The sequence below is a fragment of the Staurois parvus genome, unplaced genomic scaffold (assembly GCF_062004578.1).
Source record: "Staurois parvus isolate SC_StPar_1 unplaced genomic scaffold, SC_StPar_1.0 ptg000122l, whole genome shotgun sequence".
NCBI classification, from domain to species: domain Eukaryota; kingdom Metazoa; phylum Chordata; class Amphibia; order Anura; family Ranidae; genus Staurois; species Staurois parvus.
In genome coordinates, this window is record NW_028317918.1 from 10,026,516 (window position 1) to 10,098,604 (window position 72,089).

The following is a 72,089-nucleotide window of genomic DNA, read 5'->3' on the forward strand; positions in this document are numbered from 1 at the left end:
GTGGATACTTGTCATTAAAAATGAAGAATTCCTTGTTGCTAGGATTATGATGGTTACTATGAAAAAAGATTGCCCAAGGAAAAGGGAAACCCAATTATAATATGGGCGGACAGTAGGAGGCAAAAGTATTGTTCTAAGGATTAATTGAACTTCACCGGTTGTCCATTAGTCTGTAGATGATAGGCTGCAAAGTGATATCCAAAGACTTAAAGAGGCTTTTCCAAGAGGTGAATTGGACCCCATAGTTACAGACAAGCTGGGTTGCAAAAGCCATACACTCTGAAGATTTTCCTGAATGAAGGTTGGCATCAGGGCTGCTCCCAAGAGCATCAAGGTAGATAATATGAAACGTGCCATCTTTAAAAAGTTATGCAAATACTCATACAACCATTAAAAGGAGGGAGGTCAGTAGTCATAGACTACTAGGTGCCATCAAGGTTCTCTAAGAATGGGTAGTGGGGGAAGAGATACATGGTTTGCTTTGGGGACAAATTGCACATGTTCTTACAAAGTCCTCTACACTCTTTCAAAGATATGGCCACCAGTACAGGTTGGAAAGAAATGCAAAAGTTTGGTGGATACTAGGATGTCTAGAAAGTTTGGCAGAGGGAATAGTGGATTTACAGAGAGAGGTCAGAGACAGAATTTGAGTGGTTGGTACCATGAATTTTGGCTTAACAGGAGCTTGGAAATTTATGAAGCAAAAGAACAAGAGTGTATCAGTTCTAGAGCTTGAAGCCTTGGCCTTTAAAAGTAATAATCAAGTTGAACCAAGAGAAGAACAAAGACCAACAGGCTTTGCTTTGGTTTATGCAAAGGGTAGTTTGTAAGTAAGATGACATATTTATAGTCAATGTAAATGGTGATCCAATTAGGCAATCCTTCTCGGAGATATCTCCATTCCTCCTGATGAAATAATTCTTCTCTACTGAGGATTCATTTTTATAGAAGGCTCAGGGCACCTAGTCCTACTGAGGACTGAGGACTAAGGATGGCACTGATTCACACAGATGATGCATGAACCTTGAGGCAGAAGAGTTTTGTGATGTCCAGTCTCATTAAGCCAGACAGGAAAGGAAGTCTCACATCAAGGTATGGAAGTCTTCAACTGTGTCTAAGGGCCTAAGCTTGGGGCTGGTATCATTTTGGCAGAGGACATTATTAAAGTCAACAAGAAAATAGTAGTTTGTTGATGAACTGCCAGAAGTAGTTAATAAATCCTACAAAGTGTTGAGCAGCTTTGAGATCACTGGCAGGACAAGTTATAGATAGGAGCTACTAGTGATGAGCCAAATGTTCAGGGTTCAAATTTGGGGTAAGTTTGTGAATTTAGCAAAAGTTTGGGTGCAGAATATGAACCCTATTTAAGTAAAAGAATAGCCAGTAAATGACATGTTGTAGTCTAATAGGGCCCTTTTGCTTACTGTCACCTGTCAGCCAGGAATCCCCGATTGATAGCTGAATGGAACTGGTTACAATAAGTCTCTGTTTGTTGGGATTCCAGTTGCTGCTGGTTCCTTAACAACCAGGATCCCTGAACAGGAAGCTGTCATATTTGGCAGTGGTAGTAACACTGCTGTTAAAGATTTCACTTTTGCTGCAACCGAAAGTTTGGCATGACCAAACACCCATTCATTGTAGCTGTTTGGCTAATTTGGCTCAGTAAATACAAAAGCCTTGAGGATGATGTCAGGACTGTTCTTAGTATGATAATAATAATAATGAGTGGCCACGCTGCATAGACTCTTCTCAGGGAGGTGAAGCAGAGAACATGGGCAGTTGGTGCTGGAAACAAGGTAATAAATTAATTAAAAAAGCTTTTCAAGGGTGATACCTCTCTTGGGAGAACTCTTGAAAACAAATGTCTATTGTATAGCCAGGGTGACCAGGCCATTGAGAGTAGTGGTAATTTATTAAAACCATGGCAACTCCTGGACTCCTTGGATAAGCATGGAGGAGGCAGCCAGTAAAGTATGGAAGCCACAGGCATGGCAGATAACTGTGCTGGAAATGGCTGTGATGCAGCTGGAGGTAAGGGAGGCCTGTTATTGATCAAAATGAGTAAAAAAAAAAAGTGTGGAGATGTTGGATCCCCTGGACTTGACTTCCTGGGCACTGAGTCTTTGAGAAAGTGCATGTTAGAATCAGTAGGATACTGGGTTATGCCAGATGGACTTAAAGCGGAGTTCCAGTAATTTTTTTTTTTTTAAGTTCCTTTGTGACAGTTGCAGCTTATGCCATGCAAAAAGGCATATGCTGCAGATGTAATTTTTTGTCTTCCTTTTTTTTTTAAAAGATACTCACTGGCCCCTCATGATCCTGTGTTCTTCCATCTTCACTGTGGGCATCTGAAGCCCAGCAGCACTTTCTTCTGGGATATGGTACAGCTGGCTACCCAGCATGCACCTCCTGATCTTGTGCCTGCGCAGTGAGAAGAAAGTGAGAAGAAAGCATGGTGCACTCATTGCAGAGTGAGGGATTCCCACTGACCTCTGGGATTGATGACACATACATTCCAGGAACCAACAGGCAGGAGGATGTGACGTATTCGCCGCAACAAGGTACATCGGGAGTGGAGTGCTTCAAGTAGCCTAAAGGTATGAAAACTTTAGGAGAAAAGAAAAATGTGCCAAACATTGATGGGACAGCAGGAAGCAATACATGGGGCCAAACTTTAAAAATCAGGTGGAACTCTGCTTTACGGTGTAAGCCAATTGTCATGGACAGTGACCTATATTCACTGAAAAATGAACTATCCAGCTGATGCAGGTATCACAGAGGCTCACAGGAGTGCACTGGAGACAAAGGGCACAAAGGGTATACTTGGAGTCAATGAATGGCACAGGGAACAATCAGGTGAATTCAGAGTCACTAGATAACATGCGGAGGACACTTGGGCCCTGATTCACTAAGATGTGAGTGTAATAGCAGAGACTGACCATTCAGGCAGACTCCGGTCAATCAATCAGTCGTCTGACCAGCGTCTAGCAAGCTCATTGACGAGCGTCTATTGACTACTTTGCTATCACTGGCACATTTTTAGGTGCAATACCGGATATGTTCGCTAGATGGCGCACAAGCGCGGGCTTTATTTACATTGCCGTTTTCATGATGGCAAAAGAATTCTTAGAATGTAATCAATACACCTGTATTAGAATTTTCTATTTTCTTCTATTTATTTTCTTGCTGTGTCTCCAAAATGATCAGGAAACTAATGCATTTACTAATGAATGTCATACATTCTGTACTCAAATGTTAAACATTTACACACTTATATCTCAAATAATTTATATACTTCTAATTTCCCAATATAATTATATATCTTCATTCTCTTTAATCACGTAACTATTCTATGGTAAAGACAAGTGCAGCGCTATAAATGCATGTGATCAATAATGAACGCATGTAAAAACCAAAAAGTGCAAAGAATTGCAACAATGATGTAATATTGTAAATGGTGCTAAAATAAGTTCATAGAATCATTCCTGAATAATGGAATGTCCTTGGTGTGAGAGTACCAACTCAGAGAGTGCCTATGAATGGCACGTGTGGTCTCTCCGTGACGGACAGTAGTGCATGAACTTGTGAAAGGTAAACCACCCTTGGGACTGGTCTACACTCACCAGAACAAAAGTATTAATGTGTATGGGTTATACACTCCACACATCTGGGGGTGCAGCGGTATGCTGGCAGTTATGGGTTAGTCATCCAGCTCCATCCATCCATCCATCCATCCATCAGGGTGGGTGCCCAAATGGTCCTGGGGAGGAATTAGCTCAGCCACAGGAGCCAGAAAGGTGCTCAATAGTGTAGTACACTGTCACAGGGGTGGATGACCTTTCACGAGTTCATGCACTACTGTTCGTGGTTATATTTATCTTGTGTAATACCATTTTAGTAGTCTATATAATTTGACCAGCGCTCACTCTATCATTTTCAAACAATGTAACTATTCTACATTATAACTCAAACTGTGTCTCCCACAGTGGTTTAGTGGTTAGAGCTCAGAACTTACAGCACTTGGGTCATGGGTTCTAATCCCAGTCATGGCTCCATCCTAAAAAATGGAGATCAATTTTCTGGGTTGTGTCAGTGCCAGGAATATTGATCAAACAATTATGATTTTGCCTAATGACTAGAAAGTGGATGAATGTACTCTTCTGCCAATTAGGAAATGTGCAAGTTTCATGCCGTGTATATTTCATTGTAACATTTTTCTCTTTTAAATCTGTCTCCTTATACAACTTGACCCCCTCCCCCACCCCGTCATCACCTGTCCCATATGCAAATCTATGGATCACCGCCCCACTCTTTAACTATCTATTTACTGATCAAGTGAATGTGTCTCATTTTCTATCAGCTACAGCTCAGATCTCACATTATTATACAATTGCTGATTGTATCTCACCACTAGTCTGATTGAATTCACAATTCCTGGTCAGTCCCGTTCCCTGACCTCTAATAAACTTTAGGGCCAGTTCACACTACATGTGTTTCAGTTGCTTTTTCGGCATCACAAATGCACAGAAAGAAGGTTATATGGTTGTCAATGTCATAGTTCACATCAGCACTTGCATTTTCAGTGCATTGCAGGTGCTGTAAACAAAGTTGACCACGCTGCATTGTTTCTGCACAGAACTGTACTGGAACACATTGAAACGTCCTTGAATGTACTAAAACGCACATGTCCCTAACTACATTGAATACAAAGAAAATAGAAAAAAATAAGTGGAAGGGATATAAAAATGCAATGTAAACATGTCCAAAACGCATTCAAAATGTACTGGAACACACTAAACATGCATGCCAAAAGGGCATGAAAAAAACCCATCAGGAACACATCTAGACTGTTTCTATAGTGTGAACCAGCCCTTAGGACTTGTTCACACCATTGGTGGTGCAGAAACGCATGCAAGAACACACATTTTCCAGCACAGCAAAGAAATGCAATGCCCTATGTAGATGTGCGCAGGTACCATGATGAAAACGTTGTTGCACCTACACACGTCTATTAAAAACAGCCCCATTCACAGCCACAAATACGCATGGCACCACACTACTGTGCGGTTAGGTGCGACACACTTGGAAAATAACATAAAAATAAGCCAACATGGCTAAAACATATCTTGAAAATATGGGGACTCTGATATCCGGCGACAGTCCGTTCACGAACGAGAAGCAATTCTGCACCCCTAAAACCAACATAGAGGAAAGGGATGGTCAAATTGCTGTGCTGCTTCCAAACCACCTCTGGCATGCCAGGGTCATTATGCAGGTCCTCGATGCCAGTTCTTGCCTGCGGCCACAAAATATCCACTGGCTACGAGTGAAGGTGAGTGGAGGACGTGAAGGTGGATTTCTACCAGCTTCAACCGCAAGCAGTACCACTCCTGAAAAATGAGAGCAAATAATCATTGACACGTCATCATGACAGTCAATTCTCAGTGCAGGCTATCTAGAGTGTCTTTCCTTTTTAACCATTTCAAGAGTTCAAGGAAACATTCTTGGAGCATCTACTGTGTTTGGAAAGGCCAAAGGTCCCCCCCTCCCCCAGGCACACTAATGCTTATGCAGGCCATAGACGGGGAGAAAAACGGCCGATTTTTCTTTTAAAAAATGAAAAATTGGTTGTTCAAGCGGCCGACGTTGCCAGCAATGGTAAAAAAAAAAAATCGGCCGATTTTCATCCCGTCTACAGCCGGCAAAAAGTGTCTCTGCAGAGAGCTCCGCTATTTCTTTGACAGTTCCTTGACATTTACAGCGGTTGCAACAATGTATCTATTTGTATCCATTTAGGATACAGATGTTTTTATTCGGAAACAAATAGATACAATGTTGCAACCGCTGTAAATGTCAAGGAACTGTCAAAGAAATAGCGGAGCTCTCTGCAGGGACACTTTTTGCCATACTGGAATTCCTCTCATTTTTCATCCTTCTTCTTCTTCTTCTTCTTCATCATCATCCTCTTCTTCTTTTTCATCATCATCCTCTTCTTCTTTTCCATCATCATCCTCTTCTTCATCCTCTTCTTCTTCATCCTCTTCTTCTTCATCATCTTGATCATCATCATCCTCTTCTTCTTCTTCTTCATCATCATCCTCTTATTCTTCTTCATCATCATCCTCCTCTTCATCATCATCCTCCTCTTCTTCTTCTTCATCATCATCCTCTTCTTCTTCATCATCATCCTCTTCATCATCATCATCCTCTTCTTCTTCTTCTTCATCATCCTCTTCTTCTTCTTCTTCTTCTTCTTCATCATCATCCTCTTCTTCTTCATCATCTTCTTCATCATCATCATCCTCTTCATCATCATCCTCTTCTTCATCATCATCCTCTTCTTCTTCTTCATCATCATCATCCTCTTCTTCTTCTTCTTCTTCATCATCATCCTCTTCTTCTTCTTCTTCATCCTCTTCTTCTTCTTCATCATCATCCTCTTCTTCTTCTTCATCATCATCCTCTTCTTCTTCTTCATCATCATCCTCTTCTTCATCCTCTTCTTCTTTTTCTTCTTTTTGTCTTCCTCTTGCAGGTCACTGCTCATGTGCAGATTTTTTATCAGTAAAAAATCGGCCAATTTGCCCATCATTGCCGCGAAAATCGGCCGATCGGCAAATTCGGCCGTTTTTTTTTCCAACTTTACCGAAAAAAAAAATCTGCCAAAATACCGAAAAACGGCCGAACAAATAGCCCACTAACGATCCGAAAATCGGCCGATTTTATTTTCGGCCGAAAAATCGGCCAATTTTTGACCCATCTATGGCCTGCATAAGATATGGTGTGGCCCTAGGGTCAATGTGTGTTTAGAATACTTCCAAAATGCACATACAAAAACACTCCATCCAAATGCATGTTGCATTTCTATAGCATGTTAAACAGAAAAAAAATGCACTTACATAATGTTAATATACGCAAGTAAAAGTAGACAAAATCCACATCCTTTTATTCTGGCTTCACATACATGCATTGTGGTCTAACACCGCACTCCTGGGCAAATCACATGCAATTTGTGTGCGTTGCAATTAGAGACAAACATTTTGCACACCTCAAATTGCACCGCATCCGGGCCAAAAATGTGCAGGACCCTTTTTCAGGGTATGCACATGTATTGTACTGTCTAAGGCATTGCACACTAACGCATTGCACACTAAAAATGTCAAATACGTTAGTGTGTACAGTGCATGAGTGTAAAATGCTTTAGTGCACACTGCAGTGTACAACGCATTGCACACTGTAATACACTGTAATACCGTGTACACCCACACATTGTAGACTGTAATGCACTGTACACTGTCATGCAGGCTGGAGCTACGCATTGCACACTGTGATACGCTGTCCACTGTCATGCAGAATCCAGCAACGCATTGCACACTGTAATACCATGTACACCAACACATTGTAGAATGTAATGCATTATACGCAGTATACATGTCCAGATATTCAAAGATTAGCCATGAAGGCCTAGCTGGTTACCTATTGGGCGACCGCAGATAGCCGAATAACGCTACACTGCATCCAGGCAGCTCTGGGAGGGTGTCATATGACATCCTGGCAGAACGCGCTCTCCGTGATTGCTGTGTCCTAAGGACACAGCTGATCACGTGATGTGGTAAAGGCCAATCACAGCGGCTTTTTACCATGTGATCAGCCATGTCCAATGACACGCTGATCACCGGGAAATGCATTTGCCGGGTCTTGGCTGCACTTTCATCACGCTATCAGAATGTGTGGAAAGTACTGCCGAGAACCAGCAGTTATCAAAGCAGGGGTCGGCCCCGATGATCAGTGCCCACCAGTGCCACCCAACAGTTACGCCCACCTGTGGCCAGCAGTGCCACCCACCAGTGCTGCCTCATCAACGCACATCAGTGTTGCTAAATTACCAGTTTACCAAATGTTATAATATAAACAGACTTTTATTCATTATGAGCTATTTTGTGGTTTATCGAGCAAAAAGTAAAAACACACAGCAGCAAGTCAATACCACCCAAAGAAAGCTCTATTTGTCTGAAAAAACTGATATAAATTTAAGATGGGTACAATGTGGCATGACCGCACAATTGTCATTCAAAGGGTAACAGTGCAGAAAGATGAAAATTGGCCAGGACAGGAAGGGGGTAGGAGTACCCAGTAGGCAAGTGGTTAATATCATTGACCCATCAATACCCAGGAGCTAATGTACAGATAAGTAGCATGTGCACCAAGTGAGATTCTGCTAGGCCCCACCCACAAAATTGCAATTACCTGTCCCTCACATGTTATTAACATATTTGCAATGGCCACAGTTACTGTACATATAAGGATCATCTCCTCAGTTGAGAACTGTGCTCTCGCCATGTCCAAATGCCAATAAGGTTATCAAAATTTTCAACCAACACAAAACCTCCAACCACTTGTCATCCACTTACACTCCCCACAACCACTTCCGGGTGCGCGCGCACGTGATGATGGACTTCCAGGATAGCCGTTCATGCGCCATGCGGACACCTGTTTGGTGCTTATTTGTTTGCAATCGCGCATTTTTATGTGCGGCTATGATAGCTTTCGCAAATGTGTGTTTCTTATTGATTTGTTTTTTTTAATCTTGGCTAATATTTGTTGCCAAAGGCCAAAAATCAACAAAGTGTGGACTATTTTATTACTGTAAATCGAATTGTAGAAAACCTGTAGCTGGCTGCACAGTGAATGTGACATTCATTAATACATAATATTGTGGTGCAAGTGGGTTTTTTTTTTGGTTTTGAAAAAGCCAGTTTGCACCCACTTGCATATTCACGCTCTTACAAGCTACATTTGAGCAGATTATATAAGTATACAAAGTAACTATTAAGGTTGTTCATATATTGAACATAAAATAAACACAAAAACATCGGTCAAACATTTATTGATCAAATATATAGTCATTTATTTGGTCAGCAGGAACAAGTAGGTACAGTCAATATCTTGGTGAGTCACAAAAATAGGATTGATGTGGCAAAAATAAAACACTCCTGCTCATAAGAGCTTACAATCTAAAGATACTTCTAGTGAACTGTGTGTGCACAGGTTATAGCAGGAAACAAAGGGGAAGATGAATCAAGTAACATTTTCATGCACATAGGATTTACTTACACAATCACTTAGTATGAAGATCCATCCACAAAAAAAAAGTCTTCAGATCAAAATATCAAGAAAACAAAGCATGTGAAAAAAAACCCTCCCACCTCTACAAATCCCCTCCCACCTCTACAAATCCCCTACACATACATTTGTCAGAAAAATGCATTTGAGTCTAAATAAGCAAGCAAAATTAAAACAAGAGCAGATTTTAAACAAAACGATTGACATGTGTGAGGCTTTCAATGCAAAGAGAAAAAACACAATCATTGTGCAATAACACACAAACACTTTACAAGGCCAAAAATATGCAAACATTTCCAGCCCACTTCCAAACACAGCCTGAGTGGTGTCTGGGGCAATTCAGCACAAAATCTCTTCTTCCCCCAAACCACTACAAGCAAGGACTTAGTCACAAACCACCCGGCCTAGTAACAGGCCAAATCACTCCCTACTGCACATCTTTATATAAGCTAGGTTGTATTTGGAGCACGCCAAACAAGGCCCCACACCCAATGAAGCCACACCCACCACTGACCTTAGTTTGGTCAGTGAAAGTGTTTTCACCTGATGAATCCGCTTCCTACCTGCATTAACCCTTGGTATACAGGCCCCACAAATCAGAAAGATATATACAGTGAAATGTACGTGTGCAGCATACAACAGAACATTGAGCAGGGATGTGAAAGGGAACCCCAATTGGAACCGTTATTGCTACTATGGTCACAATTCCCTCCAGATTCTCGCATGAGTTAAGACAGTCACATGACCACATCTTGTATGCAATACTGAAAATGACAAATCGATTTGACTAGTATGGTGAATTTCCCATCAATTGGCAAAACACTCCAGAAATCAAACATCACCAAACATTACACTCTGGGCAAAGCTGATTTACAAATCCTGCGACTTACAGTAAAGTTGACCATTTTAATGCAATTTTCAAGACATCTGACACAGATCTCTATGCAAATTGCCACTAAAGTAGTACATGTACTACTATAGAAATCAGTGTTTGAAACGCACCCATGTGGTCACTGTAATAGCAGACAATAGGGTGCGACTTTGCAGACGATTTACAGCTTGCATGTTGTGCAAATCACATGCCAAGTCCCACTCAATGTGCACGCTATTGGAGCGTTCATATTGTTGTGGTTCAAACTTGGTTGGAGCCGCAAGTAATAATAGAGTAATGAATACACTACTTTTCATGCAATTTGCTGAGAGATCGGTGTCGATTGTCTTGCAAATTGCACTTGAAATCACCATGTACCCTAACTTTGAAATCATGCAACTTCTATGCAAGTCACATGATGTGACTGTGGTGTCAATAACACCACTTAGAAATCTGCTTTAATGTGACCGGGTAGCCCCCAGTAACATTGTTTGCGATTGCCATGCAATTGGCATTACAGGCGACTTGCAAATCGTAGACCAAGTCGCACCCTATTGGCCACTGTAGGCTCTGTTCACATCCAATTGGATTGTGAACTCGTGCAACTTCACTGTAAGTTGGGCAATTGCCGCATCGGATTAGATGTGACAGTGGTGTTAGCCCCCAGTAACATTGTGTGCAATTTGCCATGCAAAGGGCAAGTTGCTGGCCATGCCAATCGCATGACAAGTCGCATCCAGGGTGTGCAATTTCAGGTGCGATTTGTGAATTGACATGGTACCTGATATTGGATATAATGAATGTGAATGTGAGTGTATTAACGTACGCCATTTGTTGCAGTGAGAGTTCAAAGGTATTTGAAGATTTTGGCCATTTATTAGCAATTTAACATCTAGACTCAAATAGAAATCGCAATGCTACACACAATTGAAAACACAACTAGTTAGTAATTCTCTAGAAAACACAGTAAAATTGGCAACTTAAACAGTAATTTTCAATTGCATATAGTGTGAACGAAGCAGGAAAATTAACAAAGGAAATAAATCTTTGAAGGCGTGCGGTACCTGCCTGCTGGGATAAGGGTCTGCTTTGCATTTGGTGGAAAAATCCATACCAGTATTTGTGACAAGTTTGATGTGTGGATTCACCAACCAAGTCTTTTCTCTCTCGCTCACTCTTCTTTGTCTCACTGGCTCGCTCTTCTCTCTCGCTCACTCTTCTGTATGTCTCTCTTTATCACTCTTCAGTATGTTTTTCTCGCTCACTCTTCTTCATCTCACTGGCTCGCTCTTCTCTCTCTCTGTCAGCTCTTTGCTTGCCAAATCCTTCACAAAAGTGGGTTGAGTGTAAACCATCATTATCAAATCTATTAGTGCTCCAGGCTCTTATCCCATTGTATGACATTCACATAAGGTGCAGCTTTGAAGGTGTTTCAACAGACAAGGCCTCATTCTAATTCACATTTTAGGGATCACTTAGACAGAAAGCAAAGATGTTGCTAGAACATCTATTTGAAGACAGCCACACACGGAGATCATGCTACTTCCTCACCGGGGTTGGGATTCAAACCGACAACCCTAGAGCTGTGAGGCAGTAGTGCTAACCACTAATCCACGGAGCTACATTGCTAATCCAGCCTGTATTTCTGTGCTGTGAATCAATCTTAGGTCCCTGGGCAAGTTCAGTGTAACTACCAGATATCTCCAATGTGACACAAATGTTGTGCTATGTTGCCAATTCACATGTATGATGGTTCTATGTATCCCAATACAAAGGATTGCAATACTAATACAGGCGTACCTCGGTTTACCAATGCCTCAGGGAACGTCATATTTGGGGTATAAATGCCAAACCATTTCAGTTAATTGGTCTGTTTACAAATGTTTGAATATTTTGGTATGGGCATGTGGCCTGGTATGGTTCAGGAGGGGGGGAGGCACTCGCTTGTCCCCCCCCCTTTCCTGACCTGCTGGGCTGCATGCTCAGATAAGTATCTGTTATGGATTTTGGGGGGTACCCCATGCTGTTTTTTATTTAATTTCAGCGTGGAGTTACCCCTTAACATCCATACGAGACCCGAAGGGCTTAGTATGGATGGGAGGGGGGACCCCACGCCGGGTTTTTTACAAATTGTTTATAATTCCCTGCAATACTTTTACATCAACTGTCAGTGGGGAACTCCGCCGACAGCTGAAACATGAGCGCTGCATTGGTTTTCGCTACTAAAATGCTGCATGAGTTGATAACATAACTCATGCGGGATTGTAGCAGCGACAGCCATGTGTTAATGTTTCAACTGTCAGCGGGGTTCCCCACTGACAGCTGAATGTAAAAAAAAAAAAAAAAGCGTGGGGTCCCCCCTCCCATCCATACCAAGCCCTTCGGATCTGGTATGGATATTAAGGGGGAACTCCACGCTGAAATAAAAAAAAACAGCTTGGGGATCCCCCCAAAATCCATACCAGACCCTTATCCGAGCATGCAGCCCGGCAGGTCAGGAAAGGGGGGGGGACGAGCGAGCGCCCCCCCCTCCTGAACTATACCAGGCCACCTGCCCTCAACATGGGGGGGTGCTTTGGGGAAGGGGGGCTCCCCCCCAAAGCACCTTGTCCCCATGTTAATGGGGACAAGGGCCTCTTCCATTATTGGGATAATTGGTCAGCCATTTTTTGGGATTTTAGCATATTTTGTTTACCAGTAAAGTTGAAAATTTTTTGTTCCAAATTTACTGATAAAAAAAATGTGCCAAAATCCCGAAAAACAGCTGACCAATTAACCCACTAACGGCCCGAAAATTGTTCGATTTTCTTTTTGGCAGAAAAATCGGCCGATTTTAGACCCATCTATGGCCTGCTTTACATGGGTCTAAAATCATCCGCAAAAAAAATCGGCTGATTTTCAGCCCGTTATTGGGTTAATTGGTCAGCCATTTTTGGGGATTTTGCAACTTTTTTTAATTGGTAAATTTGGATAAAAATTGGCCGATTTTGCAGATCGGCCGATTTTAGCTGCAATGATCGGCAAATTGGCTGATCTTTTAATAGATAAAAAATCTGCACATGAGCCATGACCTGCAAGAAAAAGAATAAAAAAAAAGAATAAGAAAAAGAAAAATGCAGGCCTTAGATGGGGCGAAAACTGACCGTTTTAAAAAAAAAAAATCGGTTGTTCAATGGGCCGACAATACCACCAACGGTAAAAAAATTGTTCGATTTTCGCCCCATCTACGGCCTGCAAATATAATAGCGAAGTAATTACTTCTGTCCCTGCAGAGAGCTGCGCTATTATATTTGACATTAAAAAGTATAAAGGTTGCAACATTGTATCTATTTGTATCCGAATAAAAACATCTATATCCGGAATGGATACAAATGGATACAATGTTGCAGTCTCTATACTTTTTAATGTCAAATATAATAGCGGAGCTCTCTGCAGGGACAGAAGGAATGTTTCAGCTGTCATCGGGGCTTCCCACTGACAGCTGAATTTTAAATTATTTCCGTGAATTAAATAAATAATAAAAAAAACAGCGTGGGTCCCCCCCTCTCATCCATACCAAGCCCTTCAGGTCTGGTATGGGTATTAAGGGGGAACTCCACGCTGAAATTTAAAAAAAAAACAGCGTGGGTCCCCCTCAATATCCATACCAGACCCTTATCCGAGCATGCAGCCCGGCAGGTCAGGAAAGGGGGGGGGACGAGCGAGCGCCCCCCCCCCTCCTGAACCATACCAGGCCACATGCCCTCAACATGGGGGGGTGCTTTGAGGCAGGGGGGGCTCCCCCCCCCAAAGCACCTTGTCCCCATGTTGATGAGGACAAGGGCCTCTTCCCCACAACCCTGGCCGGTGGTTGTGGGGGTCTGCGGGCGGGGGGCTTATCAGAATCTGGAAGCCCCCTTTAACAAGGGGGCCCCCAGATCCCGGCCCCCCCCCCTACGTGAACGAGTCTGCGGTACATGGTCCCGCAGACTCCTTCACAAAAAAACTAAGTGTGGTGTAAAAAAAACACAGTACAGGGTCTTTGACAAGTCCTTTATTAAAACAATGTCCCCCAAAGTAGATCCAACGTCAATCACGGCGGCGGCGGCGGCAGGGACCCGAAAAAAGAAAAAAAAAAAAAAAAAGGTTCCGCTCCCGTCGGAGGCTTCCAGCCTAGTGAAGAAGAGGCTAGCTGACAGTTCTTATATAGGTATGGGGCGGGGCCAGCCGGGCACATCATCCCCGCCCCTTACCTATTTGAGAAATGTCACCCTGTCTCTCCACTGAGGCTAACTAGCTGAATGCCGGAGACAGTCTGACATTTCTTATATAGCTATGGGGCGGGGCCAGCCGGGAACAGCAAGCATGTGACATGGGGCGGGTCACTCGGATGATGTCCCCGGCTGGCCCCGCCCCATACCTATATAAGAAATGTCAGACTGTCTCCTGCATTCAGCTAGTTAGCCTCAGTGGAGAGACAGGGTGACATTTCTCAAATAGGTAAGGGGCGGGGATGATGTGCCCGTCTGGCCCCGCCCCATACCTATATAAGAACTGTCAGCTAGCCTCTTCACAAGGCTGGAAGCCTCCGACGGGAGCGGAACCTTTTTTTTTTTTTCTTTTTTCGGGTCCCTGCCGCCGCCGCCGTGATTGACGTTGGATCTACTTCGGGGGACATTGTTTTAATAAAGGACTTGTCAAAGACCCTGTACTGTGTTTTTTTTACACCACACTTTTTTTTTTTGTGAAGGAGTCTGCGGGAGCATCTACCGCAGACTCCTTCACGTAGGGGGGGGGCCGGCATCTGGGGGCCCCCTTGTTAAAGGGGGCTTCCAGATTCTGATAAGCCCCCCGCCCGCAGACCCCCACAACCACCGGCCAGGGTTGTGGGGAAGAGGCCCTTGTCCTCATCAACATGGGGACAAGGTGCTTTGGGGGGGGAGCCCCCCCTGCCTCAAAGCACCCCCCCATGTTGAGGGCATGTGGCCTGGTATGGTTCAGGAGGGGGGGGGCGCTCGCTCGTCCCCCCCCTTTCCTGACCTGCCGGGCTGCATGCTCGGATAAGGGTCTGGTATGGATATTGAGGGGGACCCACGCTGTTTTTTTTTTTAAATTTCAGCATGGAGTTCCCCCTTAATATCCATACCAGACCTGAAGGGCTTGGTATGGATGAGAGGGGGGACCCACGCTGTTTTTTTTTTTTTTTTTTTTATTGTGGACCTTTATTTTTACATTCAGCTGTCAAAATAAATATTATCTAGACCTTTGAAATAAGTAAAATCATTACAGAAATAATTATAAAGGATAAGAAACAAAAATAGAATCACTAGAACTAAGGAAATCTAATTAGATTACATGAAGATATGCTTAGTGCTGTTTATTAAACACAATAGACGCGAGCGAGTGCCGGCTCTCAGAGGAATCCACAATCAGATTCACTATTAGTCAGTGGCTAAAAAACAAACGCCCATGGCAGAGGTCTAAAATGTGTTCTGCACATGCTCAGTTGTATCTGCCAAAGACACTGCACGGGCTTCTAGATTTTTACTGTGTCGAATTCCTTGAAAAAAACGATTTTTAACACATTTTTAATTTTTTTGGAAATAGCAGATATTGTTTAAAGTGAAGTCCTGATATTTGGCAAAGCAAATTTCTAAGTGAACATGTCTCTGCAGTGATTTTTCATGGTTTTAGACTTGCTTCTTAGCAAGTCTGTTTTGTGAGTCTGATTTCGGGCGTGTGTCTTTTTGTGAATTAGATTGGGCATCTGCTTATGGGCTCTGCTCAATAGTGAATTAGGTTGCAGGGTAAAAAATGACGGACGCCCATGAAAATTGGGCTTAAGCCCATAAATATGTGCCCACGCCCAATAGTGAATCAGGGCCTTGGAGTCAGAGGGTGCACTTGAAGTCATTGGTAACAAGTGGTGCCCATGTAAAAGATATGGGGAAACACAGGAGTGGACTTAGAGTTACTAGATGACATGGAGCACACTTGGAGTCATGGGGTGCACTTGATGTCATTGGTGACAAGGGATACATTGAGGTGCATTGGAAGACACAGGAAACACTGAGGTGGTGGAATCAAGAAGTGGTACAGGATGCACTGGACACAATGGAGATAAAATGACACTCAGTGCACTGAATGGTGTGTACTTGGAAATAAAGGGCCACACAGGTGCACACTTGGAGTCACAGGGCTTACAGGAATGCACTAGAAATCAATAGATGGCACAGGGACTAGGAGCACACTTGGAGAATTCTCAAAGTATCCAGAGTCTGAAGGCTATTAAGTAGGACACAAGGATATGGATAAGTACGGCAGCAGGGGGTTCAGATCACAATTTAAAGGAAAACCCAATCAGGAGAGTTGTACCTTGATTGGTTGTGGTGCGGGAACTCCAAGCAAATCCTGAAAGTGTTGGTGGCTTTGTGCCAGAGAGGAGACCTGGTGCTGGATCCCAAGAGAGGTAAGAGCTGCTCTAATAAGCATGTTAACCCTTACATGTGCACAGCAAATCTTTGCTTAAAAAGCTGGGATTCTTGGTTTGCATATATTGCAATACATCTTTATTTTGGTGCTATGGCTTAAAAAAAAAAGTGAAGGTTTAAATTCCAATAGCCTGATATATCATAGAAATGGAATCTACATCATGTTGGGTGTCACTTCCACACGGCTCTTTTCCCTAGAATGTGAATAATCAAACATTAAAAATATAGTACCGAATGTGTGACCCCCATTGAAATTTAAATGGGATGCATGGAAGCTTTGGTAAAGTTTAAAAAAATAAAACAAACAAAAGCAAAAAATTCTAAAAGTTAAAAAAAATGCTGTAATGTACTATCTGATTTGTAGCCAGCACTGAAATATGAAATATGAATATTGATAAATGCAAAATATTTTGAACAGGTTCTTTAAAAATATGCAATGTTTTAAATGCTGCATTCTTGTTTAATTTCAGGCACAATAATAAATGGTCAGAATTGAAAGAGTTCATAAAAACTTTGAAATGCAGCAGTCCTTATCATGTTTACCAACAACGTCTTGCAATATACTGTGGAGTGTTTGTTTTCCCTAGTGTGATTGCCCAGAAAAAGCAGGCTTATCTTTGTTAATGGTGCTAAACAATGTAGAACTTCATTGATATTTAATGACAGGATGCTTGAATCTAAACCATGAAAGTACATATTTTTGTTATCAGCAGATGTTCAGCTAAAAGGGAAAGGAATACAAAATTGTATAGAGTACTTGAATTGAACATTTAGTGTAAAGTGGAACAATCCCAGTAGCAGATGGTTAGCAGGCTGTTTTACAATGAAAATAAAGAAAACAAAGATTTTGTCTCATGAAATATTGCTTCATTTTACTATTGTGAGATGTAAACTTTCAATAAGAAACAATATTATGAAAAAACACTGAAATAAACTGATACTATGAGCCATCTATCTATCTATCTATCTATCTATCTATCTATCTATCTATCTATCTATCTATCTTTGCCCTTTTATGTTTCAATATTTTTATAGAATTTTTCATGGAAAAGGAGAACAAGGGATAAGACATTGTTCATTCATACCATAATGCAATACAATAAAACATTGTACATTTGAGCAGTGTAGTTGTTATTCCACTCTTTAGGCAATGAGGAAGTTGGTCTTAATTAGCGATATCATCAGAGGTATTTATATATGAATGAAAAACTTTGGTGAGGGGTTGGGATGTTAGGGTTTTATTGGTAGGGGAGATGGAGGAGGGGGGGGGAGGAAGGGGGGGGGAGTATAACTAAGTGGAGAAGGATGTACCAGTCAGGGGTTAGGTGGTGTTTTTAAATGTTGAGTGTTATCAGGGTTGTACAGAGCATTTTGGGTGACTTAACCATCGGGTCCATTTGTGGTTGAATTTAAGGAGGGAGGAAGTGTTGATTGCAAATATTTTCTCCATTTCACATTGGAAGTTGAGGTCTGTAATCAGTGAGGTGATTGAGGGGGCGTTTTTTTAGTTCCATAGTCTAGCGATGTTTATTTTGACAGCAAAGAGAATGTGGGTGATAATTGTACGGGAGTAAGAGGGAAATTTTTCAATCTCGATATGTAGGAGTGCTAATGAGGGATTCGGGGTAATCACAATTTTGGTTATGTCAGATATTAGTTGGAATGTAGTATTCCAGAAGGATCTAAGTGATTTACAAGACCACAGGATATGTATCGTTGAGCCTGTTTCCCCGCATTGTCTCCAGCATGTAGGGGAGTGTTTTGGGTAGTAGAGAGAGAGTTTGACCGGAGTCAGATACCATTGGGGGGGTATTTTTAGATATGACTCCCAGTGGGAGCTACATCGGGTAGCTTTATAGGTATGTTTGAAAGCATTTTTGCAGCATTGTGAGGTTATTGGTTCTGGAAGGATTTTTCCCCAGTTGGTAAGAGAGGTAGTTTGTAGCGTGAATTGTAGGTTAGTGAGGTACGCATAAAAGGTAGAGATGACTTTACCTGGGTATTTAGATTTGGTGAGAAAAAGGTATGCTGTAGATGGTAATTTGGTAGTGTGAGGTATTATTGTTTTTGTAGGCAGCGAGTAAATCTTAGGTATGTGAAGTTTTCAGATATAGGTAGATTATATTTTGTTTGAAGAGTATGAAAAGGGCATATAGATTGGTTGGTGTAGAGGTCTGAAATATTAATTATGCCCTGTTTTGTCCAATGCGATAGTTCTAAGGAGGGTATAAACAGATGTAGTAAATTAGTTTGAGTGGGGATTTGTTTGATGTCTTTGAAATTGGTAGACAGGAGGTCACGCCAGGCTTGTAGGGAGGCTTGTATGCAGGGGTGTTTTATGTTGTGTTCTATGATGTTGGTTGGTGGAATTAGGGTAAAATTTTGGGGTTTCAGGGGGTAAAAAAAGAGAGTTTCTATTATGGACCAAATTTTTTCTTTCGATGGGTTCTACCAAAAATACATTTGATCCAGGAGAGTCGCGGTGTAGTAAGATTTGAGGTGTGGGAGTCCTGCTCCTCCTTTCATTGTAGGGCGTATTAAGAGGTTTGTGGTGCATCTGGGCTTTTTCGAATTCCATAGGAATTTTGTGAAAATTGTTTGTAGGCTAGAAAAGAATGAGTTGGGAATTGTTATTGAGAGTGTACAGAATATGTATAGGATTTTGGGTAGAATGAACATTTTTAGGGTTGCCACTCGGCCTAATTTGGAGAGTTCTGAAGTACGTAGTGTGGTTAGTTCTCGAGAAATATTTTCAAGGTGTGGTTTGCGGAATATTGTTGATCTGTTGCTGGTGTGAGTTTGATACTTAAGTAAGGGATGTGGTTTGTTTCCCATGAGAAGGGGAATTTGGTCGCTAGTAGGGTTTGGAGATGCTGTGGAATGTGTAGGTTTAGTATGGAGGATTTGGGTTCGTTAAGTTTATAGTATGATACTATCGAGTAGTCATGGAGGTGTGAGCGAATCGTTTTAAGAGACGTTTTTGGGTTGGTTACCTTCAGTATGATATCGTCTGCAAATAGGCTAATTTTGTGTTCTATGTTGAGATGCGTGATTCCTGAGAAAGATCGGTCTCTGAGTTTGGATGCTAGGGGTTCAATAAGGAGTGTAAATATTATTGAGAGAGTGGACAACCTTGTCTGGTGCCATTAGAGATGTCAAAGGGGTCAGACAATGTGCCGTCTGTCAAAACTCTAGTGGACGGTTGTGAGTATAGTGATAAGATGGCGTTAAGCATCCAGCCTGTGATACCAAATTTTTGGAGAGTGAGTTGCATAAATTGCCAATGTATCCGGTCGAATGCTTTTTCTGCGTCCAGAGATAAGCGTAAGGAGGGGTATTTGGTGTTTTCTAAGTTGTGTATGAGGGAAATAAGTCTTCTGGTTGCATCGGGTGCTTGGCGACCTGGGATGAAACCTACAGTTGTGACCAAAATTATTCAACCCCCACTGAAATTGAGTGTTTTGGCCAGTTTGACATTGCTTTTGATCATTCAGTCATCTTGCTTACATTTACATTAAAGAGGCACTTGTAGGTCAGACAAATATAACATAACAGTTATAATGAAATAACCACAAATGTCTTTTCTGTGCTCACAGCATTATCAGTTTTATTCAACCCCCAAGTGACATTCAATCTTAGTACTTAGTACAGCATCCTTTTACAGTTATAACAGCTTTTAAACGTGAAGCATAGCTTGACACAAGTGTCTTGCAGCGATCTACGGGTATCTTCGCCCATTCTTCATGGGCAAAGGCCTCCAGTTCAGTCACATTCTTAGGCTTGCGCACTGCAACTGCTTTCTTTAAGTCCCACCAGAGGTTCTCAATCGGATTTAAGTCTGGTGACTGCGATGGCCACTCCAAAATGTTCCAGCCTTTCCTCTGCAACCATGCTCTAGTGGACTTGGAGGTATGCTTGGGATCATTGTCCTGTTGAAAGGTCCAACGTCTCCCAAGCCTCAGGTGTGTGACGGACTGCATCACGTTTCCATCCAATATCTCCTGGTACTGAAGAGAATTCATGGTACCTTGCACACGCTGAAGCTTCCCTGTACCTGCAGAAGCAAAACAGCCCCAAAGCATGATTGACCCTCCACCATGCTTCACAGTAGGCAAGGTGTTCTTTTCATCATAGGCCTTGTTCTTCCTCCTCCAAACATAGCGTTGATCCATGGGCCCAAACAGTTCTAATTTTGTTTCATCAGTCCACAGAACACTATCCCACAACTTTTGTGGTTTGTCCACATGGCTTTTGGCATACTGCAGTCGACTCTTCTTATTCTTTGGAGACAGCAAGGGGGTACGCCTGGGAGTTCTGGCACGGAGGCCTTCATTACGCAGTGTGCGTCTTATTGTCTGGGCTGAAACTTCTGTACCCACATCTGACAAATCTTTTCTCAGTTCCTCAGCAGTCACACGGGGACTTCTCTCCACTCTACGCTTCAGGTAGCGCACAGCAGTCGAAGTCAGCATCTTCTTTCTGCCACGACCAGGTAGCGTTTCAACAGTGCCCTTTGCCTTGAATTTGCGAATGATGCTTCCTAAGGTGTCTCTTGGTATGTTTAACATCTTTGCAATCTTCTTATAGCCATTGCCCTTCCTGTGAAGAGAAATCACCTCTTCTCTTGTCTTCCTGGACCATTCTCTTGCCTTCACCATGTTTGTAACCACACCAGTAAATGTCTAGAAGGAGCTGAGTATCACAGTCATTTTAAAGCTGCCTAATTGGTGCTTATTATGCTTGATTGCTGCTCGGTGACATCCACAGGTGTTTTCAATACCTGATGGAAAGCACCTGTATGAACCTCTGTTCTTCAGAGTGGTAGTCTTTAAGGGGTTGAATAATTGTGGCAATGAAGAAACCACATAAGAACCATTTACTACTGTATTACATAAACAATTGATGTCATTTTAGTTGCATTTGGGTAGTTACAACGTCCTTGTAGGATTTGATTCTGAATACAATTCCAAATGTACACTATAGTCCCTAAACCCCTTTACAGCATTGGGGGTTGAATAATTTTGGTCACAACTGTACTTGGTCTGGGTGGATAAGAGTGGGGAGGTATGGGAGAAGTCTTCGAGATATAATTTTTGCGTATAATTTTTATGTCAGTATTGAGTAGTGAGATTGGTCTGTAATTTTGGACAAGTTGAGGGTCTTTGCCGGGTTGTGGAATGGTCGTTATAATGGATTGTAGCATGTCCTTGGGAAATGAGTTTGTTGCGGCGGTGTGGTTAAAGAGTTTGGACAGATATGGGGATAGGTCTGTGGATAGATGTTTGTAGTATTCGTTAGTGTATCCGTCATTTCCTGGAGATTTGTTGAGTGGGAGTGTTTTGATGTTTGTTTCTATTTCTTTGGCGGAAATAGGTATAGAGATGGCGTCAAGTTGGCACGGGGATAATCGGGGGAGGTTGGTCGTGTGGAGAAATTGTTGAATGGATGTGACTGTCGGTTGGGTGATGTTTGTGTCATTTTTGAGGTTGTATAGGTTTTGATAATATTCTGCAAAGGTGTTAGCTATCTCTTGTGGGTTAGTGTGAAGGGAATTTGTAGACGGATGTTTAATTGAAGCAATTTTGGATTTTAAACATTTTTGTTTTATTGTTTTGGATAATAGTGAGCTGGCTTTGTTACCTAATGAGTAGAATTTGGCTTTCATTTTTTGGAGATTTAGATCATATTTGTATAGTAGGAGGGATCTTAGTTTGTTTCTGTCTGCAGTGAGGGATGCGGAGGTTGCTTGGTCTGGGGATTTTTTGTTTTTTTCCTCGTTTGAATTAATTGATGCGAGGAGTTTGTCTATTTGTTGGGTTCTATTTTTAGTAATACAGGAATTTAATTGAATCAAAATACCTCTCATGTATGCTTTATAGGTTGACCAAAGAATGGATATGGAAATATCAGGTGTATTGTTAAGTTCAAAAAATGTCTTGTGGGCATCTAGTATTTGTTGTTTATAGTCAAGATTTTTCAACAAGGTAGCATTCAGACGCCATATTTGGGGGATTTTGGAATGTTGTATGCCATCAAGGGAGATGGTGATTGAAGCATGGTCTGACCATGTAAAAGTTCCGATCTTGGAGGAAGTGACGTGTTGTAGTGTCTACTTGTCAGTGATGAAGAAGTCGATTCTGGAGTAGGAAAAGTGGAATGGAGAGTAATAAGTATAGTCCTTTTCTGTACTGTGTTGACATCTCCAGATATCGTAAAGGTCATTGGAATGAAGAAATTGGTTAAGGGACTGTTTTGAAGCTCTTTTTTTTGATGAGGAGTCCAGAAGAGGGTTGCCGATGATGTTAATATCTCTGCCGATGAGTATTCTGCCTTTTCTATGTTGAGCGATGAATGAATTAAGTTTGTTGAAGAATTGGAGTTGGTTGGTGTTGGGACCATAGACGTTCATCAGTGTGTATGGAGTATCTCTGATTTTGCAGATTAATATGTAATAGCGTCCCTGTGGGTCTGATATTTCAGAGATGAGTCGGAATTGTAGGAAGTCTTTTATGGCTGTAATGACGCCATTTTTCTTTTTGGGATTTGTTGCCATGTACATTGTGGAGAAGTGGAGAATGTTGAGTTTAGGAATTTTGGATGACGCAAAGTGGGTCTCTTGTAGGAATAGAATATCAGGTTGTATGGAGCGGATTTCTCTTGAGAGCAAAGATCTTTTGAAAGGGGAGTTGAGGCCCCGGACGTTTAGCGAGGTTTTAGTAATCATATTGTTGGTAGTAGATGGGTAGAATCTCGTTGCGGTGGTGATTCAGGAATTGTGAAGATGTGCATTGTTCTGCTTGATGGAGGTGGTGGACCGTTGAGTATGTAGTTTACTGGGTTTGGGTTGGTCTTGGTTGTAGTGAGAGTGTTCACTTGTGTAAGTGGGTTTGTTGAGAGGGGTGATGTTGGCGATTGCTGACTGGTAGGTTGGGGAAAGAACAGGAGTAAAAAAGACCTGTAAAAAACACAGGTAACATGTGTAGCAAAAACAGCTACTGTAGACTGAGGAGGCACAGATAAGCATGGCTCTCACGGGAGCTCATGCTTGAGACGAACTTGAAAGATTAACGTATTTGATCTAGGGCTGATCGCCAGCTTATGCCTTGTAAGGCCCAAGGTATTGGGCTAGAAGAGAGTAGATTTGTGTGTGGGTTTATGACCATTCTGCTTTCATCCGTTGTGGCCTGTTGGGTGTTGGTTGGTGGGAGTCCACTGGAATGATGTTTCTCGTTTTCAATAACTCGATGCCTGCTTCTAGAGATTTGATTGTGTAAAATTTAGTTAGTGGTATTATAACAAAGTGGAAGCAACTGGGAACAACAGCAACTCAGCCCTGAAGTGGTAGGCCATATAAAATGACAGAGAGGGGTCAGTGCATCCTGAAGAGCACAGTGAGCAGAAGTCACCAACTGTCTGCAAAGTCAATAGCTAAAGACCTACAAACTTTGTGTGGCCTTCAGATTAGCACATGGGGTTTCCATGGCTGAGCAGCTGCATCCAAGCCTTACATCATCAAGTGCAATACAAAGCATTGAATGCAGTGGTGTAAAGCACACTGCCATTGGACTCTAGAGCAGTGGAGATGTGTTCTCTGGAGTGACAAATCATGCTTCTCTATCTGGAAATCCGATGGATGTGCCTGGGTTTGGTAGTTGCCAGGAGAACAATACTTGCCTGACTGCATTGTGCCAAGTGTAAACTTTGGTGGAGGGGGGATTATGGTGTGGGGTTATTTTTCAGGGGTTGGGCTTGGCCCCTTAGTTTCACTGAATGGAACTCTTAAGGCACTTTCATACCAAGACATTTTGCACAATTTCATGCTCCCAACCTTGTGGGAACAGTTTGGGGATGGCTCGTTCCTGTTCCAACATGACTGCGCACCAGTGCACAAAGCAAGGTCCATGAAGAAATGGATGAGCGAGTTTGGGGTGGAGGAACTTGACTGGCCTGCACAGAGTCCTGCCCTCAACCCGATAGAACACCTTTCAAATGAATTAGAGCGGACACTGCAAGTCAGGCTTTTTCGTCCAACATCAATGCCTGACCTCACAAATGCGCTTCTGGAAGAAAGGTCAAACATTCCCATAGACACACTCCTAAGCCTTGTGAACAGCCTTCCCAGAAGAGTTGAAGCTGTTATAGCTGCAAAGGGTGGGCCAACTCGATACTGAACCTTACGGACTAAGACTGGGATGCCATTAAAGTTCATGTGCATTTAAAGGTAGGCATCCCAATACTTTTTGGCAATATAGTGTATTTTGGACTGTGTGGATACATTTCTGTATGACCAAGTAGAGTTTTAATCTATTTCCCATGGAAAACTGGAACAATCATGGCATTACATATACAGTACATGTATGACCAGCTTTAGATAAAAGATGACAAAAGACCACCTATAGATTTTGTCCATAACTGCCAAATGATCATAACTAAAGATCATCACCAATCAGTCTGCCATTTTTTAAGCAGAAATTCTATATACTTTTTTTTTTAAATCATTTACTCCTTTTTGTAAAATAATTTTCTGCACTAATTAAAGGCTTGTATGTAACCACAAAACTTTGACCACACCAAAAAGTATTATCCATGCATGATCTATTCTGGAAATTGGCTTAGGCTGATGATGCAGTTCCATGATAAAATGGTAGTAGTTGGTCTGATTAGAAAAGGAGTTTAATTAATATCTGCTATAAGTTCATTCAGTTGGTTCTTCTCTTCATTAGGAAGAATTATATCACTAAATGCCTCTTAGATTGTTTAGTCTGGAGAAAGTGATTTTCATAGTCAATGTTCTGCTGATCGGCATAGAGAAGTCAAAGGCATTTGCAGATATATTACGAAGCAAATTTTTTATGCACAATATATATTGCTGCGCTACCGAAATGGTAAGTGAAATCTCCAGGTACAATGTGCTGCTGGGTTGGGAATAAGTGCCCAGAAACATTTTCAGGAACATTTAAATAAATAGTGTAAAATGCAGTGCAACAAACAAATAAATACAACAGTTCTATATCAAATGTGAACCTTGAACTTGCTGGATGCGTATTGATAAACAGTGACAGTGAAAAATACTCATCCGTGCTTGTGAATATTTAGTAATCAAATATACTTCCTGGTCATATAAACCAATGGATATACAGTATATATAGACGCACACATAATTTGTAACATTCACAGTGCTTTTACAACATAAATCGTGCAACTTTTTACAACATAAATCCTAGTGAACAGTCCCATTTATTCCACGATAACTTTGTGTAGACAGGTGTTATCACACCACTATATACAAGTGTACAGTGCTCCTGTATAACCCCTTAGTACTCTTCCACCTCCAATGCACTTATGCTCTCACCTCAAAGTTTGACACATGATGACAGGTCAAACTGAACTTTTCCCTTTTAACCCGGGCAGATATATTGGTACAAAGTCTTCCCACTCTTCGGTAACGCTTTGCTAGCACTTTGTATTGACCCAATTCACTCCACAATCATGTAAAAAAATTGCTGAATATAGTGTAGTATGTACAAACAAAAATAGCCTTTATTAAAAATACATATATTCACTCACATTAAATGTGTCCTCCTGGAAGGAAGGCTGGACATCCAATGGGCTACTCCTGATGAAGTAACTTGTTGTGACTTATCGCGTAGGGTGCACTTATGATGTCAAGCCATAAATCGGAAGTCTACGTGTCACCATTTTGCAAGAGGGATTACAGCATGTATTCAACTTGGAAAACTGTATTAGTGAGTTTTTAACACTGTGGTGTCCCAGGAGGACACATTTTAATGTGAGTGTATATATATATATTTTTTTAATAAAGGCTATTTTTGGTTGTACATACTACACTATATTCAGTGTTTTTTTACATGATTTCAGAGTGGATTGGATCAATACAAAGTGCTGTCAAAGAGTTAACAAAAAGTTAGAAGACTTTGTACCAATATATATGCCCGGGTTAAAAGTGAAAAGTTCAGTTTGACCTGTCATTATGGGTCAAACTTTTGAGGTGAGCGCATAAGTGTATTGGAGGTGGAAGAGGGGTAATACAGGAGCACCGTACCCTTGTGTATAGTGATGTGATTACACCTGTCTACACAAAGTTACCGTGGAATAAATGGAACTGTTCACTACAATTTATGTTGTATAAAGTCGCACTATTTATGTTCTAAAAGCACTGTGGATGTTACAGATTATGTGTGAGTCTATATATATCCATTGGAATATATGACTAGAAAGTATATTTGATTACTAAATATTCACAAGCATGGAGGTTTATTTTTCACTGTCACTGTTTATCAATATGCATCCAGCAGGTTCAAGGTTCACATTTGATATAGTATATATCATTATATTCATTTGTTTGTTGCACTGCATTTTGTGCAGGGGTTAAGGTCATTCCAAAGAACAAAGGGGGACCCTACAACTGGAGAAAATTAACTATAGCAGAAATACTGCTACAGGGCGGCATGGGTGCGCAAAATCACACATACATATATATATATATATATATATATATATATATATATACATGATTTGTGCTCCCGTGCTCCAGATGGCGTCAGATTGCCTGCCAGTACACCAGTCATCATATTTAACCCCTTGACTGCCAGGAACACGCTCATGCACAATAAACCTCCATTGCTAGTATAGTGTCTCTATAGTGTACATTAGTATAGCATCCCCAAAAATGCAGCATTAGCGGGATCAGCCACGGCTCCTGCCAGCACCTGCGTTTAGCCCCTATGCTTACCCCCCTTTCCCCCAGCAAGTGCAGTGTCAGTAGGTCACTGTCACTTGATACATTGCACACAAAACCGCAGTGTTCGCAGAATCAGGCCTGATCTCTGTTAGCACTTGTCTGTAAATTTTGATGACTCTCATATGCAGCAGGGTGCCAGTACTAGTGCCGCGCTACCTTTTGGTGAACTGTCGAGTACTAGTTGCCTAGTACATCCTGGTCTTTCACATATCTCTTAGATTGTAAGCTCCCAGGACCCTCCTAACCCTCTTGTATTGAACTGTATTGTTGCTGTATTGTCTCCCGTTATACTGTAAAGCACTGAGCAAACTGTTGGCGCCATATAAATCCTGTATAATAATAATACCAGCACTGCGGTATGACTTGGTGATGTGACGAGTCCCATAAGTCCAGTACAAGATGGTGCGGTGGTGAGCAAAAGTATTGTCCCGCAGCCACGAAGGATTTGCACACAGACCCATAGAGCTCCTTGTATCCTTTCGGATGTGCTTGCAAATCCCGATTGACAGTCCACAAATTCTGCAGCACCCGTACTTCCCCCATTCACTGCCCAACCTGGAATTCAGGTGGAAATAGCCAATTTAACTACTCCCCTTGATTTTTGGAGCTGTTTTTCACGGAATATCTGTATGTGTTGATTTTTTTTTTTCTTTAAATATTTATAATTTTTTTTTAAATAATAACAAACACTTTCATCATATTCATAATAAATACACATAACTATTTCCTATATCTTTTTTCCCTCTTAAAACTTCTCCCCCCCAACACCCCCCACTCTGTATTCTTTCTCAGCATCTCATCCAAAGCAAGAAGAATATCCTAACCATCCACCCACTCTATATCATCCTACATTTCACTTTTTCACGTTTACTCCAGATTTTTCCCATTTTTCCCATAGTATATCTCCATCTTATCTTCCTGCATGTAATAGAGCTTCTCCATTTTACTAATCCAGTTCACTCTTTCTATCCAATCCTCCTCTTTCGGTACTTCTGTTTTCCTCCAATACTTAGGGATCAGGCTTTTTGCAGCATTCAAATAATACCCTAAACCTAATTTCTTACATTTGCTAACTGATAGCTCTGAACCATGCAGCAAACACATCCCTGAGTCTATCCCAATTGTTATCTCAGTTATGATCTCAATTAAATGTACTATTTTTGTATGCATTGATTGTGGATCAAAGCAATTTATATGCACAACAATTTATCGCCACCAACCCAAATGCAGACCAGTCGCATGGAAACTCATTATGGTTTCCGAATTTACATTTTTTTGGGGCCTAACCCTCAACATGGGCATTACTAAAAAAAATTAATTGCGGTTGTATTGGTCCACAGACCCGATTCATCATATGCCCGTGTTCTTTGCTGCCAGGGCCAGGCATAGATATGAGAGTATAATGTGTTTTATGCATTTCAACGACAATGCACTCTGTCATCCTCGGGGTAACCCTGTATTTGACCGGATCCACAAAATTCAGCCCCTTGTAAATCACCTTAACCAAAAATTTGCAGATGTCTATACTCCCCAGCAAAAAAATCTGCGTTGATGAGTCCCTGATTAATTTTTCTGGCCGCCTTGCATTCAAACAATTTCTCCCCAGCAAGCATGCCAGATATGGGGTCAAGATGTAGAAGACCTGTGAGAGGGCAACAGGCTATACTTATAAGTTTCGGATTTACGAGGGAAAAGATAGTCAAGTGGAGCCCAGAATAATCCCAGATGCCCAGATTACATGGGTAGTAGTGACAAGATAGTTTGGGACTTGGCATCATCGTTTTCCCATATGGGGTACCACTTATACGTGGACAATTTTTATTCAAGCGTGCCACTATTTAGACATTTGTTCAATTTTGGAACTGGCGCATGTGGCAAAGTGTAACCTAATGTGTGCCTACCATTAGAAGTGGGTGGATGCAGGGTGGTATATTCTAATGGTGGGCATACCACACACTTTTTCTGGCAGAGATTTCTTCTCTTTTTTTCACTCAGCCCACAGGCTGCATACAAAAAAAAAAAAAGAACATAGCATATATACCCAACAAGGATCAGCGACGTACTGGTACATCACTGGATTTGAATGGTTTTACGAGGATGACGCCTACAGCTGCAGGCATCATCCTGGTATCAATTTTTTCAGCAGGCCATCGGCTTTCATATAAAATCAATCCTAGTGGCTAATTAGCTGCAGGATTGCTTTTACAAGCAGCGGGAGATGATGCCCCCCCCCTCCCTCGCTGCCTTCCACGGACTTCTCGGGCAGTCCCATGCCATTGGGGGAAACTGAAAATGCAGCCGGTGTTTCTGCCAGCTAACCATAGAGGTGATTGGAGACCAGAGTGGTGCCAATCATCTCTATAGCCTAAGAAATCAGAAGCTACGAGCATTTCATCACTTCAGTTTCACAGGATATAAACAGCGCCATTTGTAAATTGGGAAAGCAGCTGATCACACCGATTTTGGTTTGATTAGATAATGTGAGGGAAGAGAAGATATCTAGAGTCTAATAGACCCCAGATTTCTGAAAAAAGAATATATGTCAATGCCCATTGAAGTTATAGGGGATATTTGCATTCCCTTTTATAGCATTAAAAGTGATAAAAAAAAAAAAAAAGGAAGGTACAGTGTAAAAATAATAAAAAAAAATCAAAATAACTTAAAAAAAAACAAAAAACTTGCCCCTCCCATGCACGCACACCTGTGTGCACAAGCTTTGACCCTGTGTCAGGGATCCGGGTATGACCAGAAGTGTGTGGACTGACACAGGGAAACGCAGGCTTCAGGTATAGTAAATAATATAATTAAGACTAACAATACAAACGCAGTGCAAAACTAAACATAAACACAGTGCAAACAAACTAAACCAAACCTCCAACAGATAACAAACATACAATACAAGAGTAGTCAGGCAGGCCGGGTCGGTAGCAAACGGGCAAACGGAGTACCAGGAGCAGGCGGGAGAGTGGTCAGGACTAGCCGAGGTCAGTACAGGCAGAGTTCCAGCAGAGTCAGGACAGGAGTAACAGGATCAGGAAACCAGGGCCAAGCGAACAGTACAACAAGGCACTGACTGCAGGTCTGGCCATCCTTTAAATACACCACCTGCAATCAGCCCAGGTGATGGCTAATTGCAGGAGTGAGCCTCTGGTTGTTGAGAGCACCCGCTGGCCAGCCCTGGTACTGCAGCCCACAAGGCAGGTGAGTCCCACCACTATTGGCAAGTCCATTCCTGACACCCTGTGGCGGTATGTAAACAGCGGTTGCGCCATACATATGAGGTATCACCGTGAACGTCAGATCAAGGGCAGTAATTCTAACACTAGACCTCCTCTGTAAATCTAAAATGGTAGCTTTTAAAGGCTTTTAAATTGTTGCCTATGGATATTAAAAATGTATGCAGTTTGCCGCCATTGCACAGTTTTAAAGCATGTCATGTTTGGTATCTATTTTCTCGGCATACCGTCATCTTTTAAATTTTACCAAATAATTGGCCAATATATTGTGTTTTTGTGCATTTAAAGTTTAAACAAAAATTTGCTTTTGAAAAATCGCTGCGTGAGTACTATGTGCCATAAAAAATTATAGTACCCACCATTTTGCAGAACAATATAAAAGATCCCCCTGCACTCTATATGCTAGGAAACCCTACAAATTAACAATAGAAGCAGCTAACACCTGGTCCTATACCTATACGTCAAAAAGATGGATAAAAAATGTGAGATGGTGTAGCGCTATATACAATATCAGTAACTGTGAGAATTAGTGCTACAAACCACAAAAGGTCCTAGTAAAGGACCAAATAGAGTGACCTACACAATAAATATAGTGAACCCAATCCCTGTAGGGATGCAAACAGTGTGACTCCTGGCACCCAATACTGGGACACAAATCTATATAAATGTGAATCCCTGCAGAGGGATAAAAAACACTCTGTGCTCAAAACAGAACACTCAGGTATTATATAACGTATTATAAAACATAAAACACAATGGTGCAGACAGTCCAATTTCTGTGAACACGAACGGACACAGTGCTTCACTCCTCCTGGTCATGAAAGGCATACAATGTGGATACACAACACACCGATAGGTGATCCCAAAATTGCTACAGTGGCCTCTCACCTCCACTCGGCGACCCCTCAGGGCCACAAAGCCTTTTGGATCACCTCTCAATCCTCCCTGTATAACCATTCCTTTCAGCCTGGTGTCCTGGGCATAAAGACCCCACTGGTATCCTGTATCACCACTGTAGTTTTTCCCTCTGAGCCAGTAAGTAGGCAGGCAGGTACTCTCACAATGACAATTTCTCAATAGCCTATAGAACAAGAGAAAGACACATTCTCCATAGTGTAAAACCGTTTTAATCCCAAGATAAGATAAGCCAAGATATACACTCACATTTAGCAGGAGATAATAGGCATTTCCCCATGTGCTGGGTGTATTGCATGAAAAAAGGTGTACAAAAAGGGCACCACACCGGACGTACGTCACCACGCTTTGCTGTCAAAACTTGCCTGCCATCAATTACCCCCCTCATATCACTAAAACTATGGGGCCCCTAAAATATGTCTTTGCTAGGTAGAATAAATGTGCTTAAGATGTCAATTTTGCCTCTGTTTATGAACCTCTTTGAGACTCTCCCAATCCTGATCCCTCTTTCTCAGCAATTGGTTCTTTAATGGCATTTTATTATTTTTATTTGGCATAATAAATCCCATCACAAAGCACATTCGACTCTTATCTCTGGGATCTAGAAGTGGACTAGGAGCGCAAGACTTAATTAACTACTACTATGCCACACACTTACATTCTACTACCTCTTGGTCTGTTCATTACCAACCTAATCGATTGATGGAAAAAGAATCTGGGCTTATTTACCCTGTGCATGTTTTGGTCAGATGCCTCTAGCTCATGTACTAAGTTGAAACAATCATAGGCCACTCCCATGTTATTCACATTGTCAATTTGGAAAAAAATGGTTTGTAAGGTACACTCTCATATCCATGCTCCTCCTTGACTAATGTTTTGTACAACCCAGTGATCCCAGATAGTCTGTCTTATGGATGACTGATGCCCTGGGCTCAAGTAACAATCTTATTAAACCAGTTACTTGCAAACTTTGCCTTTTTAGGGGATTACAAACCAATAAACACATACCAAATCATTGTTTTTATTCATATCTTCAATTTAAGCATTACCTCTCCTCATCAGTTCCACTTAATGCCTTCCATTTGCAAACTTCTTTAATTTATGAGGATTATCATTTGTATATGCATAAACGGGCACAGGCAATTTAGTGTCCTAACTTCATGAAGTGCTGGGAGAGAATCTAAGACTCTTACATGCTTGCAACCCAGTGCTATCAGAAACCTGCTGGAGATGTGGTCATGCAAAGGGTTCTATACATTATATATTCTAGCAGTGCCCTTGTATCCATCCCTTTTGGTCTCATGAGATGTCTATGTTTTGCACGATTCTGGACTTGACTCTCCCTCTTGACCCTATTCATTACCTCCTGGGCTTACCATTCCCTAGTTTCCAAAAAGCTAAAAAAATTAGTGACTCATATTTTAACAGAAGCCAAGGGAACCATTTCTTTACATTGGCTATCCACAGAGACCCCACCCCACTCTCAGCTATTGGCTATTGGATATTACTATTCACAGAATGGAACATCTCACTGCAGAAATTGGTGACACATTACAACAATTTAATAAAATCTGGACTACATGGGATCAATCAGTCTATGGTTTACCATTTCCTTTTATGTTATCTTAGCCACTTGCCTTCCAGCAGATTTACTCCCCTTCCTAACCAGGCCTTTTTTTGCGATACAGCACTGTGTTACTTTAACTGACAGTTGCACGGTCATGCAACCCTGTACATAAATGAAATTGATGTCATTGTTTCCTACAAATAGAGCTTTATTTTGGTGGCATTTGATCACCTCTGAGTTTTTTATTTTTTTGCACTATAAATAAAAAAACACTGACAATTTTGAAAAAGAAAACAATATTTTTGACTTTTTGTTATGAAAAATATACAATAAAAAAATTTAATTTCTTCATAAATTCAGACCAAAATGTATTCTGCTACATGTATTTGCAAGAAAAAAACCCAATAAGTGTATATTAATTGGTTATGTAAAAGTTATAGCTTCTAGAAATGGCGGTATATATATTGGGATTTTTATTGCTTTTTTTTATACTAGTAATGGTGGTGATCAGCAACTTATAGCGGGACTACGGGACTTTGGTGGGCATTCTGGCACTGGGTGGGAACTGATTAACTGCCACTGACATCACCAGTGCCGCTAATACAGTGACCAGTGCTAATAAAAAGCACTGACACTGTACTTATGACACTGGACAGGAAGGAGTTAATCTCTAGGGAGATCAAAGGGTTAACTGACATACTGGGTGACCCCTTCCCCCATGTTTACCTGTAATTCTGCAAATGTTTCTCCACAGGACACGTCTTGTTTGGTGCGTGGCAGGATTTTTTTTTTTTTCATGCTAATCAGCATTCATCTTGATTGATGTTGGATCTACTTAGGAGGACATTTATTTATTTATTTATTTAACCCCTTGGCGCCGGCGCCTCCTGGCCCTTTAAGGGTTTCAGAAACTGGGAGGTGGGATTTTAGGGTCATGTGACCACCGTGATTCGCTGTCATGGTGGTCACATGATCAGGAAAGGTCCCGATCGAAAGAGGAGATCGGGACCTTTCCGTGACTACCAAACATGTGTGCCGGGAGTGTGCAGGGCGCGCGCTCTCAGCACATTTGTTTTTCTTAATTGCACGCAAATGTGCAATTAAGGCCCAGACGCCGGGAGGCCACACATTTGTGTGCATCCGGCGCCAAGAGGTTAAAATAAAGGACTGATCAAAAACTGTTTTTGAGTTTTTATTTACTTTTGACATCTTTTTTGGTTCTATGTACCCCACACTCATTAACATAGGGGGAACACTCCCTCCCCCAAAGCACCCCTCATGTTGAGGGCATGTGATCTGGTATAGTTTAAGAGGGGGACACTCGCTCACCCCCCCCCCCTTTCCTGGCCTGCTAGGCTGCATGCTCGGATAAGTGTCCAATATAGATTTTGGGTAGACATGGGTAGATATCAGCTTAATTAGAATTTGTCATAATCACTGAGGTTCAAAAAATGTAGTCTAACCTTGTGTAATTTTGGTGAAGGTGAGGAAAAAATGTATATTCCCTAACATCTACATTATGGGCCTGCCAGGAGTCAATAAGCTGTGTTGAATAGACATGCTTGGAAAGTGATTTGCAGAACATTTCAGTTGATTCAGAAGGATTACTCTTATCTAGGTAGGGATAAGCAACCAAGTTGAAGTTCCTTCCACCATACATATGTGGGTAATTATAGCGATCCAATACCACATACAAAGTGTTAAAAAATGCTGTCTGGGCTTCTTTGGGAGCATAAACATTTGAGATGGTGAACTCTAAACCATTTATTACACCTTTAAGAATCAAAGGCTTTTCACATCTTTATAAGTGTGCTGTAGATCAAATGAGAGGGAATTATAAATTATTAAGAAAGACAACCCTCTTCTCTTGGAAGAATAAAGCACATAAAAAGCTTATCTATAAGATTTGTGGAAAACTATCACGGGCAAAGTAGATTTTTTTTTTTTAAGAATTATTTTTGTTCCAAGTTTTTTCTATTTTAAGAATGTCTTCTGAAATTTGTGTGGGGCGTTTAACCCTTGTTCGTTATGGGAAATGCAGGTAATACCCATATACAGTATATTATAAAAGAGACTTGTACCATATAGAGATAAAATCGATAGGGATACTTTTCTTCTTGAACAAACCATGTTTAAATTATTTTTACAACAATTCATTATACCAAGCTTTGGTAATAAAAAGAAAAAAAGCAACATTCAAATTTCCTTTTTAGTGTTTCCACTACTTGGGGCATATCCATAAATCACTGCATGTTACATTTATCAAACATTCAAAGCAAATTAATCTTCTTTCTGAATGTAGCAGAAAAAAAGCACTAACCACAGATGAAAAGCACATTGCATTTTTTAAAGCAGTGGTACTGCAGTAGTAAGGCCATGCTGCTGCTCCTAAAATGCCCCCCCCAAATTACTAATGAGATCTTGGAGGACATGCTAGCCTGGCATCTTGAGACAATAGAAACATAGGGAATTGACTTACTGACCTATGCTTAGCAGTGTTTTTCGCTTCTGTTATATGTTATAAATATCTTTGTTAAATGACACTTCATAATGAAGTTGCATATTCTTTGCTTACATTATCCACAATGTTTTATATATAATTGCAAGGCAATGGTTTCCCATGTATTACAACCAGTTTAATTAATATAGACTTAATGAAATGCTGAAAATAACACTGATATGAACCATGGACTGGAAACTTTTTCCACGTTCTAGCAACTCGATAGCCTGGCATGCTTATTAAAATTATTCTTGATGAGAAGCATTTTACAGTACATGCTACCAATTTGATTTGAGATGATTTAACACAATTAAAAACCATTCAGTGATACATTTGCATGCCATTCTATGCATGTAATTTGTTGTTAATGTTTTGAATTTTTTTTACACATTATTCTGAATATGACTTGCAGACTTTCAGAATGACATATATTGTTTGCATATGAATAAAGGAGGCTTGTCAGACGGAAATGACCAGCCACAGCAAATGTATTCAATTCACATCAGAGTTTATATGTGTACTGCTACCAATGTTTTCACAAGTGATTTATCCTCATGTATTTAAATGCCATTTATTTCAGTGCTTAAATTATCAGCAGCAAGAAATATTAATAAATTACCAGGCTCCACTGTATCATTTTTCACACACGTTTGACATATGCTATTAACTAGCATGTAGAAAACATTCTGGCTTCCCATTTAAAGACAATTTACAAAAATTGTAAATATACTTGCACGCTGTTGATCCCCAGGGATTCAGTGGAGAAGAGAATGTAGCCATCATAGGACAGGAAGTATGATTTTCTCAAGATTACCATATGAAAAATATAGGGACAAAAGACTGAAAGATGAAACCTAATGTAAATTGTAATATTTTCTAATTTTGTTGTTTGTTTTAGATACACTTTAAGTACCAGTCTCTTTATTGTGACTCAGAACTCTGTCACACATTGCATTTTCCAGTGACTAAGGTTATCAATAGGTCCAGGAATTGTGTCTTTGCATGAGAAATAGCAACTTTGAGAAGGATAACAATTACACAGGCGCTTTGGAAGAACTATAAGAGGCAGTGCAGTGACTGATATTCAAATAAAGCTAAATTCTAGTACTTTTAATGCTTTCAACTCTACCAAAATGCATAAAAATAATCCCTGAAGAAGTCATGTGATTTGACGCAACATGTTGGGAGGAGCCGGTGACATCATGCCACTACTGGGAATTGTGCAAGTGGCCATTTTATTGGAGGTTCTTCTCCTGTATGTAATCCCTGATACTCTAGTTCATTTATGCTTAGTGCACCTTTTAGATTTTTTTTTTATGGAAAATTAGAAGCAGAGAGCACTATGTACTCTTCCTCTTTTTTGAGTTTTGTATTGCCCTGGTCCAAAGCACTATAGAGGATGGAACTGGATTGTGAGGTAGAGTATTGTACTGTATTGTGAGTAGAGTACTGCCAGGCACTGTTTATGTATATTTGTATCATTTTATCTTGTGGGAACACATGAGTGTGAGCAGCACTACATATTTTCATGTAGTTCTCATTTGTATAATATTTTTTTAGAAGAATGCGCTTAGGTATTACTGGTTGTTTTACGCTTTCAACTACTTGGTTATTCTGTTAGTTTACAAATAAAGATGTATCCACAGTTTTAAATTAATGTAATTTTAAAACACACCATGGCCAAAGAAAAAAAAAACATCTCTCGGTGTCTCCGTGTTTTTTTCTGGAGCACCTCAAGTGCAAGTTATCAAGTTACTACATTTGAAAGCTCTAGTTTAAATTGCCTCACTTTTGATCAGTGAGACTGTACATCCCAGTGATGAGGTGCAGATTTTCATAAATATGTGAAAAGGAGACTTGAGATCATCAAAGTACAGAATTTCCACAACGTACTTACTGGCTGAACATAATAATGCATAATAATATAATTTTTGAATGCTTCAAATGTATCTTCACATTTATCTTTTGTTTTTGAATGGCCATAATAAGTAAGGAAATTATAAAGGAAACAGTATACATGCCCAAGTTTTTAGAACACTAGTTTCTGAAAAAATACTGTATGCTTTACGCATGTTAACAAATTATAGTATTCTGAACAAAGGCATTAAATACAGATCAAATACAAATATATTTTAGTAAATTACATACACATAAATTATATTTTATGTATAGTCAGAACTTGCTTTTGCATTTACAATATAGTAGAGAAGGCTTAAAACCCCTGTAAGTTTGTATTTGCTGCTTGTGTCTCCTTTTACTTTCTGTCCCACAGATGCAACAGGAAGTGAGAGGAAATCTCTACCAACTCAAGGGATCCCCCATCTTAGACAGTTGTTACTACAAGAGGTTCCCCACTGGATGTTTTACCCTTAACTCCTGTTCTAATGGCAAGTCTGAAATTTTGAATTTCCTTCACTTTCTGTCTTGATAACAATGATCAAGGGGAACACAGAGCAATAAAAACATATAGCAGATATTCTAACCTTTGTCTGCACCAACCAAAAGGGACAAATGAATTACACTATATTGCCAAAAGTATTGAACACCTGCCTTTAAACTCACATGAACTTCATTGGCATCCCAGTCTTAGTCTGTAAGATTCAATATTGAGTTGACCCACCCTTTGCAGCTATAACAGCTTCAACTCTTCTGGGAAGGCTGTCTACAAGGTTTATGAGTGTGTCTATGGGAATGTTTGACCATTTTGCCAGAAGCGCATTTGTGAGGTCAGGCACTGATGTCAGATAAGAAGGCCTGGCTCGCAGTCTCCACTCTAATTCATCGCAAAGGTGTTCTATCAGGTTGAGGTCAGGACTCTGCGCAGGCCAGTCAAGTTCCTCCACCCCAAACTCGCTCATACATGTCTTTATGGACCTTGCTTTGGGCACTGGTGCACAGTCATGTTGGAACAGGAAGAGGCCATCCCCAAACTGTTCCCACAAAGTTGAGAGCATGAAATTGTTCAAAATGTCTTGGTATGCTGACGCCTTAAAAGTTCCCTTCACTGAAACTAAGGGGCAAAGCCCAACCCATGAAAAACAACCTCACACCATGACCCCCCTCCACCAAACTTTACACTTGACACAATGCAGTCAGGCAAGTACAGTTCTACCACCAAACTCAGACATATCCATAGGATTGCCAGACAGAGAAGCGTGATTCGTCACTCCAGAGAACACATCTCCATTGCTCTAGAGTCCAGTGGTGGCATGCTTTACATCACTGCATCCGACACTTTGCATTGTATTTGGTGATAAAAGGCTTTGATGCAGCTGCTCAACAATGGAAACCCATGCCATGAAGCTCTCCATGCACTGTTGTGGTGCTAATCTGAAGGCCACAGGAAGTGTAGAGGTCTTTAGCTATTGATTCTGCAGACAGTTGGTGACTTCTGACCCCGCTCTGTCATTTCACGTGGCCTACCACTTCGTGGCTGAGTTGCTGTTGTTCTCAGTTGTTTCCAATTGGTTATAATACCACTAAAAGTTGACCATGGAATATTTGGTAGTAAGGAAATTTCACGGATGGACTTATTGCATAGGTGGCAACCTATCACAGTACCATACTTGAATTCACTGAGCTCCTGAGAGCAACCCATTATTTCACAAATGTTTGTAGAAGCAGTCTGCATGCCTTGGTGCTTGATTTTATACACCTCTGGCCCTGGAGGTGACTGGAACATCTGAATCCAATGATTTGGATGGGTGACCCAATACTTTTGGCAATATAGTCTAGAATCAAGTTAAGCAATGTTCATTATCAATATAGTATGAAAGGTATCCAGAATTAAATTATTATTAAACTGTTTTGCTGGCTAAAAGATTTCATTGAACATTTTTGTATATGTTTTTCCAAAGATTTTACAAAACAGGAAGAATAACCTATGAATATATATTTTTTATTCTTAAGGGTGTATTTATCAAGGATCAATGACAAGCATTTTCTGGCCAGATTGAGCCTATGTAATGTATAATATTTGATGGGTAAATCGTGTTAGCTAAAATTGTGCAAGGATGAGCCTTGATAGTACAGTAGCAGCTGTGGAACTTGAAGTGTTACTAAACTCAGGACCCTGCATTCACTATATCCAGTCTTCCACAGTACACAGAACATGAAAATGCAATTATATTAGTAAATATAAACTGCTAAAAACATTTTCTCATTGACAGTAAATAGCAGCCTTGTCTTTCAATTAAAGCTTGTAGGAGGAGTTTTCATTCTCCTCTGACTGTCCAATGAGGCTGCATGACCCCTGACCCTCTGTCTGAGCAGTGCTAATTGGCCCTGTGCTGATCACATGCACACTCCCTGCAAAAAAAATATTCTTTAGCAATACACACCAAACTGAGCATGTGCAGAGTGCCTCCTAGTTTTCTGTACTATCAGTAGATAGATTGGGGACTGTAGAGGATTACCCTTTAGATTCCACAGTGAGTATAATAAGCATACTTTACTGCATATACAGACTGATTTGAATGTTGTGGGTTTAGTAACACTTTAAGAGAGATGACACTTTGTTAAAGATAAAAGCACAAATATAAGCAGCTCTGAACTTTTAAGGATTGGATAATGACATCACAGGGAACTCCATTCCCAGAATTTCCTGGGCACATAAAAACCATGGCCAATGTGTGAAATATGACTGTGTTCAAATATACATGCCCACCAACATCCGGCTAGAGTGCTTTGGAGGAACTCCCATTTTTTTAGGGGAACCTGCTCAAAGCACTCCCAATGATGAAGGGTATGTGCATTCAGGGTGGCTGTATATGATCAGCTCCCTTGCTGTGGGAATACCAACCTGCATGCTTGGAATACTAAGCTGCTTTTTTTCTGGAAGGGCACACTTTTTACAGAGATCCATAGCAAAGAGCAATTTAAAAAGAAAACATTTCCTACTTCAAACCAGAGAATAATGTAAATATCGTCCAAGGCCTAAAAAAGGGTGAGCTTTGGGGAAATTTCAGAATCAAAGTGCTTTCACTGAGCAATAAATGGGAGGAATAGCTGTAACATAAATGTAAGATTCGAGTAGCTGAGATGTGATCAGTAGAAATATGTCATTGTATATCTAGCTTAGTTCCATGTTATTAAAGATAAGTTAAGTGTTCAGAATTCAGTCAGAGACATATGTTCACCAATTAGCATCTGAAAGGACAGAGCAGCTTCTAGGCTGGAGGTGACACCTGGATACCAATAAAACATTGCCACCTATGTAGTCAAAGTTTGCCACCTTCTAGAAATCTAAAAAAAAGGGCTCTAGCTATTTCGGCTTTGGGAAACAGCAGGAGACCGGGAGAGGGCTCCAATGTGTCTGGGAGCTATAACTTATATCAGCAGATCAAAGGAATATATTTAATCTCTCATGAAAGCTAAAATATTAGTTGCAGAGAGATGAAAATACCTTCTTCTGATTGGACACACTGTAGGCTACATCTGCATGTAAAACTGTATTTGTAGCCTCGGTAGAATCCCAGAGAAATGCAGAAAATGGTTATATGGCGCCTGATTGTGACAGCTGAACAGTGATTGGTACTGTCGCAATTGGACTGATGCGCTGGTGTCGGATATTCTATCCCTGACTTGGTGATTCAAACCGTTCCTGGTCCAATCGACTTTGGGCACTTCAGTACACAGAACGTCCTGTGGGCTGGTGCAGGAACACCCCCCAGGGTTGATTGGCCAAGGGCTAATGTCCAGCCTATGTCCATATTTCAATAAATTGAGGACCCTGAGATATGGACGGTGTGATTCGTATGGAGTCGGTTCTATTTGACTGGCGAATCGTGGACTCTCTCTGACTTGCTCCAGTCGCAGGATAACTCTTGGTAAAAGTTTTATTTCTGTTTTTATTCCCTTTTATTTTATAGTGAATAGCCAATTGTGTGTCTTTTTGTATTTTCTGTATTTTTTGTAACTCTTTATACTTTGTACATATTTTATGCACTGCCCACTTTCAGGATATTAAATCATAAAATTAATAAGTGACTTCTGGGTACTTAAGCTTGGGCTCATATCTCCGGAGAGATTGCATTGCATTGCAGTGTCTTTATATGCTCAGTCAAGTTCATTGCCTACCTGTATGCAATTGCACTGCATGTTGGCAGATTGCATGCAGACTGTAAAGTAGCAGATCTGCCAGACGGAGATCTGTGTGTGTGGTGGCCCAGCAGATCAAACTGTTGGGTGGTGGCAAGCTACCGTTTGTTGTGTGTCTGGTGCGGGGGGGTGTGGACAGTGGAAGAGTGATTAACACCGGGGTTCTAGCTTGTAAGATAGCAGGAGGAATCCTAGAAGGGTGTGCCAATTGCTAGACTGCTCCTCAACCCTTTGACTACACCAGATTGTATATAAGATTTGTATCTGTCGGTGTGTGCTCAGCCAGCTGGATTAGAGTGGAGTATCCCTCTAGTGGTAGCCAGAGGTAGTGCAGGCAGTGAAAGTATATTACGGCCGGTCTTATATATATATTCAAAGTAAGTCCCCCTCATTCCCTCTTTACCCTAAGTCACGGCCGGACGTGCACACCTCGGTTAGCTGGTCACTGTGGGCATGAGCGTGTGGGTGGGATCCGTGAGAATAGCGCAGTAAAACAGTTTTTTATTTAAGAGAAAATGTTGGTCTGGTGGCATTTTTACATGGTCAATTGTTTGATGTGAATTTAGCTGAGCAAATCTTGCTTGAGATTGGGTGGTTGCATAACAAAGAAATTATAATGGAGCTTTGATATCATTTACTCTATTGTGAAAGTTAATTTCTCCACATAACCTCCAGCTACAGAGGTCATCAATGGCTTGCTTTAGGGCTCTTTTACGTTCTCTTGGACTAAGTAAATACTGTAGCAGAGTGTCTTGCAGGGGGACTGGAAAAGTCTTATTCAGGGTTTTCACACCTCCTAGGCTCCTGGCTTACCTTTCATCTTTCTCTGGCCCCTTATCAACTCAGGGTTTTGAACTTCTTCTTGTCAGGTTCACCTAAAGCACATAGTGATTGCTTTGCACCCTGAGGAGCTGACAATTCTATTCTCTTAGAACTAAAGACGGCTAAATACTGCAAAACTGTGTATGTAAAGGCTGACAAACATTAGGCTTTTATAGCCTGTTAGTTAGGATTGCTGATGTGTGGTTAGAGATGAGAAATGGTTAGGTTTTGTTTTGACAGTTTAATCTATTTTACACTGTAGAACTGTACAGCGCCAGTAAATATGAAGGCTGTTCAAGTCAAACCGGAACTTTTGAGTTTAAATAATTAAAGAAAAAAATTCAAGGAGTGGAAACTGCAGTTATTTTTTGACATACTCCCCTGCTACATTTATACACTTATTCCAGCATTTAACTAATGCCTGGCTTTGGCAAAGAAAGATTTGTCAGTATGTCTGAATCATCCTAGGACAGTCTGTTTCACTTCATCATCGTTGTGTTCACCGTTCCCACAGAAAGATTAATCTCTAGTGCAATTCCACAACAGGTTATGCATCAATTATCCAGGATCAGGAGTTCCACTCACTGAATGTTCACAGGAATGACTGCTGTGGGCTGGGAAACACCATGGCCGGGATCATCATTAATGGATGTATGGCCATCTTTTTAATGTTTACACCATTACAATGACTTACTTTGGATGAGTGTCTCATCACCATACGTGATTGTCGGCTCCACCTAGTGGCCAGTATATGCAGTACATGTTTCTGAACCACCGTAAATATCCTGCATTTTGGCCATTGGATCAAACCGACAATCATAGGAAGTTTTAATAGTAGAAAACAGTAAAAAAATATGGGGGGAATGTATGCAACCTGGAAGAATGTTTGTGACATTCGTTCATCAAATGTTTTATAAATATACCCCATAAGTAACTACATCATTTTTGCAATATGGACTTTATTGACAAAGGACACATGGTAGATCGCTACAGTTTTTTTCAGCTTTATGTAGCATGACTATTCAGCAGTGAGTAGAACATCAAAGAATCATATACAACAATAGTGTTCCATTTTTATTTTTTTTGCTGTGTACTGTAATTCCAGTTCATTCTAATTTCAGGAAATAGTAAAAAAAAAACTGTGCTAATATTCTTTTCACGTGTCAAAAATAAATGCATTCTAGCTCAACAGATTACTGTAAGCTGCATACAAGCTTGTACGGTAGATGCCAAGAAATTCCTTCTTGTCTAATAAATGTCTTCCTGGAAAGAATAGTTGTTAAATATACACTAGGATTTATAGCACCAATCCACTTCAGTCACGTTAACCTTTATTAAAAGTTGTCTGCCTGCTTATTCATAACAATAAAAGCAAAAGTGCAAAGATCATTATTAATGAGCAAAGGTAATGTGCAAAATTAGGAGTCTTGCCAATGTCAACTATCTCAGTGCTTAACAAAGCTCAATTCTGTATATTTAAAATTTAATAAATAGTCAGTCATGTGGAATAATTTAATGCAAACTTGTGGTCACCTCACCTCGGGTAGCATAATAGAGCAGATGTCTGTCATCACCAAGGGTGCTGTCTGTCCCTATGTTGAACATAGCAGGGGGTACAGTGGAGGAAAGTTCCCAAAACTGATTCTCTTTCAGCCTTCACACACCTTCCTCATATGGCTTGGACAGAAAAGCATTATCAGGCTCCACCCACATCCCTCTTTGTTATCACAGCTCCAGGACCAGGAGTTGTAGCAACATTACCTCACTTGGAGTTGGTGCTTGTTGCACACCAGTGTATTGAACCCAGTCCGGCCAATGCCCACCATGAGTCCCTACCCAGTACTGACCTTCACTGAAATAAGGGTGGGACCCAGGATTTTTTCAGCTTCCATAGGGGAAGGGGCACGGAAAAGTTGGATGAGAATCCCACCATCAGGAGGGTGAGTGGAGGACTGTAGAAGAGAACCCTGAACTGAGCCACCTACTACTTGTTTCCAAATGATGCCTCTCCTCCTGATGGAGGAAACACAATAATTGACCAATTCAGAAGGCCTTCCTTTTAAAGTATTTTGGTGATACTCTTTATTTTTCTGTTTGGAGAGGTACTTATCTCTCATGTGTGGTCCTGGAAGATTATTCGGGAAAAAATAAAGCATAATTAAATACCAACAATGAGTGTTACTAATTTGCTTCCTTTTGGTCTGTTTAACCACTTCAGTACCAGATACTTTCAACCCATTGCTGCCCAGGCCAATTTTCAGCTTTCAGTGCTGTCACACAATTACTCAGTCATGCAACACTGTACTAAAATGAAATTTTTGCCATTTTGTTTTTTTTTAGACAAATAGAGTTTACTTTTTGTGGTAGTTAATTACTACTTTTCTAAACTTTTTTGCTAAATAAACAAATAAAGACAGAAAATGTAAAAAAAAATGTTTTTCTTTGTTTCTGTTATAAAATTTTGCAAATAAATAATCTTTATTCATAAATATAGGCCAAAATGTAGTCTGCGGCATTTCTTTGATAAAAATAACCCAAATCAGTGTAGATTCTTTAGTCTGTAGGAAAGTTACAGAGACCACAAACTACATATGAAAATCGATCAGTTCTGATGTATTGACGGTCCACCTAATTTCTTGTGGCTCAAAGATGCCAGTACAGTACAATACCCCCCCCCCCCCCCAAGTGAACTCTTTTTGGAAAGTAGATAGTCAAAGGTACTTAGTAAGAGGCATGCCAAGTTTTTTTAAGGTGTAATTTTTTTGTTGTCATTAAATTTGTAAGATTCAATTAAAAAAAAAAATCCAAATTTTCACTGTCACCAATGCAGTACAGAGTCTCCATATGACTGTGACAGTGATCAGGGACACTGACTGGTGACAGTAAAATAAATAAATGAATAAATATATTTTTTTCATTCAATTTTTTTAACTTGTTTTAATATTTTATTTCCAATTTGTAACAATTGTTTTTACATCCTGTTATTGGAGTAGTACTCTGGAGAAGTGATCAGGATTTTTTTTATACACTGTGATTGCTTAGAAAAGTGATATTCACTGGTATAAGCAACCATTTTTTTATGAATGCTTTTGTGTGTATTGTTGTGATTAGCTGTGATTGCCCTGTGTGTACCATGTGATCACTGTGACCAATCACAGGGATCAACACAATAGTACACGATGAATGGCTATGAATGTAAACCATTCATTGAGTACAATTCCCATGTGATTTGCTGTGATTGGTCACAGCGATCACATGGTACCGGCAGCAGCCCAATACACTGATCCTAGGAGTATAAAAAACTGTTGATCTTGTCAGAAATTCAAAGATTTCCTGTGTCCTTTGCACAGATGAACCACAGAATGATTAATGAATAGTGTCAAAAAAGTTTTACGCTACCGAAACTCTTTCCCATAGTTATATTTAATGCTGTTGCTACCACCTACAAGGTGTTCCCACATCCAAATATATATCATATTAATAACTGGGTATAGCACTCCTCCATGGTACTGTACCTCTACTGTATTAGAGTCAATACAGTAATCCAACTGTAAATTAATTAAAACTATGTTGCGCATACTTTAAATCAACAGAAAAATAGCATAAATTACCATAGAAATAATAATAACATATATTGCTCCCAAGAAACTGAATAACAGTGCAAAACAATCACAACCAGTGAAAGACAACACCCTGAGTGCTACCAGTCCAATTCAATTACATATTAAATTTGCGCACTAACAAAAGTCCATATATCCAAGTGGTCAAATGTCCACATCACTTGCGCAAGCCTCTCTGCCTTTATGTTAGCAATGCCTGAATGGCTGTTCCATCTTTGTCTGGCTTATGTGCTCACCTTTATCACTGGAACCATATAATTGACATCATATAGTACAAATGGGATTGTTATCCTTCACTGTGGATCATGAAGAAAGTCAGCCTCTCCTTTTCCCAGGGTATGACCCTTCAATGGGGAGAATGAGCTGGGTGACGTCACTTCTGGTACAGTTTGTAACTGGAAGTCAGTGAGAGATACAGTGGACTGCGTTTTTTTCTGAGCTGTATTGAATGTTAATACAATGCTGGCCATTAGTTTTTTAATGCGAGTGCATATTTTTTTTAAAATAAAGGAGTTTATTTCTTTTAACAATACTGCACCTGTAAGCAGGTTCAGTCTGTTTCCTCCACTGTAGGTGGCGCTTGACTTGAAGAGTACTGCAGCTGAAGAGGAACTGAAGAGAGGGCCTACACTTACATTTCCACTACCGTATTTGCCGGCGTATAAGACGACTGGGCGTATAAGACGACCCCCAACATTTCCACTCAAAATATAGAGTTTGTTATATACTCGCCGTATAAGACTACCCCCTCTTCCGCACACCTTCCACACACCAAATAAAACGTAAAAAGACATCAGATTTGATTTCAACATGTTAATTTATATTCGAATGCTTATGACATGCAGGAAAACTGTCACAAGGCTGTATGTTATCAAACATGTACAGTAAACATAAAACAGTGCAAGTTTATTAAACATAATTCACTAAAGAAAACACACTCCCTCCTCGGCGCAAGCAACACTCCAAGTGAACCCTATGGATGGGTAGATGCCCTCCCTGTCTCCCTGTCTCCATGTCACTAGCAGCAGTCTGGTCCACCCTTGAATCCTTATTATGGATAGTACCAGTATTATAGTACCGTACCATATATTAATACCAAGTGACATACGGTATATTATGACCTGATAAGAGATTTGGATAGGGAGTATTTATCAAGGTATGCATAAGAAGGGGGGAGGGGGCGAGGAGAAAGTTGTAAAATGTATAAAAGTATACCCCTGTGTGCATTTATTGTTACCGGTTTCACATGAGTGCCATTAGTATAAGTATTAGTGCCATTACAGTACCTGTCATTGTCACCATTGTATGGCCACAACGCAACCGCAGCGCCTCCGGCCAGTCCCTGCATCTCCCTGTAATTGGCACTAGTGCGCAAGTATGCATGAGCGAGCTCTGCATAGACAAGGGGCGGGCCGGAGCGCCGCTTTTTCCCGCCGAGCAGAACGGGCCTGTCACTCTGAAAAGGCTGGCACCCCTGTATCGCTGCTGATGCTCGCCGCAGCCACGCTGATGACCCGCCGCAGCCGCACTGGATACCGCGCGATACTGGATGGTATGTAGAATGAGGTGGGCAGGCATCGGGAGGCCACTATGGGCACCGGGCGAGTATCGGAAGGCCACTATGGCAGCTATGTCTATCCCAACTGAAGTGCACCCGGCGTATAAGACGACCCCCCCACTTGGAGGCATGTTTTTCAGGGCAAAAAAGTCGTCCTATACGCTGGCAAATACGGGGTAGTTTCTTTTTGGGATTGGACCAGCCATGCTGTACTCTACCTCCCTTGGCAAGCACTCTCTTTAGCTCTGTCCTACCACTTCTGACTCTCTGCTGCATTGGCTGTGAGTTCACAGATGAGCGTGCCACCCCGCTGAACTGTTTTAACTGTTTAAAAGTTCCTCTATACATTGTTTTGTGTGCATCCCAGCCTCTCTTTACTGCCGCTGCACCACGCTGCATCTACCTCACACATCATTGCCAATATTTCTATTTTCTTCTCTTAAAAGGACCTGTTTACCTGTGAAAGATAACATGCCTGTGTGACCTATATGATGTAAATGATATGGGTCCAATGATAAACATGAGCAGAAGTTAGAAGCTGATTGTCTACCATGAACAGCTGCACCAGATTTTGCACTCTCCAGTTTTAGTATATCAACCCCAGTATGTGCAACATATTTTCAATGTATTCACCTTTAGATTATTTGTTGTAATATAGTAAAGGCACAGTACTGAGAAGCAGTGCTATGCTACAGAATGATTGATGTTTATGTTTTAGAAATCTGAGAGTAAGGAGAAATTGCCAGCCAAAAAGCGACTGCATCTAATCAACTGCAGACACCTTTTTTGGTATTGAAAAGAATGGGCGAGTAGTTTAGACACTAAACACAAGAATGTTCTTAGCCTGTATTGTTCAGGGGCGGACTGACCATTTGGAAACTCGGGCACTGCCCGAGGGCCCGGGGTCAGTAGGGGGCCCCATGAGATGCCCCTGGTACCTTTTTCATAGGCTTTTTTGAGTTTGGGCAAGGACACAGGGGCCCCATGATCCCCTATTGCCCGGGGGCCCCATGAGTTGTCAGTCCGCCCCTGGTAGTGTTAAACTATTTTCTCAATCGGTGAATGTTAACTCTCATGGTCAAATGTTCTTATAGCTTAAGTATTTTTCTCTTTGGCCCAAGTGTTAGGGAATGTTGCATTCATCAGGTGAAAGGAAACAAATAAACTATTACACGCATATTATAAACATTATGGGTATTATTCGTTATGCTTGAATGACTGTTGAGACATTCTCTGACTGATATTTTTATATGGAGACCCTTAGTGATGAGAGCTGAGTGCATTTCTGGCAGATCAACCTTTTTTTTATATCCTTGCCATGCATTTTAGGAAAAAATAGATTTGGTTTTACATACACTTTTGGATACAGGTACTGGGAGATACCTGAATAATCATGCCACCTGCAAATGCCAGGCAATGGTTTGCTTTACCTATGTAGATAATGTTTGTTACAAATAATGTATAATTATTTGTTACATATAAATTTGTAAAGCATTAAATTTGTGCTGCAGAATTAGAAGATGAGAGTTTTTTTAGGGGAGTTTTGCCCAACTCTTTTTTTTTTAATTGTCTTCACAAGGGTAAACCAATCTGTTCTTGCTAAAGGGGCAACATATAAAGATATACACCCTGTTCCAAATTATTATGCAAATTCTATTTAAGTGTCACAAAGATGAAATATTTTGTTTTTCAGTTTAACTCATGGATGGCATTGTGTGTCAGGGCTCTTTTGATCACTGAAAACAATCTCACACACCTGTGATAATTAGATTGGCCGGTAAGCCCAATTTAAGGAAAAACTACTAAAGGAGGGTGTTCCACATTATTAAGCAGAGCACCATTTTCAAGCAATATGGTGAAGAAAAAGAATCTCTCTGCTGCCGAACAGAGTGAAATAGTTCAATGCCTTGGACGAGGTATGAAAACATTAGATATTTCACGAAAACGTAAGCGTGATCATCGCACTATTAACATATTTGTGGCTGATTCAGAGCACAGACGGGTTCCTGCAGATAAAGGCACATTGAGGAAGATTTCTGCCAGATCCATGTATCAGATCAAGAGAGCAGCTGCTAAAATACCATTACATAGCAGTGAACAGATATTTGAAGCTAGTAAAAGCAGGGTGTAGCGCTACAAGATAATAAACGGTACTTATATAAAATGATAGAATAATAAAATCAAGTGACTGAATGGTGCAAAAACCGTGTCAATGGTGAATGCATGCCTACATCATAAAAACGCATGAAACCAGCTTATATAAAAAAATTGAAATAAAGTGCAGCATAAAGTGATAATCTTGTCACTGTTTAGTGACCAATCAAGTGCAAAGTGCCAGACTAGAAAATCAAGCAATAGTCCACAATAAAAAGTGCACAGGAGATCCAGATGATCTTCAAAGTCCAGTGGTCTAGTCTGGTGCTATGGTGATTAAAGTGATAAGATTGCGCACTCACCAGATACGCAATCAAAATGCGCATTAGGAAATATCAATTCCAGAGGACTGAAGATCCCTCAATGGTCTGGTCTTGGTCAGGTGCCTCTCACTGCCTGGTATCCACTGCCATATGTGATGCAGCCGCTCTGTGGATATTAGTAGCTCACAAGGCGCTCCAAAAAAGGAGGCCAGATAGTGTGATACCTTCTAAACAGGTGATGATTATTCAAGTATAGTGTAAACAAAGAGTATAGGCAAACCAAAAAAACACTGACCATCTAAAGATGGCCGCCGGGGCTCTCTTGGCGCTGGCGGCGTGACGTCACAACTCCGTAGCTCTCTGACGCGTTTTGTGCGACCGCACGTAGTCATGGGGTGAGCTTACAGTGATGGACGTCTCTCGTTACAATTTATAGCATAAATCGCGCATGCGCGTTTTCGCGTCTGCCATTTTCTAATCGCTCAATGTCCTCGTGTCAGGCGCCATTGTCATGTAGCTCGCGCCACTGCGCATGTGCAGGCGCCATATAAACGAAGACAGGAGCCGACTACATACTAACAATGATCACCAGGGAACACACCATTATCCGAATAGGATTCTGAAGCCTGAATAAATCCTACATACACATATGCTACCCTGTGTATGATCGTTATTGCAAATAGCAGACACGCACAAATATGTCCCATATGCTAATATGGCACTGCAAAATACATAAGTGAGCGTATTGATCTCATGCCAGGTGCAATGGAATACTATGAAATAATTTCCTTGTGTTCCATGTTGTAGATAATCTCTACAGCCTACGGTTAAACCATGCTTTAAAATAAACTGGTGTATGGTGATCATGGTTAAAGTTGTCTCTTAATACAAATACATGCATAAATGTCAGCATACAAATATGAATATAAAACAATATACAGAAATAATAAAACAATATACAGAATTAATAAAACAGTCAGATAGATAAATAACAATAAAAGACTTGGAGTGTCCATACGTTAAATAACTGGACACACCTGCTCAATAAATTCTAATAAATAAAATATAAAAACCTCCTATGGAATAGAATGGATAAGAATACCATAAAATAGAATAAAATAGAGCCAAAATACTAAAATTTGCAATGACCATAAAATAGAAAATTCCAGAGACCATAAAATGGAACGGGAGAGCTAAGATAAATTTGGTCTATAGACATATAATAGGCCAAACCAGAGGTTACTTGCATTAAGTTCCACTATATACATTATAAGTTGGAAGTGGAGTGAGCCTCAGCTATTATCAATGAAGCAATTGATGTCCATCTCAATGTTCAATCCCCTAAGATGCATTGATCCCATTTGGAATATCCATTTTGTTTCCATTTGGGATACTGCTCTCCTCTTATTAGTGCCCCTCCAGTGGGCCTGCACTATATCGATACCCATAAAGGTTAGTGAGGATGTATCTCTATTATGATGTAAACTATAATGCTTAGAAAAAGAATGTTCCTTATAGCCCCTCTTTACATTATATACATGTTCCCGCAATCGGTCCCTTATTTCGCCTAGTTGTTCGACCAATATTCTGTTTTTTACAAGGGCCTTGCATGAGATAGACAACATGTCTGCTATTGCATGATATAAAGCTGTCGATGTTATAGGCCTTCCCAGTGACAGTGGATGTAAACGTCTCAATTTTCTTTTTCCTATATTGATTACATGTGCATATAACACACTTGTTACATGGAAAAAACCCAACTAAATTATTAAAAAAGGACACATTGCTAGACGGGTTGATAATGTTGGGGGCTATGCGATTTCTTAAAGGTGCTGCTCTCCTAAACGTAATCTCTGGTTTCTCAGGTAAGATTTTTGCTAAGATCAGGTCCATTTTCAAAATATTCCAATTATTGTTAATGATCTTAGAAACGCTTTTGCATTGCAGGGAGAATGTAGTAACAAACGGACAAACTTTCAATTCTTTTTGTCTGGTATTGTTATTCAACAGTTCTTAGCTACCGTTTGCATAGTCTGTTTAAGAGCTGTCTCATCGTAACCTTTCTCAACAAATCTGTCTTTCAAAACAGAAGCCTTTGAGAATTAGGTGTCCAAAGAAGTGCAATTTCTCCTAATCCTTAGGAATTGGCCTCTGCGTATGTTAGAGAGCCATGATGGATGATGACAGCTGCTAGTCGGAATATAACTATTGTGATCTGTTTCCTTGAAAAAGGAAGAGGTAGCAATTAATCCATCTTGATTATATAATGTCAAACTTAAGAAATTTATACTAGTTTTACTATATTCATAGGTGAGTTTGATATTTAAAGTGTTATTGTTTAGTGTACCAAAAAAGTTGATCAATGTCTGTTCCTCACCCTTCCAAATAAGCAGAATGTCATCAATATACCGTCTGTAAAATAATAATTCTGGCCAGTCTCTAGCATAAATTACATCTTCCTCCCACCTGGCCATAAACAAATTGGCCAGGCTGGGAGTGAACTTCGCCCCCATGGCAACTCCCCTGGTCTGAAAATAAAATTTACCATCAAACCAAAAGTAGTTGCTGGTCATTGCGAAATCTAAAAGAGTAAGGATAAAAGTTTTATGTAAAAAGGACATATTGGTAGCTTCCTCTAAGTAAAAATCAACAGCCTGCATTCCTTGTATATGATCAATACTTGTGTACAATGATGCAACATCAATTGTCACTAGGAACGTATCAGGTTCAATCATCAGGTCTTTAATGTCTGTTTGGTGTCTCTAAGGTACGAAGGAGTTTTTTGCACTAATGGTTGCAGAAAATAATCAATGTATTCTCCTGCTTTCGAACACAGGGACCCAATGCCACTGATGATGGGTCTCCCTGGCGGATTAAGTGGATTTTTATGTATTTTCGGTAAAATATACATCACCGGTAGTTTCGGGACTGTGGGACATAAAAATTCCTTCTCCTTTTTGTTAATCACTTTATCCTGATACCCCTTTGTAATGATGTTTTTAAGAGATTTTTTTATAAATATTCAAAGGATCTTTAGATAATAAGCGATAGGTCTCGGTATCATTCAGGATGTTATATACTTCTATACTTCTTTAACATAATTGTCTTTATTCAGTACTACCACGCCTCCACCCTTATCTGCAGGGCGTATAACCAAGTCTTTCTTATCAAGAAGAGAATCTATCGCTCATAAAGTATTATCATGGCTCCTATTATTCCTTATTTTAATGGCCGCCAATTCCTTTAATACTTTCTCTTTAAAAACATTCACATGGCTGTGAGTTTGTGGTGGAGGGTTAAACAAGGAAGTGTTATGTAAATTCGAATGTAAAGTACCATCAGATGCATTCCGGACAATAGGGTTGGTATAAAAATATTTTTTCAAAGAAATCTGTCTTACGAATTTATGCACGTCAATATAAGTGCGAAACTTGTCAAGCTTATTATTAGGTGCAAATTTCAACCCTTTATCCAATAGGCCTAATTTTTCCGGTGAAAGTTGTATATCACTCAGATTGAAAATGCCTTTTCCTGCTACAACTTTCTCTTTTTTGAGTTTATTGGTCCTTTTGCCTCCCCTTTTTCGTCTATTTCAGCGCTTCTTTTGCGCGTATGTCCTTCCCCTAAAAAATGAACCGGGGTGGTACTGTTTTCATATCTATCACCCTGATGGTTATAGTTATTCATAGGGGATGGTTGATTATTATAATTCCTGGATGGTGAAACAAAATCCCTGGTTCCGTATTGTTGGTTTTGTGATCTGGGTCCTGGTTTTCTCCAGCTATCACGTCTGGGCCCTTTTCCCTGGTTGGCCCTTGGGGAATACTGATATGTATTCATCCTATTACTATTAGAGATGAGCGAATCGAACTTGGCGAAGTGGAATTCGTTTCAAATATTAGGAAAAATTCGATTTGCACCGAATCCGAAAATTAGCAAACTTCGGATGCACGAATCGAATTTTTCCCGATCGGCCGATTTTAATCCCTTCTACAGCCGGCAAAAAGTGTCCCTGCAGAGAGCTCCGCTATTTCTGACAGTTCTCTGACAGTTCCTTCACATTTACAGCGGTTGAAACATTGTATCTATTTGTTTCCATTTAGGATACAAATTTTTTTATTCGGAAACAAATAGATACAATGTTTCAACCGCTGTAAATGTGAAGGAACTGTCAGAGAACTGTCAGAAATAGCGGAGCTCTCTGCAGATACACTTGCTGTACTGGAATTCTTCTTCTTTTCATTCTTCTTCTTCTTTTCATTCTTCTTCTTCTTCTTCTTTTCATTCTTCTTCTTCTTCTTTTCATTCTTCTTCTTCTTCTTCTTTTCATTCTTCTTCTTCTTTTCATTCTTCTTCTTTTCATTCTTCTTCTTCTTCTTTTCATTCTTCTTCTTCTTTTCATTCTTCTTCTTCTTTTCATTCTTCTTTTCATTCTTCTTCTTCTTCTTTTCATTCTTCTTCTTCTTCTTTTCATTCTTCTTTTCATTCTTCTTCTTCTTCTTTTCATTCTTCTTCTTCTTCTTTTCATTCTTCTTTTCATTCTTCTCATTCTTCTTTTCATTCTTCTTTTCATTCTTCTTCTCATTCTTCTTTTCATTCTTCTTATTCTTCTTTTCATTCTTCTTCTTTTCATTCTTCTTTTCATTCTTCTTCTTTTCATTCTTCTTCTTCTTTTTTTCATTCTTCTTTTCATTCTTCTTCTTCTTCGTTTCATTCTTCTTTTCATTCTTCTTCTTTTCATTATTCTTCTTCTTCTTTTCATTCTTCTTTTCATTCTTCTTCTTCTTCTTTTCATTCTTCTTTTCATTCTTCTTCTTCTTCTTTTCATTCTTCTTCTTCTTCTTTTCATTCTTCTTTTCATTCTTCTTCTTCTTCTTTTCATTCTGCTTCTTCTTCTTTTCATTCTTCTTCTTCTCATTCTTCTCATTCTTCTTTTCATTCTTCTTCTCATTCTTCTTCTCATTCTTCTTCTTCTTCTTTTCATTCTTCTTCTTCTTCTTTTCATTCTTCTTCTTCTTCTTCTTCTTTTCATTCTTCTTCTTCTTTTCATTCTTCTTCTTCTTCTCTTCATTCTTCTTCTTTTCATTCTTCTTCTTCTTTTCATTCTTCTTTTCATTCTTCTTCTTCTTCTTTTCATTCTTCTTCTTCTTCTTTTCATTCTTCTTTTCATTCTTCTCATTCTTCTTTTCATTCTTCTTTTCATTCTTCTTCTCATTCTTCTTTTCATTCTTCTTCTTCTTCTTTTCATTCTTCTTCTTCTTTTCATTCTTCTTCTTCTTCTTCTTTTCATTCTTCTTTTCATTCTTCTTCTTCTTTTCATTCTTCTTCTTCTTCTTTTCATTCTTCTTTTCATTCTTCTCATTCTTCTTTTCATTCTTCTTTTCATTCTTCTTCTCATTCTTCTTTTCATTCTTCTTCTTCTTCTTTTCATTCTTCTTCTTCTTCTTTTCATTCTTCTTTTCATTCTTCTTCTTCTTCTTCTTTTCATTCTTCTTCTTCTTCTTTTCATTCTTCTTTTCATTCTTCTTCTTCTTCTTTTCATTCTTCTTCTCATTCTTCTTTTCATTCTTCTTCTTCTTCTTTTCATTCTTCTTCTTCTTCTTTTCATTCTTCTTTTCATTCTTCTCATTCTTCTTTTCATTCTTCTTCTTTTCATTCTTCTTCTTCTTCTTCTTCTTCGTCGTGCCCCGTGACTGCCCAAATGAGTGAAGTGTGCGATGATTCTAAGATCGACGGCACTCATCTGCATGTCATGCTGACTGACAGTATTATTTCTCTTCCCCAGCAGACTCCAAGGGCATTTAAATTAAAGGTACAGTGTTCTGCACTAATATAAAGGCTCTCTGAAGCCTAGAAACCCTTTAAATAAGTTAAATTTGCAGCGAATAAATTCGCATCGAATCGAATTTCTTCCGCAAATTCGGCAAATCAGCCGAATCGAATTTTTGAATAATTCGCTCATCTCTAATTATTATTATAAAAATTCTTATTTTGGTTATGGTGGTAACCTGGTTTCTTATATTGATTACCCCTATAACCTTGATTAGGGTACCATCCATAATTTCTTGAGCCTATGTTCTCATCAGATAGAGACTGTAGTGGTTCATAATGATTATGGGTAGGTATCTCATAGTCATCCCTGAACCAAGGTCTTGCAGGCAACTTGTATTGACTGCGTTTTTTTGATTGGTACTGGATGGGACCAACCCACCCATTGGAATTTTTTGGTTTAAATTTTTTCACAGGGCCAGCCCCAGGTAGATTAGAGCCCACTAGTATCTCCTCCTTTTTGGACTGCCATTTAAACACATGATTATCTGCACAGTCTTTATGATCTCGTGCATATTTCTTGCGTTTTTTAATCCTTTGTTCTTTTTCAATATTGTCTAAAAATGCTTTCAGTTTGTCTGACTACAATTTATACTCTTCCTTCTCCTTGTATGGGGCCAGTTTCTCCCATACTTTCTTAACCACTTGAGCACCTGAGGATTTACCCCCCTTAATGACCAGGCCTTTTTTTGCTGTTTGGCGCTGCACTAATTCAAATGATAATTGCGCGGTCATGCAATGCTGTACCCAAACAAAATTTACGTCCTTTTTTTTCACACAAATAGAGCTTTCTTTTGGTGGTATTTGATCACCTGTGCACTTTTTATTTTTTGCGCTATAAACAAAAAAACCACGAAACTTTTGAAAAAAAACAATATTTTCTACTTTCAGCTATAAAAAATATATCGTAAACTCAAAGTTAGTCATAAATTTAAGCCAAAATGTATTCTGCTACATGTTTTTGGTAAATAAAATCCCAATACGTGTATATTGATTGCTTTGTGTGAACGTTATAGCATCTACAAACTATGGTATAGATACTGTAATTTATGCCTTTTTTTGCTATACAGCGCTGCACTAATTCAAATGATAATTGCACGGTCATGCAATGCTGTACCCAAATTAAATTTACGTCCTTTTTTTCACACAAATAGAGATTTCTTTTGGTGGTATTTGATCACCTGTGCGCTTTTTATTTTTTGCGCTATAATCAAAAAAATCACGAAAATTTTGAAAAAAAACAGTATTTTCTACTTTCAGCTATAAAAAATATATCGCAAACTCAAAGTTAGTCATAAATTTAAGCCAAAATGTATTCTGCTACATGTTTTTGGTAAAAAAAATCCTGTGCATTAGCGGGCAAACTGGCTCTATCTGGGAGGGGCGCTAACACTATCGGAAGTCACCAGTGACACTAATACAGTGATCAGTAAAAATCTGTTCACTGTAATCAATGACACTGGTGACAGGGCAGTGAAGGGGTTAACTGGGGGGGGTGATCAAGGGGTTAAATGGGATTTCTGGTGCACTAGCGGGCAAACTGGCGCTATCTGGGAGGGGCGCTAACACTATCGGACGTCGCCAGCGACACTGATACAGTGATCAGTAAAAATCGGTTCACTGATCAGTGACACTGGTGACAGGGCAGTGAAGGGGTTAACTGGGGGGGGGGAGATTAAGGGGTTAGATGGGATTATTGGTGTATTAGTGGGAAATCTGGCGCTATCTGGGAGGGGCGCTAACACTATCGGAAGTTGCCAGTGACACTGATACAGTGATCAGTAAAAATCGGCTCATCGATCAGTGACACTGGTGACAGGGCAGTGAAGGGGTTAACTGGGGGGGGAGATTAAGGGGTTAAATGGGATTACTGGTGTACTAGCGGGCAATCTGGCGCTATCTGGGAGGGGCGCTAACACTATCGGAAGTCACCAGCGACACTGATACAGTGATCAGTAAAAATTGGTTCACTGATCAGTGACACTGGTGACAGGGCAGTGAAGGGGTTAACTTGGGGGGGCGATCAAGGGGTTAAACGGGATTACTGGTGTACTGGCGGGCAATCTGGCGCTATCTGGGAGGGGCGCTAACACTATCGGAAGTCGCCAGCGACACTGATACAGTGATCAGTAAAAATCGCTTCACTGATCAGTGACACTGGTGACAGGGCAGTGAAGGGGTTAACTGGGGGGGGGGGCGATCAGGGGGTTAAATGTGACCTAGGTGTGTTCTAACTGTTAGTGTAGTGCTTTGTACTCACTTTTACTGTGTCTTCTTCTCTGTCTGGAACGGAATGTGTCCAGGCAGAGAAGAATGACATCATATCCTGTCCTGTGTAAATGTCAACAAGGACAGGATAGGACAGGGACCGATCATCTGATTTCAGCCAGACATCACTGGCTGAAATCTAATAATTGATCCCTCCGGGTTCGAATCGTGTAACCCGCGGGTCGGCGGGAGCGCGTGCGCACCCCCTGCCAGCGAGAACGGCGGGAGTGCGGAACCCGTTTTAAAACGTGGTTTTGCGTCTGAGTGCCGCCCTGCACACGTGTATATACAGTGGCAGGGCGGCAAGAGGTTAATCTCGGTATCTAAATGGGCTAATTTTTTCTTTTTTCTGAGTATTAAAAATTTAAATAAGTCAAGCCCAGCCATATTAAAAAATTGATACCATTCTGACGGCCTGTTAACGTCTTCCATTTTTGGAGATACCTCCCATCTTAATAAGCGTGGGACCATTTGTTCCTTGACATATCTATCCAAGAAAGAAATGTCCCAGAGAGTTCTTATTTCTGATGAGGTTAGATTTTGTAAATGTAAAAATAATCCTCTAACATCATCAGCATCCTGATCTATGGTGAACACATCGTCAGGAATAATCAACCTCTTTGATCTCATCTCAAATATGTCAGCCATATTGGAAGGGAATGAAGAGTATATGGCGCCCGCACATGCGCAGTGGTGCGAGCTACATGACAATGGCGCCTGACACGAGGACATTGAGCGATTAGAAAATGGCAGGCACGAAAACGCGCATGCGCGATTTATGCTATAAATTGTAATGAGAGACGTCCATCACTGTAAGCTCACCCCCTATGACTACGTGCGGTCGCACGAAACGTGTCAGAGAGCTACGGAGTTGTGACGTCACACCGCCGGCGCCAAGAGAGCCCCGGCGGCCATCTTTAGATGGTCAGTGTTTTTTTGGTTTGCCTATACTCTTTGTTTGCACTATACTTGAATAAACATCGCCTGTTTAGAAGGTATCACACTATCTGGCCTCCTTTTTTGGAGCTCCTTGTGAGCTACTAATATCCACAGAGCGGCTGCATCACATATGGAAGTGGATACCAGGCAGTGAGAGGCACCTGACCAAGACCAGACCATTGAGGGATCTTCAGTCCTCTGGAATTGATATTTCCTAATGCGCATTTTGATTGCGTATCTGGTGAGTGCGCAATCTTATCACTTTAATCACCATAGCACCAGACTAGACCACTGGACTTTGAAGATCATCTGGATCTCCTGTGCACTTTTTATTGTGGACTATTGCTTGATTTTCTAGTCTGGCACTTTGCACTTGATTGGTCACTAAACAGTGACAAGATTATCACTTTATGCTGCACTTTATTTCAATTTTTTTATATAAGCTGGTTTCATGCGTTTTTATGATGTAGGCATGCATCCACCATTGACACGGTTTTTGCACCATTCAGTCACTTGATTTTATTATTCTATCATTTGATATAAGTGACGTTTATTATCTTGTAGCACTACACCCTGCATTTACTATTTATTTGAAGGTTTTATATGGTACCTTTTGGTGTTTAGCTTTATTTTGTTATAAGGGCTCGCTTGTCTCTTCAGATATTTGAAGCTGCTGGTGCCCCTGAAGTCCCACAGACATCAAGGTGTAGAGTCCTCCAGAGTCTTGCAACTGTGCATAAACCTTCTATTTGGCCACCAATAACCAATGCTCACAAGCAGAAACGGCTGCATTGGGCAGAAAAATACATGAAGACTAATTTTCAAACAGTCCTGTTCACTGATGAGTGCCGTGCAACCCTGGATGGTCCAGATGAATAGAGTAGTGGATGGTTGGTGGACGGCCACCCTGTTCCAACAAGGCTGCGATGTCAGCAAGGCAGTGGTAGAGTCATGTTTTGGGCCGGAATCATGGGAACAGAGCTGGTCAGCCCCTTTAGGGGCCCCAAAGGTGTAAAGATGACCTCTGCAAAGTATGTGGAGTTTATGACTGACCACTTTCTTCCCTGGTACAGAAGGAAGAACTATGCTTTCCGTAATAAAATCATCTTCATGCATGACAATGTACCATCTCATGCTGCAAATAATACCTCTGCAACAACGGCTGTTATGGGGATTAAAGGAAAGAAAGTCATGGTGTGGCCTCCATCCTCCCCTGACCTCAATCCTATTGAGAACCTTTGGAGCATCCTCAAGCAAAAGATCTATGAGGGTGGGAGGCAGTTTACATCCAAACAGCAGCCCTGGGAGGCTATTCTGACATCTTGCAAACAAATTCAAGCAGAAACTGTCCAAAAACTCACAAGTTCAAGGAATGCAAGACTTGTGAAGCTGCTATCAAATAAGGGGTCCTATGTTAAAATGTAACGTGACCTGTTAAAATGTTTAAAAAGTTAAAATGTTGTTAAAAGTTTGATTGACATAGCTTTTGATTTCAGTAAATATGCTGCAAACACAACAAATGACAATTTTCAGTTCTTTACAACCTATAAAGTGTTTTGAAACTTACTGTGCATAATAATTTGGAACAGTGCATTGTAACTTTTTTATGTTTAAAAAAAATCCTGTTATCATTAGGAGGTTTGTTCAATAAAATTTGAATTGTACTCTTAATAGTTGATAACATGAGAATTATGCTGACTGTTATTTACATCAATTATTTAGGTAAATGAGAAAAATATAATTTGCATAATAATTTGGAACACGGTGTAGAAACCATATAATTTACAATATCATAAGGGGATGATGTTTGTGTTTGGAACACTGGAAGAGAGCACTCTGAGACAGCACTAAAAATATTAAAATTTTTGGATGAACTCATGACTGATTACGAATTCAGAATGTAGGAAAGCACTTTGGAGGACTGAGCTGGAAAGCATTTAACGGATGGACATTATAGTGTTTGGTCCTTTTGCTCTTTGATTTTATTGCACTTTATCACTGATATTGCACTGTAATTGCAGCATCCAGTTTTAGTAAATCTCCCCCATAGTCTTGTAACTGATTACAATTTCTTCTTAGCCTCCTGAACTAGCTGAAAGAAACATTACATGTCCATTTTTCTAGGTATCTAAAATAAAAAAAATGTGAGTACCTAGGTTTTATGCAAAGCTTTTGTTTGGATATAATTATTCTCTATAAATACAGTTGGATCCAAAACGTTTACAGATCTTTTACTGCTGGTTAACGTAAAGTGAATCTCAAATAAATTGTTAATGATACCCATGATAAACTTTTCTAATTGTTTCTGTTTCCTTCCTTTCCAGTAAGAACAATCATCCATGTAGCATTTCCAAAGAACAAGCATGAGCATGTTTGGACTTCTTCTACAAACCCATATCTTATTGGCCATAAGTGTGTTGTGTTTGCACTGATGATATTTCCCACTGTATTGTAGCCACACATGGAGTTTGCAAGAACTTTGTACTGATAACAGCTGTGCCTCTCAGGCAGAGAGAGAAAAGTACAGTGCAGGTACTGTCAGTAAGATGCACTGGCTGTCACTCTGCTGAAACTAGATTCTTTGGAGTTAATTTCAAAACAAACTGCAGCCATGATCAAAGATATGCTACAACAGGGAGTTGAAGACAATTTTATACTGTTATGGTGGGCACAAGAATCTCCTTTAATATTGTTTTTCTTGTCACATGGGGGTTGATTTACTAAAACTGGAGAGTGCAAAATCTGGTGCAGCTCCACATAGAAACCATTTCGCTTCCAGGTTCTTTTTGTAAAAGCTTAACTGAACAAACTGAAGCTAGAAGCTTATTAGAAGTTTACTCCAAAGACATGCTGGTAGGTGAATTGGATCCTGTCTAAATTGGCCCATGTATGTATGAATGTGAGTTAGGGACCTTAGATTGCACGCCCCTTGAGGGTTAGGGACTGATGTAAATGTACAATATATATGTAAAGTGCTGCATAAATTGACGGCGCTATATAAGTACCTGAAATAAATAAATAAATAAATAATAATAAATAAATAAATATTGGCTATCATGCACACCTGCTCCAGATTTTGCACTCTCCAATTTTAGTAAATCAACCCCTTTGCATCTATTTACTCTAAACTAATCTAATTTTTACTTCCTCATCGAAAGCCAGCAGCCGACATCATTTATCTATATAAATCTTATCCTATTTGGGGTGTGTGTCCTGACTGCCATGGTGTAAAGATTCTCACTGGCATGGGATAGCAGCAGCACCGCTCTCCAACCTCACTTACCATACCCGGGCATGCCTCCTAAGTGTCATCCATCCTCCCTACCACCTGGCGGTGGCATATCTTGCTCTTGTGGGCTGCATTCATTTTTTGGTCCCCTCGCTGATGGATCTGGACTTCCAGCCAAGATGGCACCCAGTTATGAGGACTCTCCACCAGCTAGCTGCGGAGGCTCTCCCTTACCGCTTGCCAGCTCTCAGGTACAGTGCCAGAGCCCCTCACCCTCCACATGCTCAGCTGGCATATTCTCCCCACAATCAGAGATTGATGTGGAGGAGCAGGACTGGGGCATAAGGGAACATATTAGGGCTCTCCCCACCACGGTGGATATAAAACAACTTATATGCATGGTTGAACTCTCTTTCAAACAAGCAATTGAGGGGCTCCATGCAGATACAGTGGCACTGAGGAACAGATTAAGGTCTCTGGAAACAGGACATGCTGACTCTTTGCACACTATTGCTGCTTTGCATGAGAACACCAAACTCCCTGAGAATGTGTTAAACTCCCTACTAGACCAGCTTGATGACTATGAAAACAGGAACAGGAGGCATTCGGGGGCTACCTGAAGCCGCTCGGGCCCATAACCTATCACACATGGTTTAAGGTATATTTCGCCAACTTCTGGGCAATTCAGCACCAGGGACCATTAAGCTTGATAGAGTCCACAGAGCCTTACTACCTGTACCTCAAGATACTGACAAGCCACGAGATGTCATCTGCAGGCTGCATGAATATTCATTGAAGGAGGCAAAAAATTGATGAACCAAAAATTTACTTTGGTGGTGTTAACATCTCTTTCTTTCCAGACCTCTCTTGGAGGAACTGTCATGCAGAGACGTGCAGTCCTCCCGCTGTTGGATACCATTCGTGAAGTGATTGTTTCCTACCGATGGGGGTTCCCTTTGCACCTAATGGTCACTCAAAATGAGAAAACTGCCATGCTGCGCACTAAAGATGACTTGCTTCACTGTCACGTACCTGATGGGAGACTGAAATGACGAGGTCGGCCTCACTTGTGTCACTAGCCCTGACCTCACTGGAGTTGGAACAGAGAGAGTTTAGGGACCAGGGGGACAAGAGCGCCAGTAGATGTTGTTTGCAGCTCTTGCAGATGATGACCTTGGAAGACTGATGATCTTCTGATTCAGACACAGTAGTAACAAGCAGAGCGGGTTTTGTAGATCGCCAGGCATGCACCAGAGCACAGCAGGTAGCCAGGAAAGAGACAGGAGCAGTGTCATAGGAATAGCCAGGGTCATCAACAGGTGGACAGTACAGTACAGAATCAGAAGCAAAGCCAAGGTCAGGAGCAGAGCTGAAGTCAGGAACCAGTATCAATCAGGAGAGCAATCAGAGTCAGGTCAGGGACAAAGGAATCACACAGGAACAAGCAGGACACGGGGGAGCTGAAGACCAGTCAGCACCTATCATGAGCAGAGGCACTCTTTAAATAGCCCATCTGGCGCCAATCTTCGCCGTGCACGTGCGTGTGCGCGATCGCGCATTTCCACGCGCATGCGCACAACCGACCACTCTTCTCCGGTCGTTTCTATGCGCATGCGCATTTCTATTCACGATTCGTCTCACCAGAAATCCCTTACACTTACTTTCTTGACATATTGGATCTCCCAAAATGGATTTCCTGATTTTCCTCCACAGTGATGTCCCCTACTGCAACAACTGAACGTTTGCAGCAGGCCTCCAGGAGCTCCCGCAAGAGGAACCACAGGGGCCAAGATTCCAATTTTTCTGTTTTACTGATTGCACTTACTGCCCAGGGCTTACTGAGCATCTTGGCCTAAATGTGGTTGGTCACTACCTCCCTCATAGGACGATCTGCTTTTGAAGGACTGGCCTCCTCGCAGGGAGGGGGATCCTCCCTCTCTCCGAGATTGCCATCCCACTAGTAGGTTTATCCTATTTTAGGATATTATGGTTTACTGTTTCTGATTATTGGTTACTTTGTTGGTGTGTTTTTTCTTTTCTCCTGGGGGTGTACATTGGCTTCAGTTACTCTTTTGGGTACTATTTGTTTAGGTTACCTGGCTCCTACTACTGTGCTGGGTACTTCATTATGTCAGAACTTTAGCTCTGAGAAAATAATCAATATACAATTTATGAAAACAAGAAGGGATCTAGAATTAAGGAGATTCCCTACTAATCTTCATAAATCAACTGGTAATCGGAATTCTTTATTTGCACTAATTTGAAGATAAAAGGAAAAGCATTAATGTATAAAAATATATATTTATTAATAATAAAAATCAGTGCAAAATGGTAATGAAATAATCAACAAATCAAAATAACAATATAATGATCTAATCCAAAATAATGGTTAGAAATTCAAACCAACAATTACTTTCAAATATTAATGAACTGAAATCAGCTATCTAGAAATTGCAGCAGGTGACTTTCAGTAACTCAGCAACATGTGACAACGGCTATGCAAATTGACCACGTGATCTCTCTTAAACCAGATATTCAAAGCTCAACGAGTACCTTGGCATGAATTGATTAAGAATACCATACACAGGCCAATCCAATCAGCTTAGAATCTATCTGAGGTCAAGATCAATTGTTACACTAAGTTGTCTACCTTGTCAGATATATATCCAGCTAAACAATTGACTAAAATCAGTTGGATTTGGGTCTTATATCAAAAGCCAAGGGTTTGGGTGAAAGTGAATGGTACATTGATTGATTGCTTCAGTATTGGTAATGGGACTAGGCAGGGGTGTCCCTTGTCCCCCTTGCTATTTTCCCTTGTCCTAGAACCCTTCCTACAGCTAATCTGCAGCAATAGGGATATTTCAGGGATCACTATTGGCTCTACTGAGCACAAATCGTTGGCAGATGATCTCCTTTTTTACCTCTCTAACCTCCAAATCTCCCTTTCAGTCCTCATGGAAGAATTTAGTAAATTTTACTTATTGTAAAATTTTAAAATTAATTATAACAATCCCTGCTCTTACCCATTCATGTTCCTTCTGCCACAATGGATTCCTTTATTACGGTTATTACCTTACCTGGGAACTCTTATCTCCCCTGACCCCAAACTTCTCTATGACTTTAAATATAGAATGATGTTAGACAGAGTGACAGGGGACCTAGAGCTTTGGCAGAATTATCCTTTTACTTGGTTCAGGAGGGTAAATGCGCTTAAAATGACTATCTTACTTTGAATCATCTATCTGCTATATGCAATGCCTATCTCGCTGCCTCAGACATTTTTTAAATGCTTACTTCAGGCCTTTTTGACCTTTATATGGCATGTGAAATGACCAAGACTCTCTTATGACATGTTATGTAGACATAAACTGGATGGTTGGGTTGGTACATTGAGTTGTATTATAGTGCTATGACTCTGGTGTGCATTTTATATTGGCGCCATTGGAACACCATGGCTTCCAATGACCTCAAGAGGACTCTCAGACTGGACCTCCCCACTGGCACGGAACACATTGGCAGTTTGGGATAGATTGTACTCGACTGGCCACTAAGCCCCATGACATCCCCACTGGCGCCTTTGGGAGGTTTCCTGTGATTTCCATCAGGTGAAGACTTTAAATTCTTTCGCTCTTGGGGTTCAGACGGGGACACATCCTGTGTGAAATTCGCCCCTCACGGTAAACTGCTACCTTTGCCTGGCTTCATTTGGACACTTCCAGCTCTTGGACTGGACATACTGACAGTTGTCAGATTTATTTAGCAAGTTAGTGTCTAAGCTGAGATCCAGGGATACTCTTTCCCCTTTTGAATCTTTGTTTCTTAGTCTTCCAGATTTGAGGCACTTACTTTCCCATATGTACATATTGGTTCTTAGTGCCCATTTCCAGTCCGTTCCATACGTTATATGAGAATGGAAAAACGAACTTGAATTGGAATTCTCCCCTTCCCAAACTTCTAGACTCATTGCATTGACCCATGCAACATCCATCAGCACGCGTACTCAAGAGTCTTCCTATAAATTTCTGACTTGACGGTATCGAACTCCCTCCTGCCTAGCCCAGATCAATCCAACCGCTGATGCGCGCTGCTGGAGGGGTTGCAGACAAAGGGGCACCTACCTCCATATATGGTGGTTCTGTCCTAAGATTAGGGAATTTTGGGACTTGATTCCCCATAGGTTGGAAAACTCACTCACAGGCCTATCATTTGCTCCCCCATACACTATCTTTTCCATGGCTCTCCCTCTTCCATTAAGTCCTATAAAAAGAAAAAGAGTGTCATCCAGCATGTGCTGAACACAGCAAAATCCTTAATCCCCAGATTTTGGAAGCAGGTCGTCTGCCCTTCCTTGGCTGATTGGAAGAGGGAGGTAAATAGGATCATGGAGGTGGAATGTTGGATACACATAGTAAAACAACAGGTTTCAGAATATCTGTAGGAGGTGGATGTTATATTCTGATCAAATTCCAGACGGATAACTGTAAAACCTTCTCTTGGAACCGACAGCTGCCCTTTGACACCTCTTACCTGGTTTAATTGCTTCCATATGTCCTGCCATTGCATGTAACCCCCCCCCCCCAGCCCCCTATAGTTTTATATTTGTTGTTATGGTTTTCTTAAGAAATTTTATTTTCTCTTTCTATTTCTGTGTTGCTGGATTGTACGGGTTTCTTCAGCATTTTTTTTCTTGCCTTTGTCTGGAAATTACTTTCTATGTAATTCTTCTATATAAATATATTTAGTCAAATGTACTTTTTTTGTAATACTGTACAGCACGGACACCTCATTTCTAATGTTTTGGCTTTTCTCTGTAATTTTTTTCCTTTGGAAAATGAAAAAACTTTGCTTATATATAAAAAAAATCTTATCCTATTAATTTTTTTTTTAAATATTTAATTTTTGTTTGTCTATTTTCGCTCAGTACAATCAGTGAAAAAAATAGCACCCATAATATGTATGAAGAAAAATGTTTCTGAATAATGTTCCCAAAAACATGCACATGTATATCCACTGAAGGAATAGCATCCAGTTCACACATTCCAGGAAATGCAATTTTTCATACCCTTATTTGTATTGTCCATGTTTGCATCATGTATGTTTGTAGATTGTTAAAATGTTAGTAAACCCAGGACTCTGCATTCTCTCTATCTGGTCTCCTACAGTATACAGAACATGGAAGTGCAATTATTTTAGTAAATAAATACCTTTTCTCATCAGCAGTTAGAGCAGTCTTGTGACCTCAGCTGAGCACTGGTTAAAGCTTGTGAGAGGATGCAAAACCCCTGACCGCTGTCTGGACAGTGTTGATTGGCCCTGTGCTGATCACATGCACTCTCCAAAGAAAAAAAAACTCTCTAGCAATACACTCTAAACTGAGCATGTGCAGAAGGGCTATGGGTTCAGTCTGAGATAAGGCATGGACATTTGAACAAGAGGAGGGGCAGAGAAGAAAGGATCAAACAGCCTTTTTACACAATGCAGAGGATTAACCCCTTAAGTTCCACAGTGAGTATAACAAGCATGCTTTACCGCATATACAGACTGATTTTACTGTTGTGGGTTTAGTAACAATTTAAATTTAGATTGCAGATCATTGTTTTTATGAGTCAAAAGCAAGGTTGAGCTGTACAGTAGTTATTGTTCGTCAAATAAGTTTATGTTATTATAGAATGGAGCCCAGAAGAGTAGCTAATAAACTCTAGAGCTATTGTATCTCAGAGGAAACAATTGAAACCACTCATAAATATCCAGCAAAGCTGACTGTAAGCTCCCTGGAGGACAGTCTGCAAGTAATGCACATATGCTGCTGTCTGAGATATCCATAGAACATGAGTCTGATCTATACGGGCTGGGTTAGATATTTTCACACAATTTGATTCATTCTCTATTGTTACAAAATGTTGGCCAGCTCTATAAGCACTGTTAGCACATACATGCAAACTTAAGCTTGGAGTTGTTGAAGAAAGTGGTTAAGCCTTTGGCATTGAATGGATGAGTGGTGAATATTTGGCCACCATCTTACATGTTAGAATAAAGGATAAAAGGCTCAATTCACAAAGCTTCATATAATGATCTTTATATAAGTCACAGTAATTTGCCAACAATAATGAATTCAGCTGAAGTTAATTGACCCTCTTTTAAATAAACATCCTTATCCTGATGTGTTAGTTTTGTGAATTAAGCCTAATGTTTCAGTTTACAGTAGATTACAGGAAGATGAATCATGTAGTCGTTTTGCGTTTCACTTTGGGAATTAAAACAGTATAAAACCCCAAAAAACAAAACTTGCCTGAAAATTATAGCTGAACTCTCTTTAACTAATTGCAGCAAAATTTTTTTTTTTTGTTTGTGTGATAAGAGTGCATTCACACTTGCAAATGCACCTTCAGTCAATGGGGGTTCTTGTGATTAGCTGCAATGGGCAGCCCCATTGAAAGCAAGGGGAGGCTGCCAGCTCCTGCAGCTAATTGCAACATTTATATGTAATCTCTCATCTAGTGTTCACATGCAAATTATCAGCCCTGGATGCAGGCAGTCTGTGTCCAAGGCTAATCACTCTCATGTGATCACTGCATGAACAATTGCAAGTGAGTGGGCATGATTAGCTGTGGGAGCCAGCAGCCTCCCATTGCTTTCAGTGGGGCTACTTCTTGCATCTACTTCTTGCAGCTCACATGTACAATAATTGAACTGCGGGTGCATGCACCCTAAAGGTTTTACATAAATTAATAAAAGCTGACCACGGTCAGTGTTAAATAGTTTTAATCATCCCTCTAACTGCCACTTTTTCTGGACATCCTGGTCTGTTAAAGGAAGTTGAAAAATATATACTTACTGGCTGGATCACCAGGTAACATAAAAGAAAAAAAATAAAAAAATCAAATGCAGCCACAATATAAAAATTGGTAAGCTGCAAAATATGAAAATTTTCATTTTTTGAGCTTTTTTTTTAGGATTTTATGCGTCCTAAGTTGCTGGCTAAGCTTTATGGTCAGTCTCTTGTGGTTAGATAAATCCAATGAATTGCAAATCCATGGCTTTAATGGGACAGTACAGAAATAATAGAATGGGAGTCCTTAAATTACATAAAAAGTTGGTTGGTCAATGCTTTGAACTAAAATTGTTTTTTTTTAATTCAAACTGGACCTGGAAATGTCTGACCTCCATGTAACGATTAATTTAACAGTAGCAGGAACTAATGAACAATGTTCAATGTTTTATTTAAAGAACTGCATAATATATCAATGATTCATAAAATAAAACAAAATTGAATTAAGGAATAACCCCTTAATAATCATGCCATTTTTCAAGTAACTTTTTTTTCCCAAATATGTGCACTAAAACTGTTCTTGTTGTAAATGAGATATCACTGAATTATTTTTAGTACCAATCAATTGCTGATTAGATTGTATAATGCCTTTAAAAATACTGTTAGCTTGTCAATAGCCCATTTTAAACACATTAACTTTAAAATAAACATAAAGTGCTTTACTATCAGTCTCCTGATCAGCTCAAAATGACCAGAGACTTCTATTTGTAAAGCTTTAATGAAGCTCATAAATATGTGTCTGGAAGCAGAATGTATTTGTTTCTAGATCAACAGGGTCTTTTATATGCAAATGATTTTCTACCAACATTTATTCTTTTCAGCTTTCTGTACAGTGCAATGACTCATGCAGACAAAGAAAATCCATAGGTAAATGTTTTAAGGTAAATGTTTAATAAAAATTAGATAACTTTCAAGTTTAAAATGGAGAAGTTTATTCTTATCTTCTATAACAAATTGAGCAATTTGTAGAAAGACAACTGAATCTGTAACTTAATTCCAGCAATACCACTAGTCATTGATATTATAACAATTTGTCCCATCCTAGCTGTCTGAACCTATTGTCAGAAACTTTCAATGGTGTGCTCCAGCTAAACCTAAAAGTAAAAATAGCAATACATACCAAAGAGGAAGAATATCACCATAGGCCTTTTGTTTTTCCTTAGTGATATAGTGTTTAGAAATATTATCGTATATACTCGAGTATAAGCCGAGTTTTTCAGCACATTTTTTGTGCTGAAAAACGCTCCCCTCGGCTTATACTCGAGTCAACGTCTGCAGATGAAATGCCGTGCTTGTCATCTGGACACACCCCCGGGATCAATCCTCGCCGGTGATTGGCCGCCGGAACTGTTGCTCAGGAGAGGCACACAGGCGCCCAATCACCGGCGAGGAGGTGGAGCTTGGAGAGGAGGAGCCGAGCGGCACCGCGAAGATCGAGCGAGTGAAGTGGAGGAGAGCGGCCGGAGAAGGAAGACATCTGACCGGTAAGTGTGTACCATGGGAGAGGGAGGGAGCGAGCGAGCCCAGGCTGGAGCAGGGGTCACCAACGATGGGGCACTATTCCTCCCCCCACTGACACCAACGATGGGGCACTATTCCTCCCCCCACTGACACCAATGATGGGGCACTATTCCTCCCCCCACTGACACCAACGATGGGGCACTATTCCTCCCCCCACTGACACCAACGATGGGGCACTATTCCTCCCCCCTCGGCTTATACTCGAGTCAATAGTTTTTCCCAGTTTTTTGTTGTAAAATTAGGTACCTCGGCTTATATTCGGGTCGGCTTATACTCGAGTATATACGGTATTTTAAAAAACATTTTAATGGAAACTGTTATGTGTATGAGCCAATTGTAATTTTATATATACTGTATATCCAGTGTGCTTGACAAAGGATTTCTAGGAATACAGATTATTAAAGTATATCTAAAACCCAAATCAAAAATGTAAATATAATATGGATTACAGTCATAATATGCCGTATATGTATTAATTGTCTTTTTTTCTGACTTTTTTTTATTTTATTACTTTATGTATATTATTACTTTAGCCCTTTTGGCAATATCCCTCTTTTGACGTGGATAGTAGCCATTAGAAAGGACACCTTTGCTTAACAAAGGGAACTAGCCAAATGGGAGGTGCGTGCAGGATCTACATGCACTCTGTTGATTGTAAGGTAAGCACATATTCATTACCTAAGGATATGTATATTGTTTGGAGTGAATTAAATTACCAATGGAGTATTACCCTTTAATTTATGTCTTATGAGACATTTATATAGTGACAACTTGATTTGAAAAACAGTACCTTAATTGGCTCCCTTGCATCTTATCATTTTTAAAGCATGAGTATGCTTAACCCTTAAAGCCTAACCTTAAAGCTTAACAATGTACAAACTGTATGTCGTAAAAGCTACATACAGTATGTGGCGCTGTGCTCTGGCAGCTGTATGGGAACTTCCCATCTGCTGCCAAAACCAAATCAAGCCAGGCTGAGTTTTGCTTAGCCATTCACAAGAGGCCTTGTATTTTATTAGTGAATACAAGGCTTCCTCTTATTGGCTGAGGTGGATGTATGATGTCATACTCTTCATCTGATCCCATCAGAGGAAGCCTTGTATTTATTAATAAAATACAAGGTTTTATGTGAGTGGTCAAGAAGCTCTCAGACTGACTGAATTTTGTTCACATGGGAAGTCTTGGTGCAGCTGCCAGAACACTGGATCTTGGGATGCTGGATGATATATGCAATCTATACAGTGTTGACAGTGCGCACAGCAGTTAGTAAAGAAATTTGTTCATATGGGCAAGTTTGGAAAATAAGCTGGCCTAAACCCAAGACATCCACATTCATAATGCTATTTCTGCTTGAATGTTGCTGTATCAGTTTCTAATTCTTTATTTATACTTTAGTTATGTAGATAACAATCCTTGATATTATTGTTGAACATATTTGGAGTCAATAGGCTCCTTGAAAATGCATTGTGGCTATGCACTAATGCATTTCTCTTAGCAATAGGTAGGATATT